Source organism: Pleurodeles waltl, chromosome 12 (assembly GCF_031143425.1).
Source record: "Pleurodeles waltl isolate 20211129_DDA chromosome 12, aPleWal1.hap1.20221129, whole genome shotgun sequence".
NCBI lineage: Eukaryota > Metazoa > Chordata > Amphibia > Caudata > Salamandridae > Pleurodeles > Pleurodeles waltl.
In genome coordinates this window covers 448,431,957-448,504,045 of record NC_090451.1, presented here as the reverse complement: position 1 = coordinate 448,504,045, position 72,089 = coordinate 448,431,957, and positions in this window count along the sequence as shown.

The window sequence follows — 72,089 nt, the reverse complement described above, 5'->3', positions numbered from 1 at the left end:
ATGGCAGAGTCCAGTCTCTTGGTCTCACAGGTGCATTGTCCAATGGGGCATAGGAAGTGGAGCTATGGCAGTTTAAGGTAGACAGTGTGACAAAGTGGGGCAGAAGGGTGACATTCAGGAGGGTCTTATTTCCTGGTGGGGGTCTTGGCAATGTTCTCTGTCTTGTTCCTGGATCTCAGGGACCGTTTGCATTGTGGTTCTCCTTCTGCAGGGGGTGGGGTTCTGGTGGCCCGTTAGTCCTGTGGCGGTGCCTCCTGTCCACTAGCGCCGGCAGAAGTGGAGGGCTGTTCATCATCCAGGCTAGTTTCAGGGCCCGTTGGTGTGCCACTGTGTCCCTCATAGTGTTGACAAGGTCTGCCAGCACCCCTGCAATGGTGACCAGGGTGGTGTTAATGGACTTCAAGTCCTCCCTGATCCCCAGGTAGTGTTCCTCCTGCAGCCGCTGGGTCTCCTGAAACTTGCCCAGTACCGTGCCCATGGTCTACTGGGAATGGTGGTAAGCTCCCATGATGTTGGAGAGTGCCTCGTGGAGTGTCAGTTCCCTGGGCCTATCCTCCTCCTGTTGCATAGCAGTCCTCCCAGCTTCCCTGTTATCCTGTGCCTCTGTCCCCTGAACCGTGTGCCCACTACCACTGACCCCAGGTCCCTGATTTTCTTGGGTTGGTGGGTTTGCCTGGGTTCCCTGTAGTGGTGGACACACTGCTGATTGATGTGTTCTGGGGCCAGAGGGATGGGCCCGCTGGGTGGGTGCTGTGGTAGTGTTTCCTGAGGGGGAGGTTCAGTGGTGGTTTGGGACTGTGTCAGGGGAACTGAATGTCCCAAGGTCCCTGATGGGCCGGGCTGGTCATCTTGATCCAGGCATGCAGAGCTGCTGTTATCACTGTGAGCCTCTTCTGTGGGGGGACTGGATATGTCTGGCACCTCCTGCCCGGTGACATTGAGTATGGGTCCTGTTGGGGTGTAAATGCATAGTTTTATTATCTGTGTGTGCCATCTTGTGCATTGGGTGAGGTACCCTCTACTCCTGTGCTTGCATAATTGTGTTTGCCCTTTTGTGATAGTTGTTTTGGGGTCTGTGTGGGTATCTGTACTGGACATTCTTTGGTGACGGTGGTCCATGCATAGGTGTTGCATGCAGGGCCTTGGTACTGAGATGTGTGGGTTGTGATAGTGGGACATATGTGAGAAGATGGAGTGATGGGAGTGAGGGTAAGGGTGGGGGTATGTAATGCATGCAGGTAGGATGTGGGGGATATAGTAATAGAGATTTGCCTTACCAGAGTCCAGTCCTCCTGCTACCCCTGCGAGGCCCTCAGGATGCAGTATTGCCAAGACTTGCTCCTCCCATGTTGTTAGTTATGGGGGAGGATGCGGGGGTCCACTGCCAGTCCTCTGTACAGCAATCTGGTGTCTTGAAACCACGGAACGCACCTTCCCACATAGGTCGTTCTACTTCTTCCTGATGTCATCCCGTGTTCTTGGATGCTGTCCCACTGTGTTGACCCTGTCGACGATTGTCCGCCATAGCTCCATCTTCCTCGCAATGGAGGTGTCCTGCACATGTGATCCGAAAAACTGTGGCTCTACCCAGATGATTTCCTCCACCATGACCCTGAGCTCCTCCTCTTAAAACCTGGGGTGTCTTTGAGGTGGCATGATGTGGTGTGGGTGATGTGTGAGGTGTTGTCTGTTGTGATGTGTGGGGGGATGTGTTGGTGTGTGTAGTTTGAGGTGCATGGATGTTGTATAAGTGATGGTGTTGTGTGTCTGTGGATGCTGGTGTTGTGTTTGCTAATCTCTCTCTTTGGCCTTTTTCAAAATTTTACGTTGTAAGGGTTTGTGGGTAATATGGGTGTGTGTTTTATAGTGTTGTGAGTGTGTGGGTATGGTGTGTGTATGTGTATCAGGTGTGTGTATTTTGAATTGTCGAATGTGGTTGTGTTTTATAAGTGTGTGTGTATTTTGAGCGCGGCGGTGTGTACCACCAATGGACTACTGCGGTTGAAAGACCGCTGCATTGATTCGTGGGTCATGATAGTGTGGGCATATTCTTGTTGGCGTGAAGGTGTCAGTTTTGGTGTCGCTAGTTTATCACTGACCTTTGGTGTGGCGGACTTGTGTGGGTGTCTGTATTGTGGCTGATTCCGAGATGTGGGTCGTGATAACTGTAGCGGAATTCCACCGCCGCAACGGTATGTTGGTGGTCTTCAGTACGGCGGAAAGCAGGATTTACCGCCAGGGTTGTAATGAGGGCTTATATATTTTAGTATTTTTTACATGCCTTGCGTCCAAAAAATTGACAAAATGCTGCTATGCATGTTTTCTGATGGCATTGCACTTACCAAACAATTTGCATACCAAGTGATTCGTTGGAGATGTCTAATGTTGCTTTGCCGTGCAACATAAAAAATCATGCATAGGTGCATAGCTTAAAAAACAAAACAAAAACAATGCATCGTCAAAAACGTGAGGCATCATCACAGGAAGTGAAGTGATGGATGTAGCATGCACAACAGGAACATGCAGAATTACTTTCACTACTTTTACAGTCAGTCTTTTTGTCTGTCTTGGTGGGAGGAGGTATTTTGGAGATCTGTGTGAAAGAATGGTTTTTGAGGTGTATTTTGTGCTGTCTGCTTTCCAATTTTTGTCCCTGACCTCTGTGTTGTCCTGTCAATTAGTCTTTTATTCTGTGCTGTCATTGTATTGCTGGGTGTCTATCTCTGGGATAGCACAGTTCATTGGGTTGCTTGGGGGTTGTTTGGGTTAATTTTGGGGGTTCAGGGTACAGAGGGTGTGTCTGACAGGATGTCTGGAAGGGAAAGGACACATCACCTTAGCACTGTGGAGTTAGGTGATTTAATCTGGCTGGAGCTCCATTACCTGCCCACCATGGTGTCCAAGGGTCGGCGAGTGATCCAGGGCTACTGAAAGAAGACAAGGTAGCTGCAGTGGGAGAAGGTCCTCTCCTAGATGAACCGGATCTTCGAGGTGGAACAAACTGACTGGCAACTGAAGCACCGTTGGGCAAGACATAGTCAGCAGGGAGCAGGACCTTCTGGACTACATTGGGATTAAGGTCAGACAAACATAGTAGGCTTAACCAGGATACATACCCTATAGTTGTAGGTGTGTCTAGGCTGTGCATCCCATGAAATGACTGCACTGGTGGCAACATGTGTAGCAAAGACGATGAAAAGGTTGGACATGGTACATGAATCCCAAATCAGTGATGACAATAAGTTCATGTGGTTGAAGTTAAGGATCCAACACGTGTGCAGGGTTGCTAGATGTTGTTGACTATACAGTACATGTCACTGATCTGTATGCCACAAGTAGCACTGAGTAACTCAGTGTTAGAAACCAACACTCAGCTTATGGTGTGATGCACTACCATGTGAATAGTCACCCAAGAGTAGCAGTTCAGTGGTCAACATATCACACTTGGGGGCTTATTTACAAGCCACTAGGGCTGCTTGTACATCACTTTATATATAGGTAAAAAGTGGTGCAACTGCAGCAGAAGGGGCTTGTACATTTGCTTCTTGACATGGCCAAATTTCAATAACTATTGTGGTGTGATGCCCTATTTTCTGAGTCATAATTTGCAACATTTCTAACCTATGCCATCCTCACGTCTTGTCATGTATGTTTGGCCAGAGGGATATCCATATTACATTGACATATGACATGCCATGAACCACAACATTATTAACTCGTGGTGATCCAGATATTGTCTAGGATCTGATGTAAAAACAACTGACACACATTGTACAACATCAGCCCGTGCTGTACCACAATCCCTGTGCAGGTGTAGTGTGAGACATGCATACACTCACATATGAGGTGGTGGTGTCGAGTGCCGTTATGCAACACACTGAGCATAGTTTGGGATACATTTACAACCAATGCCCAGTATAGAGTGAGGAAACAAGTCAATCAGAGACTATGAATCAACTCATGGCACTGCTCACCTGATACTGACCTGTGTCGATATGAGAGTAGACTCATCATCCTCTGTGTGACATGAATGACTGCACAACCCTACAATTTCACATATGATATCTGTCAGAATCAGTTCACCATTTAGCAATGTGCCTTGACATCTCTACTTGCCATATGTTGTCCTGTTGTGAGGCCACTTTTTACTTGCAGTACTTCCTCAGATGAGTTAGTTAAATGTCAATAGGTCTGAGGTCACTTGCACAAACATGAGGTACATTGATGAACAAACCACCATGATGAGTATGAAGCTGCATGGTCACATGGCTGATGTGCATGACAATCTTAATCAATGGTGACATGGGCCTTCAATAATTTTCTAAGATGGTTCAAAGTAATCGTGAAATATTAGCTAGTCTCGATACCATAGACATGGGCAATGTGGATTTGGCAGTTGGTGTGCAGATATATGCCCCCGCACTCCAGGATGCTATGTTGATTTGTGCTGGCCAGCGTGTTACAACTGCAGATGATGTATCCATTGCATATGTGTAGTTCATTTGCCAAAATATACAAATAACTGACATGTTCACTTCATGTTGCAGCTTCAAACATGAATGCATCCCAGAGGTTACAATTTACAAAAAGGGCAGATAGGCACAACCACATCAGACAAGTTGCCAAGGGGTACCAGAGGATGCAAAGGAGGTGTGACCAGGATTATGCCTCGGGCCTGGAAGGCCTTCCCTGAATGGGGGCTAGAAAAGAAGTCATCCACCACCACCATCACCCATGCTGCAGCAAAGCCTGTGGCTACCGGCAGTGCCACTTCTCCTCGGGCAGGACCTTCAATCTCGGCTTCATCAACTGGTTCAGTGGCATCTACAACTGTGGCACACACATTTGTGGAGTCCCCCTACGTGCAGGAGTTTCATATGGAGTTGGTCGACTAGAAATGCCGTATTGCCTGGTTGGAGCACCAGAACGAGCAGATTTTGACACCTCTATGAGAATTTAAAGTACATATGATGAATCGCTGTGGGGACACGTGGGCACTAACTCAGAACATCCCTCCTATTTTGTAATATGCATGTATATATTTGGGGTATTTAGTTAGTTAGGTATTGTTAAGTTAGCATAGTGTACGTTAGTTTGTAGTACTTAGGCCCATATTTATACTTATTGACGCAAAACTGCGTTTGAGTAGCTTTGCATCAAAAAGTATAGCACTGACTTGCACCATTACAGGATGCCAGCCAGGTGCCAAATTTACGGAATGCTGCAATCCGGTGCAAAGGATGGGCTAAGGTCATGCAAAATGATGTTAGCCGGATAGGGGTATGGGGGAAGGGTTTTTTGCAAATTAAGTTAGGCTGGTTTGAGGCAAAAAAATGCCTCTAACCAGCCTAGTGTCATTTCCTGATGCAAAACCATCCATACCACATGACTCCTGTCTTATAAAAGACTGGAGTCATGCCCACCACCCCAATGACCAGCACATAAAACAGGGGTCCCCTGGACAGGGCCATTGCACCCAGTGCCATGTAACTTTAAAAAATACTTACCTCTACTTACCCTACTTACCTGGGAAGGGGTCCCCCCTCCTCCGGTGACCCTCTGGGGGGGGGGGGGTGTTCCTGGGGATTAGGGAAGGCACCTGTGGACCCGTTCCATGGTGTCTGACCATGGAAATGGCTCCACAGGTCCCCTAATGCCTGCCCTGACCCAGGTGTTAAATAATGGCGCCAAGCAGGCCTAGCACCATTATTTATGCCCGCCTCCCCCGTGCACGATTTTTGCACAGGAGGATAAATAGGGCGCTAGGACCTTAGAGTAATTTTTTGGATGGGAGCGCCCTCCTTGCATCTCATTGACGCAAGGTGGTTTCACCCATCGACAAAATTACTTAAAGTCCAATATTTTGGTGCTAGAGGGGTCAAGCGTCAAAATATAAGTATGGAGTTAAGTTTGCGCTGAATTGGCGTAAAAAAAGATGCTATTTCAGCATAAACTGAGTTTAAATATGGGCCTTAGTGATAGTTTATCTGTGGGCTGGGGGCGTTGGCTATCTCTTTTTTTTGGTTGGGGAAGGGGGTGATGTTTGGGTATATGTAACAAATAAAAAAAAAATAAAAAAAAAAATAATTATGTACAAAAAATGTATTATTGTTTAGGCCACATGTTTAGTTAGTCAATGTTTAGCTTTAGTAACTATTGTCCTTGTTATTAGATGTAAATAAGGGGCCAGGGTGTTGATGTTTATCCCATAGCATCATATGTTTAAAATAAGTAGTGATAAGTTACATTTTTAGTATAAGTTATGCTGAGATATTATAGTTAGCCTAGGACTTTTAGGCTTAGTTTCATAGTTCAATAAATCATTTTACTAATCCTAAAAGATGGTCTCTATTCTGATTTAGTGTAGGTGGTAGCATGTATGCACAGGTCATGCTAGACACTTCTTTTGCAAGTCATAGTTAGTTTACATGTGTGACTGCATATCCCCTATCGTCAAGCTCCTGTCAGGATGGAAATGGTGTCACATCGGCAACTCCAGACATATTTCAGCAATGTACATGACACTCTGGATGTGCATGGATACACATACCAGAACAGAGATTTAAACAGCATGTCTCTGGATTTTTCTGTAATGTGACTTTCATTGTCATCTTGTTGTTGTAACTGCACTCCCCCTACATTTAGATTTTGTGACTGAAACACTCATGACTGTCCGTCACATGCATCATTTATCTGAAATGTCAATGGTTTTCCTGTTGCTGACATCCTTTCTAGGCATTATCAGTTGTGATTTCTGTCAGCTATCACATTACATGCATGCTAACTGTCAAATGGCATGCTTGGGATACTTGGGATCATCTTGCTTGATCACATAGCTATCAGTCAACTCATTCATGTTGCAGTCAGTGTGTGTGACTTTGTGTATGTCACAAATCTACACCCATACCTTAGGCAAGTACTCAGGGGCATGATGAAAAGCCCCATTCTACACCTATACATTAGGCAAGTACTCAGGGGCATGATGAAAAGCCCCTAGCATCGCCAGAGCATCTCTTTTTGTGTTACTTTGTTGTGTAGACATTTTAGTTATAGCTCCATGCACATAATGTTAGCATACTAGGCCTGCTGCTGTGCACTTTAACCTAGATATATTTTATTCAGCTTTGTATTATTATTCTTACAATAGCCACTTTTTTGGTCTTGTTTTAGTCCTCTCTATCTAGTTGTTTTTGCCTAGGCCAGCACTACGTTCTCAAACAAGACATTGTTGCCCCCTCTGTGCTTCTTTCAAGGCTATAGTAGATAGGTTGCCGGTGAATGTGGTACAAGTTTTGTCTCTGACATTCATAGTAAAACACACATCCTTATGTAGGGACATTTTCTCAGAACATCAGCTGTTTTATTATAAAAACACTTCCCTTTCCCTCTCAAGTTAGAGGGAGATTCCAGCCAATGATTCACGGCTGTATGCTGATTGCTGAACGCTTCGCTACAGCTGCTTATGCAGACTTCAGGCCTTTTCTCAGGTATGGGGGATGATGTCTTCCCAGGGGAACCCGGAGGGCAGAATTAGAGCTTAACATGCTGTGCTCTATTATAGCCTAGGTAGGAATTAGTCTGTTGACTCTAGATACAATATTGTAGCATTATTTCTATTCTTTACTCTCCTTGTCACAATTTTAATTTTGTCATGCTGTATCATCCTGGTTATTGTGGCCCTTGCTTTGCTATCTAAGATGCAGTTGCTTTATTAAAACCTTATTGAAATATATACTGCTTCTGTTTGTCATTGTGTATGTGAAACTAATTTAACTGAGAGAAACTGATGAGACCTGAGTGACCACGACTTCCCGAGAAATCAATTATGTCATGCGCTCGGCTGCTTAATCATCCCTGCCCTTGGGTGGAGATGAGGCACTGCTAGTTAGCCGGAGCAAAACCTAGATTAGGGTGACAGGCATCACCTGTAGTGGGTCAGACTCAGTCTCCCACACCACAGGTGATTCTGCCGCTCAAAATCCAGTAGTCTCATTAGAATAATGAGAGCCTACACAACAACTTCTGTGGCACTGTGCTCTTTCACCAATTTTTAAGGATGGCATAAAGCCACTTTGGATGTTTTAACACTGCATTGTTAACATGGCTCCTACCCAATGCAAATTTCTGTAGCATAGGGACATGCAATGGGTGTTGCTGTGGGCTTATCTATGGAACATCCATTGCAATTGGTACTGCCTCAGAGCTACAATGGAATGTTTACCTGAGGCAGTGCCAAAACTATGAAGTCAGCCCAGGGGTGTGGTTTGCATGGGACAAAAGGGAGACAGACAAATCTTTAGGCTGTTTTTTCCTATTGTTTGTGTGCTGCATTTGTGCCACTTACAGAATAGGAGTGTGAGAAAACAGGGCTGATTGCAGAGGCCCCCTAACTTTCTGCCCCCATTTGTCACTTTTTGCTGGTGTTTTACTGACTCTGACGGTGCCCTGGGTACCGCTAATCAGACCCAGGGCCTGTGCTATGTGTAATAAGAGTATGCAAAATAGGCTAATTATAATTGGCTATTTCAACCTACCTATAAGACCCTAGTATATGGTAGGGCAGTTAGGTATAGGCATCCCAGCATAGGTGGTGCAGGCATAGAAGCACTGCTGAGGTACCCAGTATAATTTTAAAGGCAGGCCTGACTTGATGGCTGCTTTTAAACTAAAGTTATATGCAAATTCGACTTTGAAATTAAAAGTACTTCCAAAGTCTCAAACTACCTTATTTTTACATATGTCACCCCTAAAGTGTGCCCTTTGTGCCCCTAGGGATAGGTGCCACACAACTGTAAGCAGGGACCTTATAAAAATAGTGTTATAAGCCCTGGTGTGGTAAAATAGCAAAATTTGTCTTTCACTCACTGTAGTGAATGGCCTTTATAGGCTAAAATGGGAAGACTTTATTTTAATTAACAAAGTCCCCTTAAGTGTCAGTTACCTCAAGTTTGGCGTCAAATTAATTGTTATACTAAATCCAACAACTTAAAATTGTTGGATTTAATATAACTAGTTCAGGTAAAGAGTTTTAAACTCTACCTAAAAAGTTTCCAACTTCAGCTCTGTTGTGCCCTTTTCTGATTGGCCAGCCACTGGCAGCCTGGCTAGGTAGCCCTGATGAGGTGTGAAGTGGTCTGGGCTGAACACAAAGGATGTACATGAGGTAGGACAACTACCACAGCAGATGGGGAACCAGGAAGTGGGGAGGGCTGCCAAACTGGTCTTCAAAGGAAGGGAATGACATTTGGAGCAACCCAGCACCTCCCTCACATCCGGCAACCACAGATAATTAGGTGCCCTCTTGATAAGATTAGGAGAGGGGTGTGTTTAGGATTTTTAGCCACACCAGTGGTTGGGCTCATCCAGATGTAACCTCCAAAAATCAGTTTCAGCCACAATGGATTTGTGAAGAATGTTGCTCCCTGGGATTGATTTTTGCCACACTTCCCAGGAAGTGGTCATGCCAGGGGGAAGGACCCTGCATCTGGTTAGAGAACCATGACCCCCCTGTTTTTCACCCAGGAACACTGATAAATATGGCAGAGCTGCACCCGCACCTCAGATCCCTACCAGATCCCTACAAGGAACAAGACAAAGAAGAAGAAGGACTGCCCCGCTGGACCCCTGACCTGCACCTGGATACTTGTGCTCTGAAGGACTGCACCAGCTGCACACTTGGGCTTCACCAATAAAAGGACTTTCCCTCTCTTCTATTGCTTCAAGGGGGGGGTCCCTGTTTGCTACACGCACAAAGAATCAGCCCAGAGTCCCCTGCATCATGTCCTGCAAGCAGAGCCCAGCTGACCAGCGTCCAGTAGCCATTTGAGGATTCTGACCATGTGCATTCTGGGAATTGTAGTCTCAACTCCCAAGTAGCAACTCAGAGCTTTTTGAACCTTGGATCAAGTTGTGGACACTTCAAGTACCCAAAAAGGACCTCTGTAAGAAGATCCAGGAGTTTGGAGACGTTTGGAGCAACTCCGTAAATTGAAGAGGTGCATTGTGGGAGTTGTAGTCCATGAATTCTTTAAAAATTCATACCTCTGGTTCCCCTTATCCGATTTTAAGCATTTGGTATAATTTTAAAGATAAAAATATAATCTATTTTTATGAATTGGTGTTGGATTTTTATTGTGTTTTTTCTTTTACTTTTTTGTTGTTTAGTGATTTTTAAATGCTTTCACACTTATCTCCTAAGTTAAGCCTTGTTGCTCGTTGCCAAGCTTCCAGGGGTTGAGCTGGGTTTAATTTATTGAGACTTAACTGGACCTAAGTGGAGGTTAGTAGCCATTTGCTAAGTGTAGGTACTTACCTTCTCTTACCAATAATCCAATTTCCAACAAGAAGGAATTAACTGTTACTGTTGTTTATGTGGAGGGAGAAAGACTCCCTGCTCATAAAGTCCTATCCCTGAAATGCAGGCACCCTTGCTATATGGTGCAGGTGTGCCTGGATTGGCACTAGACAGCTGCGGATGCACTAGTGCTAGACAAAATACATGGTTGGTCACTATCCTATTGCCTACAGTACTTGCATGTGTTTTAGTTATGACACAGCTCAGCACAGCTACATTGATTGCAGCATCATGATCCATTTTGTTATGATACATAGGCCCCTCAGTGTATATTCTTCACATGATGCATAAAGTTTACACATAGTTACTGCCTCAATCACCTACTTAAGACAATTGATGTTTAGAGTAAATTTATAAAGGATGTGAAATGTTGTTATTAGTTGTACTGTACGTTACACAGCAGACTAACCTCATTAGAGATTTCAAATCTTTGGAAGTCCAATCAGAGTCCTAGTGGGGGGAACACCTAAGGAGACATGTGTAGGAGAGGAGTGCATCAGTGAGGAGGTGATCACAGTGTCAACAGGTGGGAACAGGACAGAATAACAGTTCACATATGAGATTGGTCAACATTGGGAGAGTGAAGAGCGGACATTGATAGTTGTTTTAACATTGGCATGCTCTTCAACACAGAGCAAAAGAGAAACTGTCCATGTGCCACAGATTGTAGCTACTGGGTGATTTTTCGGGTAAACGATGTTCCTTCCACATCTTCATCCTCAAATGTAAGCAATGCCTCCTATGCCATGGGTGTTGGTGGTGTTGAAGTTGAGGGAGGCACACACACATCATGAGATGTGGATTCAAAGATTCCAGCAGCTGTCATCTGTGGAAAGATGAAAGCAATCCCTGAAGCAAGGAGGTGCTGCTGGTTTCACAACACAGCAGCAACGTCACAGGCATAGGCAGCCAGGTTGTCACTGAGGGACCTCAGAGTTCACTGCATGGACTCCAGTATAGTTTAGATACCCCCCAGCCTGTTGTCAATTATGCCGGTGCCACTGATAGAGGGCAATAGTTCAAACTTCAGCCTCAGGACACCAGTTATGTCATTCAGGGACTGCTGGAGTCCACGTAGTGAAACATGGGTGCCACTGATGGCAGTAGAGTTGTCCTTATTTGGATTGAGGCACCTCTGGAGTCCCACTAGAATGCCTGCCATGGTCTCCATTCCCCCTTGCACCTGCTGCACAATCTCTCTTTGGACTCCTATGACTGTATTTTGCAAGATGATGCCTGGGTCCTGGGAGTCTAGGGCTGTAGATGGGGTGGCAGGTAGTGAGTGTTGTGTGTTGGCTGGTTAATTTGGAGACCCCCAACACTTAGTATCCTCCTTGCCATTGGGGGTGGTGTATAGATGGCACTGAGAGTCTCCTGGACGGAGCTGGAATTGATGCTTTGGAGCTGGTCATAGCCATCATCGGACAGGTCCAGGACATGCAGCTGAGCGTGAGGTATGGCATCATCCTCTTCAAGGAGATGTAAATCTGTCAATGTTGATCTGTGTTAGCTGTTCACGTGTGATTAGGTTGTTAAGCATGGCACATCACTTACTTGGCACAGAGCCACGCAACAGATCCCTCAATTATGGGCCTCTGGCGGCGTGCCACCTGGGCGTCATTTTTTTGAGTGCACTGTTAGCACAATCTGGCAGTCCACATTTCCTAGTCCACTCAGAGCTATCTAGTGTGTTTTTTGTGAACTGCTTGTAGACCCCTTTCATGCATTACACTGCATGGCAGTTGTGTGGCATGGGTGTTGCTTGGAGTGTTCCCATGCAACACCTATGGCAACGTACAGAATCTATTGCATTGCCAGATTTGTTACTTTTAGTGTGTGTCACAATCTTCTACCAACCCGCATGTGTTGTAAGAGTGAAGTAAGTTGAACAACAGTCCACATGCATTTGCCTTCTCACCTCTTATCATGTGTGGTGAGTGCTGTATCCCGAACCACCCGTAGTAAGACGCAACCAAGATGTATGTGATTGTACAGGAAGGTACCGCTTTCAGCACAAAAACACTCATCCCTGCAACACAGGCCTCAGAGTTCCTGTGTTGCAGAGCTGAGTGTTGTTTTGCTTGAAGGGACACCTTCCTATACAATCCCGTACATGAGAGGTGGTTGCAACTTACTATGGGTGTTTCAGGATACAGTACACATGATAAGTGATGAGAAGGCGAATGCATGTGAACAGTTGTCCCTCTTGTATTACTGTTAGAATACACATGAGTTGGCATATGGAGTTGACACATTCCCAAACATGTCAATGTGTGAATGCATCAGGCTGAATCACCGCCTCAGGGGTGGCATGGCGATTGTGTAACATATGGGTGATATTGTTGTGAGCCCTTTGATTTCATCTTTCAATGTTTGTTGCAATTGGCAACAGACATTGGAAGTGGCAGACAGCATTCCTGATTGTTGACGTTGCAGGAAGTGTCCCTTCCTGCACATGTGTATTCACACCTGCAACACAGGCACTTCTACACCATGCTCAATATGTGACAGTGTTAGTCAGCAGTTAGTGCCCCATGGCCAAGGATAGTATAGGGATGCATTGCATGTTGGTGAAAACTACACATACAATTACATTCAAGATGATGCAGCACAGGAAAGCAGGCTGGGCTGCTGAATTCCACTGCATGATTTCATAATTCATGGTTAACAATGGGCCGCATTTCTGCAAGACTGACTGCACACTGCCCTATCAGGCCATACTTTTTTATGTTACACCGGTGGGGCAGAGTGCCAGTCCATATTTCCTAGGCCAAGGAGGACACCATGTATGACTAGTGATTGCCTGGTATTATATGCCCCTTTCATACTTCACACTGCAGGTAGGTGTTATTCCTTGTGTGCTGCTGGGCTTGTTCCCACAGAACAAGTATGTGACCCACCCAACTTTCTGAAGCCTTCCCAGATATTAGCATCTGGGAATGCTGCAGTTTCATACACCCCCTCAGGGTTTGGGTAGTTGAGACAAGGAGGTGAGTGTAATCTTTGTTTGTCCTAGTAATGTCATGTTACTCTGTGTGCTGCATCGTGCATCACACAGTTAGACAGAGACATAACTTGTGACTGATGTTGTGCAGGAAGGTCTCCCTTGATGCACAACAGCAATCATCCCAATCCACAGGCACCCTTGCAGCATGGTGCAGGTGTGCCTGCGTAGGCATATGGCAGCAAATGTTGCACCAGCAGAGACTATAATGAGAGAAATGCCCCGTATGTTGTGTATACATCACATTAGTGCCCCATCCCAGTGGTGAAGGGTGTATCCCTGCCCTTGGATGGTGCAACAGGCCTGGTACATGATGGCCAATGAAAGATACACATGGCCAGATGGTTCAGTTAATACGGTGAAGGGAGTGTTGTGATGGTTGTGAAGTGGTCTGTGCATATGGTGGTGGGGTCAGTGCACATCACATGTATTTAGTGTTTCACCATAATTGTGTCCTATGCAAGTCTTTCACATGCATAAAGTGCCTCCTATGTGCCTCCCCCTTGGGCCGTTAGTAATTAAACACATTTCCCCCACTGCAAATTACCCTGAGTTGTTGCTCATCATGTGCTGCAGTGTCCTGACCCTGGACTCCAGTGACCAATTCTTCCAGGATGACCACTGCCACCATGTCCTCCTCCAGCTCATCCAGCTCCTCCTGGGGGGCTGGACTTACACCTCACGTCTGTAGTGGTGTCTTTCGGTTGCTGGCCAGTTTCTCTTTTGTTTGGCGCTTGCAGTCGTGCCCACACTTCTTACAATCCGTCACAGTCCTCTTCACCTTTTCACTTCTGCCACACTGTTGAATTTATCAACTATGGACTGCCACATGGCCTCCTTCCTACATATTGGCACTTTAGAAGTGACGAAGAGTTGGTGTTGGTGCTCTGTCACCTCTGTGATGAGGATCTGATTCTCTTCCTGACTGAAGCAACACTTAATCTTCCTTTTCCCCTTCTCCAATGAGCCTGCCTGTCCATCCTGGCTAGTACCAGGTTGATTGGGGTCTCTCTGGGGTCTCTCTTGTCCTGACTTCCCCACTTTAATACCTCGTGACTTCTATTTGGCATTTTGGCTGTTTTTTAACAGCTTTTAGGGAAAAAGTGACGCTGGTGCGATTAGTGTAAAAAAATTACCGCAAATCATGCAAGTACCACTTTTTCAGCACTAGTGTCATTTTTTGTTGCAACATGTTGCAAAGGTTAGCATCACCTTTTTGATGCTAACCATTTCTTACTGCCATGATGTGCCATTTTGTAAATATGCGGCAAGCATGGCGGTAAGAAACTACGTTAACCAGCATTAAAGTTTTTGATGTACAGCTGCGCTTGCACAGTTGTGGGCAATTTCTTCTAAATATGTGCCAATATATTTTATGTAGTCAAAATTAGCTATATCGGTGTTGCTAAAGGTGTTGCAGTTTTCTAAACCTCTAATTAAGGGCAGGACTCCATTAGTGATTAGTGGGACATACATAGGTTTAACTAATCCGTCTCCACTCCACCAGCGATTCCTGTCAAGCCTTCAGGAAGTAGGATTTGCAAGACCTTCTGCTCCCGGGAAAATAGTTCTTATGAGGGGCTGGGAGGACCACCAGCAGATCTCTGGGACTCCAGTTGACTCTTAGAGGCCAGTGAACAAACTTACACCCGCAGCTCTTTTATGGAGAAACACTAAACTAGTGCCCAAAAAGATGAGGGAAAAGCAATAAAACAAACAAAAAAAATAATACAAAAGGAGAGTAACAGTGAAAAAAATCTTTCTCCTGTGTCGCTATTCCTGCATCCAAATAGTGTTCTGCAGTGTGATGGAAAGTATTATGTCTGAAATAGAGTGTGTTCTATATTTAGTTTTGCAGGTATTCACAATTGTCCAGTTTCATACATGTGTGGACTGCTAGCATCCAACCAGTGGCCAGATCCACAGCACTATACTGAACGGGTTCCACAATGGGCTCCAGCCACCATGCGCCTGCCACTAACACACCGCGAGCACTGTGTGATCTAAATAGACTTGGCGGGATGCCACTATCAAGACGGCCACGGTGGGCATACTCGTGGGCATTGAAGTCCGCCACTTCGGCTGCGGGATGCAACTGGCATGATGTCATACACTCTATCATGGCGGGCTTTGGTTATCCGCAATACATCTAATTATGGCATGTGGGAGACTGCCATCGCGACGGTCTTTTTGGGCCCTCCCCCGACGTGCGACGGCAGCATCTTAATCAGGCCCATTGTTCCTAGTAATTTTTTCTTAAGTTCATCTAGCTCTCTTAAGACTAGCCCGCTCTCAATAAAATAATTTTTAACCCAGGATTTGTCTGCTTTACAAACGTAGGCGGTGTTTAAGAACAACTAGAGTCTGCCGAGCTCACATAGTACAGTTTTGACACAGGACAACCATGGAATTGTTAAACAGTCACAGTTAATACATTCAAAAATAGCACATTTGTTTAGTGAGATCTTGTCATTATTCTAAAGTAGTAACAGATCAAATTTTATTGTATCCTCTACACAGTTAAGCCCCAAGATATCATGGAAAAATTAGTGGGGAGCACCAGAGGGGAAAGCCAGGAGACACGGACAAAACTGGTTCTCCTCACTTTGTAGGCTCTTATTCATGTGGCCAAAATTACTGCTCCATAAATACGTGACTGTACGACGAAACAACGACTTCAAAAACAACTACTGCCTTAACAACAATGTCGGAACACCGACCTCGTTGCTACTACTAATGATTTTACCACGAATGCCTTAACAACGATATTTCATTGTAAAGGCATTCCTGATAAAATCATTAGCAATAGGCACCATTCACCCTACATCCCTCACCCCACCCCCCCAACCCCACCCCAAAACCTAAAACCCTCTGACCCCCCACCCACTCCCCAAAACCAAAAACGCCCCACGCCCCAACCCCACCCCAAAACCTAAAACCCCCTGACCCCCACCCACTCCCCAAAACCAAAAATGCCCCACCCCCCAACCCCACCCCAAAACCTAAAACCCCCTGACCCCCCACCCACTCCCCAAAACCAAAAACGCCCCACCCCCCCAACCCCACCCTAAAACCTAAATCCCCCTGACACCCCCGACTCCCCAAAACCAAAAACGCCCCACCCCACCAACCCCACCCTAAAACCTAAAACCCCCTGACCCCCCACCCACTCCCCAAAACCAAAAACGCCCCACCCCCCCAACCCCACCCCAAAACCTAAAACCCCCTGACCCCCCACCCACTCCCCAAAACCAAAAACGCCCCACCCCCCCAACCCCACCCCAAAACCTAAAACCCCCTGACCCCCCACCCCCTCCCCAAAACCTAAACCCACCACTTACCTTCGCCAAATCACTTCTTTGTACCTTAACCACGCATGTTCGTTGTTCAGAACATATGTAGTTAAGGCACAAAAAAACGGAGTCGTGGTTAAAAAAAGCGTTGTTGGGCTTTCGTTAACCACGACTTTCGGAAAAAAAAAGTCGTAAAAAAGGATGTTTCCCTAAATACGTTCATAGGAATGCATTGCATATTATGCATCAATAACAGAAGGGTCATGGGATGGCTAGTAACCTCGGTGGACACAATAAACACCGTTCATATCGGCTGCACATATTTTTGACATCTAACTTTCAAACACTGAGACAATGAGTTGGTACTATCACATTTGACTGCTAAATAGGAATATTGATGCATTTTCCCTAAAACCTTACTCTTAGCAAATATTGTGCACGCCTTCGTAAAGGCCACAGGACATTACTTGAGTGTCGTTATTTACTCAAACAAGGTCACCGATAAAAACCCCACAAAAACTTCAAACAACATTTTTAAACCTATTAGGTATGTGGGCCAGCAAAGCTCACCATCCCCATAAAGCAGAACTGGAGTTTGCCAAAAGCCCATCAGCCTGAACATCTTGCCTCATACTGATCAAGTGAGAGCTAGGAGTATTGATATATATAATAAATAAAATGGGTGATAAAACACACCCCTGCCTAACCTCCCATAATATTTAAAGTACACATTATCCCTGATTTTATGTACCAGCAGATATATGAGGATGTAATGTATGCCCTTTAGGACATCAGGGAAGCCCATAATGGCATTGAATGTTGGCTTCTTCACATTCAGTGTATGTCAGACTGCAGAGAATGCAATGAACAAATGAACTAAAACGAGCAGAGCATCGTTAACCTGATTCAGAATTTTTGAACAGGTGGGCTGTGCCAACCTTTGAATTATGTCCACTGTGTGCTAGTATGAAGAAGTTGAACTCAAATAAGAATAGATGTGTTTGTCAGATGAAAAATGTTTGCCAGGCATAGTGTAGCTTATATACACAAATACAGCTGAAAGGTGCCATACCAACCTTTTGAATTCATTGGTTTATAAGTCGTTTCCTGCTTGTGCAGAAATCCATCAAGGATGACAACACCTATGCTAGAGTCTATTACAGATACTTCGAGGAGAATGTTTGAAAAAACTCAGGGGAGGGAGAAGGCGAATCAATAGTCCTGTTTTATCCTCTACCGTCCGTGTTCGTGTTCTAATTGTGTATAAAAAACATCTTAAGGGTTATAGCTGGGCCTTTAGTGCGAAGACCACTGGGAGGAAAACTACAAGGGTGTAAGGATGGGGTGGTGGTGAGCATTCTATTGTCATGGGCAGTTTACTCTCCATATAAAACTGGATCATTTCCTGCCCCTCCTAGAATTAAGCAAAGCTGTCATATACTTCCATAATTTACCTCTCCTCTTCGGCAATTTATCATCCTATGGATAAATTGAAGGCTGTGAGCCTGTTTGTGAGTCGAGCTAACTATTCCTGCACCCCTGTGTGTCACTAGATTGATTTGGTCTCCCCCTTTATGATAACCTGGATTTTGGGCTAATCACTCAGGAAACTGGTTACCTCGCAGACGTATTTAAATACTGTTGTCTTCCTTTCCTCCACAGAGGTAGTGGGGACAAGTATCTGTTAAGATAATAACATACATAATGGCCATAGTCATGGGCATATCCTCCTCTTCTTTTAATGGCTTGACTGCGATCATCGGTACAGAATAACACGGCATCTGCAAATACATGCATCTGGAGATGATAGGGAGTGCTTCAGCAGTTAGGTTTCACGATTCGTACAATGAGCTCCTATACTGAGAAAACGAGAATTGGATCATACACCAGCGTACAAGCCTCTTTTGATGGCGAAGTCCTGTGTCCAGTGTTTAACCACTTCGCTGCCAGGCCTTTTCCCCCTCCTGTGCCAGGCCTTTTTTTGCCTATTTGGGGCAGTTCGCGCTTAGGCCCGCATAACTTTTTGTCCACATAAGCTAACCAAGCCAAATTTGCGTCCTTTTTTTCCAACATCCTAGGGATTCTGGAGGTACCCAGACTTTGTGGGTTCCCCTGAAAGAGGCCAAGAAATTGGCCAAAATACAAGGAAAATTTTGTTTTTTTCAAAAAAATTGGAAAAAGTGGCTGCAGAAGAAGGCTTGTGGTTTTTCCCCTGAAAATGGCATCAACAAAGGGTTTGCGGTGCTAAACTCAGCAGCTTCCCAGCTTTCAGGAACAGGCAGACTTGAATCCGAAAACCCAATTGTTCAACACAATTTTGGCATTTTACTGGGGCATACCCCATTTGTGCAATTTTTTGTGCTTTCAGCCTCCTTCCAGTCAGTGACAGGAATGGTCATGAAACCAATGCTGGATCCCAGAAACCTAAACATTTCTGAAAAGTAGACAAAATTCTGAATTCAGCAAGGGGTCATTTGTGTAGATCCTACAAGGGTTTCCTACAGAAAATAACAGCTGAAAAAGAAAAATATTGAAATTGAGGTGAAAAAAACATCAATTTTTCTCTACTTTTTACTCTGTAACTTTTCCCTGCAATGTCAGATTATCGAAAGCAATATACCGTTACGTCTGCTGGACTCCTCTGGTTGCGGGGATATATAGGGTTTGTAGGTTCATCAAGAACCCGAGGAACCCAGAGCCAATAAATGAGCTGCACCCTGCAGTGCGTTTTCATTCTATACCGGGTATACAGTAATTCATTTGCTGAAATATAAGGAGTAAAAAATAGGTATCAAGAAAACCTTTGCATTTCCAAAAAGGGCACAAGATAAGGTGTTGAGGAGCAGTGGTTATTTGCACATCTCTGAATTCCGGGGTGACCATAGTAGCACGTGAATTACATGGAATTTCTCAAATAGATGTCTTTTTTACACACACCACTATATTTGGAAGGAATAAATGTAGAGAAAGACAAGGGGCAATAACACTTGTTTTGCTATTCTATGTTCCCCCAAGTCTCCCGATAAAAATGATACCTCACTTGTTTGGGTAGGCCTAGCGCCCGCGACAGGATATGCCCCAAAACACAACGTGGACACACCACAGAAAACAGAGCTGTTTTTAGCAAAGTGACTACCTGTAGATTTTGACCTCTAGCTCAGCCGCCACCTAGGGAAACCTACCAAACCTGTGCATTTCTGAAAACTAGAGACCTAGGGGAATCCAAGGAGGGGTGACTTGTGTGGCTCGGACCAGGTTCTGTTACCCAGAATCCTTTGCAAACCTCAAAATTTGGCTAAAAAAACACATGTTCCTCACATTTCTGTGGCAGAAAGTTCTGGAATCTGAGAGGAGCGACAAATTTCCTTCCACCCAGCATTCCCCCACGTCTCCCGATAAAAATGATACCTCACTTGTGTGGGTAGGCCTAGCGCCCGCGACAGGATATGCCCCAAAACACAACCTGGACACATCTCAGAAAACAGAGCTGTTTTTAGCAAAGTGACTACCTGTAGATTTTGGCCTCTAGCTCAGCCGCCACCTAGGGAAACCTACCAAACCTGTGCATTTCTGAAAACTAGAGACCTAGGGGAATCCAAGGAGGGGTGACTTGTGTGGCTCGGACCAGGTTCGGTTACCCAGAATCCTTTGCAAACCTCAAAATTTGGCTAAAAAAAACACATGTTCCTCACATTTCTGTGGCAGAAAGTTCTGGAATCTGAGAGGAGCCACAAATTTCCTTCCACCTAGCGTTCCCCCACGTCTCCCGATAAAAATGATACCTCACTTGTGTGGGTAGGCCTAGCGCCCGCGACAGGATATGCCCCAAAACACAACGTGGACATATCACAGAAAACAGAGCTGTTTTTAGCAAAGTGACTACCTGTAGATTTTGGCCTCTAGCTCAGCCGCTACCTAGGGAAACCTACCAAACCTGTGCATTTCTGAAAACTAGAGACCTAGGGGAATCCAAAGAGGGGTGACTTGCGGGGCTCGGACCAGGTTCTGTTACCCAGAATCCTTTGCAAACCTCAAAATTTGGCTAAAAAAACACATGTTCCTCACATTTCTGTGGCAGAAAGTTCTGGAATCTGAGAGGAGCCACAAATTTCCTTCCACCCAGCGTTCCCACATGTCTCCCGATAAAAATGATACCTCACTTGTGTGGGTAGGCCTAGCGCCCGCGACAGGATATGCCCCAAAACACAACGTGGACATATCACAGAAAACAGAGCTGTTTTTAGCAAAGTGACTACCTGTAGATTTTGGCCTCTAGCTCAGCCGCCACCTAGGGAAACCTACCAAACCTATGCATTTCTGAAAACTAGAGACCTAGGGGAATCCAAGGAGGGGTGACTTGTGTGGCTCGGACCAGGTTCTGTTACCCAGAATCCTTTGCAAACCTCAAAATTTGGCTAAAAAAACACATGTTCCTCACATTTCTGTGGCAGAAAGTTCTGGAATCTGAGAGGAGCCACAAATTTCCTTCCACCCAGCGTTCCCCCACGTCTCCCGATAAAAATGATACCTCACTTGTGTGGGTAGGCCTAGCGCCCTCGACAGGATATGCCCCAAAACACAACGTGGACATATCACAGAAAACAGAGCTGTTTTTAGCAAAGTGACTACCTGTAGATTTTGGCCTCTAGCTCAGCCGCCACCTAGGGAAACCTACCAAACCTGTGCATTTCTGAAAACTAGAGACCTAGGGGAATCCAAGAGGGGTGACTTGCGGGGCTCGGACCAGGTTCTGTTACCCAGAATCCTTTGCAAACCTCAAAATTTGGCTAAAAAAACACATGTCCCTCACATTTCTGTGGCAGAAAGTTCTGGAATCTGAGAGGAGCTACAAATTTCCTTCCACCCAGCGTTTCCCCAAGTCTCCCGATAAAAATGATACCTCACTTGCGTGGGTAGGCCTAGCGCCGGCGACAGGAAACACCCCAAAGCGCAACGTGGACACATCCTAAATTTTGGAAAAAAACAGAGGTGTTTTTTGCGAAGTGCCTACCTGTAGATTTTGGCCTCTAGCTCAGCCGGCACCTAGGGAAACCTACCAAACCTGTGCATTTCTGAAAACTAAAGACCTAGGGGAATCCAAGGAGGGGTGACTTGCAGGGCTCGGACCAGGTTCTGTTACCCAGAATCCTTTGCAAACCTCAAAATTTGGCTAAAAAAACACATGTCCCTCACATTTCTGTGGCAGAAAGTTCTGGAATCTGAGAGGAGCTACAAATTTCCTTCCACCCAGCGTTCCCCCAAGTCTCCTGATAAAAATTATACCTCACTTGCGTGGGTAGGCCTAGCGCCGGCGACAGGAAACACCCCAAAGCGCAACGTGGACACATCCTAAATTTTGGAAAAAACAGAGGTGTTTTTTGCGAAGTGCCTACCTGTAGATTTTGGCCTCTAGCTCAGCCGGCACCTAGGGAAACCTACCAAACCTGTGCATTTCTGAAAACTAGAGACCTAGGGGAATCCAAGGAGGGGTGGCTTGCGGGGCTCGGACCAGGTTCTGTTACCCAGAATCCTTTGCAAACCTCAAAATTTGGCTAAAAATACACATGTTACTCACATTTCTGTGGCAGAAAGTTCTGGAATCTGAGAGGAGCCACAAATTTCCTTCTACCCAGCGTTCCCCCAAGTCTCCCGATAAAAATGATACATCACTTGTGTGGGTAGGACTAGCGCCCACGAAAGGAAAGGGCCCAAAACACAACGTGGACACATCACATTTTTTTATACAAAGCAGTGCCTACCTGTGGATTTTGGCCTGTAGCTCAGCCGGCACCTGAGGAAACCTAGCAAACCAGTGCATTTTTGAAAACTAGAAACCCAGGGGAATCCAAGATGGGGTGACTTGCGGGGCTCTGACCAGGTTATGTTACCCAGAATCCTTTGCAAACATCAACATTTGGCCCAAAAAACACTTTTTCCTCTCATTTCGGTGACAGAAAGTTCTGGAATCTGAGAGGAGCCACAAATTTCCTTCTACCCAGCGTTCCCCCAAGTCTCCCGATAAAAATGATACATCACTTGTGTGGGTAGGACTAGCGCCAACGAAAGGAAAGGGCCCAAAACACAACGTGGACACATCACATTTTTTTATACAAAGCAGTGCCTACCTGTGGATTTTGGCCTGTAGCTCAGCCGACACCTGAGGAAACCTAGCAAACCAGTGCATTTTTGAAAACTAGAAACCCAGGGGAATCCAAGATGGGGTGACTTGCGGGGCTCTGACCAGGTTATGTTACCCAGAATCCTTTGCAAACATCAAAATTTGGCCCAAAAAACACTTTTTCCTCTCATTTCGGTGACAGAAAGTTCTGGAATCTGAGAGGAGCCACAAATTTCCTTCCACCCAGCATTCCCCTAAGTCTCTCGATAAAAATGGTACATCACTTCTGTGGGTAGGCCTAGCGCCCACAAAAGGAAATGGCCCAAAACACAACGTGGACACAACATATTTTTTCACAGAAAACAGAGGTGTTTTTTGCAAGGTGCCTACCTGTGGTGTTTGGCCTGTAGCTCAGCCGGCCCCAGGGGGGGGGGGCAGAAATGCCCTAAAATAAATTTGCCCCCCCAACCCCCACCCTCCCCCGCCGGGAGCGACCCTTGCCTACGGGGTCGCTCCCCCTGCGTGACATTGGCACCAAAAAACAAATCCCCGGTGCCTAGTGGTTTCTGCCCCCTTGGGGGCAGGTTGACCTAAACTCAGCCAATCTGCCCCCAAGGGGGGCAGAAATGGCCTAAATACAATTTGTCCCCCAGGGGAGCGACTTTTGCCTGATGGGTCGCTCCCCATCTCTAAAAAAAAAAAAAAAAATTCCCCTGGCGCCTAGAGGTTTCTGCCCCCCCCGGGGGCAGAAATGGCCTAAAATAAATTTGCCCCCCCAACACGGGAGCGACCCTTGCCTACGGGGTCGCTCCCCCTGCGTGACATTGGCGCCAAAAAACAAATCCCCGGTGCCTAGTGGTTTCTGCCCCCTTGGGGGCAGATTGACCTAAAATTGGCCAATCTGCCCCCAGGGGGGCAGAAATGGTCTAAATACAATTTCCCCCCCTAGGGGAGCGACCCTTGCCTGATGGGTCGCTCCCCATCTCTAAAAAAAGAAACAACAAAAAAAAAAAAACACAAAAAAAAAAATTGCCCTGGCGCCTAGAGTGTTCTGCCCCCCCCCCTGGGGGGCAGTTCGGCCTAATAATAGGCCGATCTGTCCCCCGGGGGGGCAGAAATGGCCTAAAATAAATTTGCCCCCCCAACCCCCACCCCCCGCCCCCCGGGAGCGACCCTTGCCTACGGGGTCGCTCCCCCTGCGTGACATTGGCGCCAAAAAACAAATCCCCGGTGCCTAGTGGTTTCTGCCCCCTTGGGGGCAGATTGACCTAAAATCGGCCAATCTGCCCCCAGGGGGGCAGAAATGGTCTAAATACAATTTGCCCCCCAGGGGAGCGACCCTTGCCTGATGGGTCGCTCCCCATCTCTAAAAAAAAGAAAGAACAAAAAAAAAAAACACAAAAAAAAAAATTGCCCTGGCGCCTAGAGGTTTCTTCCCCCCCTGGGGGCAGATCGGCCTAATAATAGGCCGATCTGCCCCCAGGGGGGGCAGAAATGGCCTAAAATAAATTGAGCTCCCACCCAGGGAGCGACCCTTGCCTAAGGGGTCGCTCCCTTTGCGTGAAATTCATGCAAAGAAAAAACTCCCTGGTGTCTAGTGGTTTCTACCCCCCTTGGGGGCAGATTGGCCTCATCAAAATAGGCCAATCTGCCCCCAAGGGAGGCAGAAATGGCCAAAATATAATTTTCCCCCAAGGGGAGCGACCCTTGCCTAAGGGGTCGCTCCCCACCAAAAAAAAAAAAAAAGAAACAAAGAAAAAAAAAATGGTCCCTGGTGCCTAGAGGTTTCTGCCCCCCCTGGGGGCAGATCGGCCTAATAGTAGGCCGATCTGCCCCCAGGGGGGGCAGAAAAGGCCTTTTCAAAAAAATGCCCCCCCTGGGAGCGACCCTTGCCCCAGGGGTCGCTCCCTTTTGTCAATTTCAAAGAAAAAAAAAAATCCCTGGTGTCTAGTGGGGTTTCAAAAGCCGGATTGCAAGCAATCCGGCTTTTGAAACCCTCGGAGGGACTTCAAAGGGAAGTAAATACTTTTCCTTCCCTTTGAAGCCCCTCCGGGCCTCCCAAGTGATTGAAAAAGAAATGCTTTTGCATTTCTTTTTCAATCGCGCTGGAAGCAGAGCTTCCAGCGCGACGAGGGAGGCCCCTGTGACACATCAGCGCGCGCGTGCGCGCTGACGTCACAGGGGGGGGTGGGGGGGGTCGGGGGTGGAAGGGGAAGGGATTCCCCGGTCAGCCCTGACCTAGGGGGGTGGGGGGGCGGCCCTCAGGAGGAGCGCTAGCGCTTCTCCCGAGGGAAGCATTCAGGACGTAATGGTTACGTCCATGGCGCCACACGGGCGCTGCCATGGACGTAACCATTACGTCCGTGGCGGGGAAGGGGTTAAGTGACATTTTTTGTGTTCAGTATAATTCTTTTTCAAGTAAGAAATATTATGTCAGTTTTCCTTTTACCTTTTTCTCCAGTTCTCCTACTAAAGGCTTTCTCTCACTATTTGACTATTTATTCGCAAAACTTGATTCCGGTGAAAAGGTCAAATAGCACAGTAGCAAAGATGATAGCTCATGTTAGGACGAAACCTTAGGTGGAGAAAATAATTATATTCGGTATAAACAACTGTGATGGTTTGCTACTTCAAAGTTGAAAAGGGAATAAAAATGAATATTGGGCCTACTGGAATTGAGACCCGTGACCATGAGGGCAATTACCGGTCCATAGGGTTATACTATTAGTCACCTAAATTGGCATGCCGTGTTAGAAATCTAAGGGTGTGCTATTAAGCCTACCATGTGCATTTTTTGAAGTATTCTCGTATTAGTAATCAAAGTTTTCTCCAGAGCCAGCTAATATGATGGAACATTAAATGGGTTTTTCAGGACCAGAACACTTTTCTACTTTCAGGTACTATTTGAGCCTAAAATCTAACTCCAAAAATCTGGAAATGGTAAACAAAACATTATTTCACTACTTCTTTGGGAGTCATAAATGAAAATGGACTGTGATATTTTTGACACAGATCTACTTATAACAGGCTTCACTCTGTCACATTCTCTTGCTCAAAATAAAAGATAAAGACATCCTCTAATGTAGTTTGCATGAGTCTCTCATATTTGTTTTCACAGTATATGTCCAAGTTAGTGCAAACACCTTGGAAAAATGTTTCTCTCGCATTCTTACTGTCCTGGTCTCTCGAATAGTGGGGACACCTACAGAGCTCAGGGTTCTACTCCAATGAAATCGGAATGAAGTCATTTTTATCTTGGCACCGGTCTATGTAATATTCTGAGTCATTGGTGTGATGCTATCATCATCTTCCAATCAAGTTTAGATGCCTACTCAGCACACAGCTTATGCATTGTGCTCAGGTTTAGCTTTTGCCGTTTAAATAACTTATTTGATGCAGCCTATTGCAATATCACAAGAATTGGCAATATTAAGGATAAAACATTTAGCATAGCTAGACCATGTCAATCTATAGTTGAGCAACCTTAGTTAAGGGGGGTTGGGGTTTGGAGTAACATCTGATAATGAGATCAAAGTTTCAGTGGTATATGTAACTGTAGGATGCTGGCCCGGTTTGTAGTGGGTACCTAAGGTACTTACACCTTATAACAGGTCCAGTTATCCCTTATTAGGGAAATGTAGGCAGTGTTCTAGCAGCTTAGGCTGTCTAGAGGTAGCTGTAGCAGAGCAGCTTAGGCTGAACTAGGAAACATGCAAACTATAGTTACACAGCACTTCTACACAATGAAAGACAATACTCAGTGTTATAAAAAATAAAGGTACTTTATTTTAGTGACACAAGGCCCAAAATATCTTAGAGGCAATACTCCTTCTGGAGGTAAGTATTATACACAATATATACACTACTAACCAAAATCAGGTAAGTAAACAGTCATAGAATAGTGCAAACAGTAGAAAATACAATAGATTGCACTGGGCCTAGTGGAAACACAAACCATATACTAAAATAGTGGAACGCGAATGTCGAATACCCTCCCAGGCAAGTGTAGTGTGTAGAGGGGTGCTGGGAGTGTAGGAAAATATCAAAGGTAATTACCCAAACCCAGAGCCCAGGACAGCAGGAGTAAAGTACGGCAAGTTTCCTCAGGACACACTACAAGTTGTGATAAAAGATTTTGTAAGAACCAAGCAAGACTGCAAGCAAGAAATTATGGATTCCTGGACATGAGGACATGTGGAAAGAGGAGTCCAGGTCCAGAAGTCGAAGAAGAGTTCAGGAAGAACAGAAGCCCCTGCCAACCTAGAAGAAGGTGGAAAAGTGGATTCTCCGATCAGAAGAAAAGTGCAGAAGTGCCCCAAAGAAGATGGCTGTTGGTTCCTGCTTGCTGCAGGAGATGTCCTATGTTGAGTTGTTGGATGCAGGCTGTTTGCGTTGCTGGATTCTGCCAACAAGCCTTGGTACAAGCAAGTACGTGGTTTGCATTAAAGAGGGGCTGCCTGAACCCAGGAGGGACCTGGGGGTCTTAACTTGGACTGAGGAGACATAGGGGGCTCCGAGCACTTCACAGAGCCCTCAGAAGACCAGGAAGCACCCACAGGAGTCCCAGAACATGGGGACAAAGAAGATGCAAAGTGTGGTCATTGCAGCATCACACTGTAAGGTCCCACGCCACCGGAGAAAAACTCAGGGAGCTGTGCATCACAGGAAGGAGTGCTGGGGACCTGGGTTACACTGTGCAAGAAGAAATTTTTAAAGAAGTGCACAGAAGCCCAAGGAGCTGCAGAAGATGCAGAGCACAGGGTACTGTCGCAGCATGGGAAGGCAAGCTCTTACCTCCACCAAATTTGGACAGCGGGACCTTTGGACAGTCAGGGTCACTTTGGTCCACCACCTGTGTTTTAGGGAGCACACTCATTGTCAGGAGAGGAGTCTCAGTGTACCAGTTAGCATTGCAGAAGGGTGCCTGCAGAAGCAGGGAAGTGACTCTGTCACTCCACAGGCAATTCCTTCAGCTCCTCTGGTGCAGGGTGAAGACAGGCAGTCCTCAGAGTGTGCACACCTTGGAAACTGTTGCAAATGCTGTCTGGAGCCGAAGTTGCAGGTCACAGGACTCGTCCTGGATACTTTGTTGCAGTTACAGTGGTTCCTGGAGCAGTCTGCAGTTGATCCGACGGTCAGAATCTGCAGCAGGGGATGCAGACGAGTCCTGGAGGAACCTTGCAAACCGAATCTGAGGAAACACTCAGAGGAGAGACCCTAAATAGCCCTGAGAGGGGGATTGGCTACCTACCAAGGAATGCACCTATCAGGAGGGTCTCTGACGTCACCTGCTGGCACTGGCCACTCAGAAGTCTCCAGAGGGTCCCCACACCTTGGAATCCAAGATGGCTAATGCCAGGGACACTGGATGATCTCTGGGCACCACCCCTGGGGTGGCGATGGACAGGGGAGTGGCCACTCTCCTTCCCTTTGTCCAGTTTCGCCCCAGAGCAGGTACTGGGGGTCTCTGAACTGGTGTTATCTGGATTATGCAAGGAAGGCACCGTTTGTGCCCTTCAAAGCATTTCCAGAGGCTCTGGTAGGACACTCCTCTCATGCCTGTAACACCTGTTTCCAAAGGGAGCGGTTGTAACACCCTTGTCCTAAAGGAAATGCATTGTTATGCCTTCCTCAGATTGAGATGCTCAATCCCCAGGAGGGCAGAAACCAGTCTCTGAGGTGGCAGCAGCTGGGGATGCAGTGGAAACCTCATAGAGCTGGTTTGGCACTACTGGGAGTCCATAGTTGAGCCCCCAGGATGCATGGGATTGGCCCCCTAATACCAGATTTGGAGTGGGGGGTCAATTCCATGATCTTAGACACCTCACATGGCTGTATTCGGAGTTACCATTGTGAAGCTACATATACGTATTGACATATTTGTAGTGCACGCTTATAATGGTGTCCCCGCACTCACAAAGTCCGGTGAACTGGCCCTCTACACGTGGGGGCATCTTTGCTAGTGAAAGGGTGCCCTCACACACGGTAACTTTGCACCTAGCCTTCAGTAAATAGAAATTAGACATATAGGTGACTTATACATTACCTGGTGCAGTGGAAAATTGCTGTGAAATAGTGTGTGCACTATTGCACTCAGGCTGCAGTGGCAGTCCTGAAGAAAGGTTTGTATGAGCTCTTTATGGGTGGCAAAAGAAATGTTGCAGCCCATAAGGATCTCCTGGAAGCCAAATGCCCTGGGTACCTAGGTACTATATACTAGTGACTTCTAATGGGAGCCCAGTGTGCCAATCAGAATTGAAATCTGGAGTCACTAAACTGTAGTGAGAAATTTAGTAAGTAGAGGGAGCATAAGGACTGGAGTTCTGGTTAGCAGAACTTCAGTGACACAGTCAAGCATACTGACAACACACATAGGCCTCAAACTATGAGCACTGGGGTCCTGGCTAGTAGGATCCCAGCGAGACAGGCAACACACACTGACAAATAGGTATTAAACTATGATCACTGGAGTCCTGGCTAGCAGGATCCCAGTGAGACAGTACAAACACACTGACACTCACACACAGGCCAAACATGGGGGTAACCATGCTAGAAAGAGGCTACTTTCTCACAGTAATTGAGAAACCCAAAGTGAGAAAAGGCCACTGTATTCATAGCTTTCCAGCTACAATGCTATGATGTATTTGGATTCCATAGTGTACTCTAGCATTAAAGGGTTTCATGGATTTTGGAACTGTATTGATATGTTTGTGGTTTAATATTTGTAAACATACAGGTAAAACAGTACACTGCACATGATTTAAAAAAAGTATATTTACTTGTAACTATATCCAGGGGTGTGTTACTTTTTTTAGTTGTTTTTCACTTTCATTTGAAATGGTCCTGTGAGTTTGTTTTTCTGGATTTTAGGGGTCATTATGACCCCGGCGGTCGGTGATAATGTGGCGGTAGTACCGCCAACAGAATGGCGGTACATGTCGCCACATTATGACATTGGCAGGTTGGCTGAAGACAACCCACCAATGTTCCACTACCATTTCCATGACGGTAGCAGCCGCCAGGCTGGAGATAAGAATCAAAAACAACAAGTGATGGACGGAATGCTGAACATTGTCAAACACTCACCCCCAGTCATAGATCTGGGTTTAATCCATTGTTCTTTTGCTCACCATGCCACCCCAGTTTGGACCCAGCCATATGCAAATCAGTCTTGACCCTGTTCCTCATGGGAACAGTCCAGACCGAACTGCCAAGCCAGGTCCTCACTGGACCGGAGACAAGCATCCTGGGACCGGTTTCGGGGTTTCACCCCTCATCAGCCAGGCTAGCTTGAATCCAGTGGCATGGGAAGCACGGGACCCACGTCTGGGCATACCCTTCCCACTTAGGGTGACAAAGCAAAAACAACAAGTGATGGACGGAATGCTGCACATTGTCAAACACTCACCCCCAGTCATAGATCTGGGTTTAATCCATCGTTCTTTTGCTCACCATGCCACCCCAGTTTGGACCCAGCCATATGCAAATCAGTCTTGACCCTGTTCCTCATGGGAACAGTCCAGACCGAACTGCCAAGCCAGGTCCTCACTGGACCGGAGACAAGCATCCTGTGACCGGTTTCGGGGTTTCACCCCTCATCAGCCAGGCTAGCTTGAATCCAGTGGCATGGGAAGCACGGGACCCACGTCTGGGCATACCCTTCCCACTTAGGGTGACAAAGCAAAAACAACAAGTGATGGACGGAATGCTGAACAAATTGGGTGGCATGGTGAGCAAAAGAACGATGGATTAAACCCAGATCTATGACTGGGGGTGAGTGTTTGACAATGTTCAGCATTCCGTCCATCACTTGTTGTTTTTGCTTTGTCGCCCTAAGTGGGAAGGGTATGCCCAGACGTGGGTCCCGTGCTTCCCATGCCACTGGATTCAAGCTAGCCTGGCTGATGAGGGGTGAAACCCCGAAACCGGTCCCAGGATGCTTGTCTCCAGTCCAGTGAGGACCTGGCTTGGCAGTTCGGTCTGGACTGTTCCCATGAGGAACAGCGTCAAGACTGATTTGCATATGGCTGGGTCCAAACTGGGGTGGCATGGTGAGCAAAAGAACGATGGATTAAACCCAGATCTATGACTGGGGGTGAGTGTTTGACAATGTTCAGCATTCCGTCCATCACTTGTTGTTTTTGCTTTGTCGCCCTAAGTGGGAAGGGTATGCCCAGACGTGGGTCCCGTGCTTCCCATGCTTCCCATGCCACTGGATTCAAGCTAGCCTGGCTGATGAGGGGTGAAACCCCGAAACCGGTCCCAGGATGCTTGTTTCCGGTCCAGTGAGGACCTGGCTTGGCAGTTCGGTCTGGACTGTTCCCATGAGGAACAGGGTCAAGACTGATTTGCATATGGCTGGGTCCAAACTGGGGTGGCATGGTGAACAAAAGAACGATGGATTAAACCCAGATCTATGACTGGGGGTGAGTGTTTGACAATGTTCAGCATTCCGTCCATCACTTGTTGTTTTTGCTTTGTCGCCCTAAGTGTGAAGGGTATGCCCAGACGTGGGTCCCGTGCTTCCCATGCCACTGGATTCAAGCTAGCCTGGCTGATGAGGGGTGAAACCCCGAAACCGGTCCCAGGATGCTTGTTTCCGGTCCAGTGAGGACCTGGCTTGGCAGTTCGGTCTGGACTGTTCCCATGAGGAACAGGGTCAAGACTGATTTGCATATGGCTGGGTCCAAACTGGGGTGGCATGGTGAGCAAAAGAACGATGGATTAAACCCAGATCTATGACTGGGGGTGAGTGTTTGACAATGTTCAGCATTCCGTCCATCACTTGTTGTTTTTGCTTTGTCGCCCTAAGTGGGAAGGGTATGCCCAGACGTGGGTCCCGTGCTTCCCATGCCACTGGATTCAAGCTAGCCTGGCTGATGAGGGGTGAAACCCCGAAACCGGTCCCAGGATGCTTGTTTCCGGTCCAGTGAGGACCTGGCTTGGCAGTTCGGTCTGGACTGTTCCCATGAGGAACAGGGTCAAGACTGATTTGCATATGGCTGGGTCCAAACTGGGGTGGCATGGTGAGCAAAAGAACGATGGATTAAACCCAGATCTATGACTGGGGGTGAGTGTTTGACAATGTTCAGCATTCCGTCCATCACTTGTTGTTTTTGCTTTGTCGCCCTAAGTGGGAAGGGTATGCCCAGACGTGGGTCCCGTGCTTCCCATGCCACTGGATTCAAGCTAGCCTGGCTGATGAGGGGTGAAACCCCGAAACCGGTCCCAGGATGCTTGTTTCCGGTCCAGTGAGGACCTGGCTTGGCAGTTCGGTCTGGACTGTTCCCATGAGGAACAGGGTCAAGACTGATTTGCATATGGCTGGGTCCAAACTGGGGTGGCATGGTGAGCAAAAGAACGATGGATTAAACCCAGATCTATGACTGGGGGTGAGTGTTTGACAATGTTCAGCATTCCGTCCATCACTTGTTGTTTTTGCTTTGGAGATAAGAATCTCCAGCCCGGCGGCTGCTATTGTACCGCCTCAAGGCATTTTGACCCTGCCTACCGCCATAGTTTCCAAGGCATTTGTAACACCACGAAAATCATGGCGTTAGGCCCTATCAGTGACAAGGAATTCCTTCCCTGTCACTGATAGGAGGCTCCCTTCCCCCAAACAATCGCCAGATGCCCTGCACCCCTTCTCCATCCATGCCCCTCTTCCAATCCCCTGCCCCTCCATACACATACATGCAGACACGCACCACGCATACACACACTCACTCACACAGGCATTCACGCATTCAGACATGCATGCATCCATTCATTCATGCACACATCCGTACCACATTCACACTGACACGCAGACACGCATTCACATATCCATTCATACATGCCTTCTCACACATGCATACATGCACACACACAACACTACATACTCATTTGCATTCATGCACACACTCACACATTCATGCACCCCCCCACACACACACAACAACCCCACTCCCGTTCCCTTTCAGAATCTGAACTTACCTGGATCCAGGAGTCTTCCGGCACGGGACGGGATGGGGAGCTACTACAGCCAGCAGCATCTGCCAGCAGAACACCGCCATGCCGTATTATTTGTCATAATAGGGCTGGCAGCGGTCTACTGGCGTGGCGCTGCTGGTGGCAGCAGCACCACCTTAATACGGTCCACCAAATATGGCCGTATCCAGATTTCTGCCCTTCTTGTGGTGGAAATACGGCTGTGGTAATTATTTGGCGAATGGCTGTTAGCTGCAATGACGGTCTTTAGGTGGCCGTTGCTACGGCCGTAGTCAGCACTTACCGCCATTGTCAAAATGACGACCTTTGTCTTCTATTTGTAAAAGCAGGTGAGCATTATCTATGTCACATGAGTGAAAAATTAGCTTTGTGTTCCAGTGCTGAGATAACATCACAATGAAGTACCAGATTTTTAAAAGCATCTTCACAATGGTGGAGTGGTGGATGGCTGTCCGTTACTTAAATAGCATAAAATGACCAAGGGGTTCTGAGTGACATCAAATAGATGGCAAGATCAAAGCTCAAGTTGTCTATGATATCAATAAGAACATCCCCATATCTCACAGCTATCGGTCTATAATTTTATGTTATAAATTGCCTCAATATTATCTGCCCCTGCTTATAAAAGTTAGGCTGAGGCAAATGACTAATTGGAAACCATATATAATATGCCTCACCTCCCTTTCCCAAATGGGAAAAATACCTTAGCTTAATCAACCCCCATCACCTTCCCTTTCTTCTTTTTACCTTCTGCATCTATGCTTTCAGCAAATGTAGACAAGCAACACTGTGCTGACAGCCTCTCAAAGAGCCCTGTCAGCCTAACCTGGAGGTCCTTTATGGTGTACCAACAGCAACTGCTGCATTTTCATAGCAGTGAATTAATAGAGTTAGAATCTGGTGTAAACAATAGAGACTTCCTATGAAAGACATGCATAATATATAGAATTATAGATAGGCAACACCAAAAAGTAATGTATTTCACATATGGGTCTGAGTGACATAAGATAGATAACAAAAAGTGTAGTTTGAGTGTATATAATGTCACTTCACACCCAACGACCAGGTGCAGCCCGCCCTTTAGGGCTGAGGGGCCAACCCCCCCACCTTTTGCCCCTCATGAAGAGTGCCAATCGGGCTGAACAAAGGTCAGCCTGACAGACACTCTTCATGTTCAGGACAGGCAGCCAGGAACGAGGCATGCTAATTTTGTGCAGACTCCTGGCTGCTTGAGCTGAACTTTGCTGGGCTGAAGAGGTCACAGCTCCTGTGGGCGTGACCTCCTTGGATCAGCAAAGGTGCCTCGAGGCTCTCCCCCGGGTGACGAGGGAAGCGTCACCCATTGACTTTGACCTGGACACTTCAGGTTTAAGCCTTGATCGCCCAGGGCGAGTGTCAATCAGTGACAGCTCGTCAGAGAGTGGGGTGGGATCAGCAGTCTCACTGACCCCATCCCACTCTGTGATGAAGTTGGGATTGCTGCCTTCCCTCATTGGCTGATCTAAGGTCAGCCAGTGGGGGAAGGCAGCAGTCCCAACCCTCCTCGGACCTCCGAGCCTGAAGGTAAGTGTGTGTGTGTGTGTTTGTGTGTGATTGTTTTAAATGAATGTTTGGTGCATGCATGTATGTTTGAATGTTGATGAGTGTTGTTAATGGATGTGCGTGCATGCGTGCGTGCGTGTGTGTGAAAGAATGAGTGTGAGTGTGCTTCCTGCCCCCCCTCCCTCCTAAAACTGCCAGCCACCACTACCAACGACGAACAAACACATGCTTCCATCCACAATTACAAGTTGTATATTATTTCCAAACCTAACAACTATTGTGAACAGGTTTATTTAATTGTGGTATAGTAAACATAGAAATAAATGTGGAAATAAATTGGCAGGCTCCAGTTCGATCACTGAGCATTTTTACATCACAGTAGTGAAAAATGAGATTTGTTTCTTACTGCAGTTAATTACAGTATTTTGAAACATCTCTTGTGGATGGGAATGAGTCCATGAAAAAAAAAGCTAGATGCTGCACCAAACGTACAATAAAACCAAAATGGTGCTTTCTGTAGACCTTAGCCAACGTAGGACACATCATACAATACATTATGCTGAAGAGTCCATTCACAATGAGCAGTTTGTGTCAACGGTGTACTTAACTTGAATTCAGAGGGAGAATGATCTGTTCAATCCATAGACGGTCTAGTAAAGTGCGGTGTAGGCACCCATGATGCAACGGTGCCTGCATTGCATGCAGAATTGGGGACATCTTCCTACACAAAATCAATCATGAGATGCATTTTCTTCTTTGAATGTGTGCTGCAGAATGTTGCATACATATATAAAGGAAAGTATGAGGAGAAATAAACACATTTCGACTTGTTATGCCTGTCATGGGGAGGTTATCTTCTTGCCATATTTGCAAGTTTACAAGTACTTGTAAATCTGGAAATGTGCCAAAATCCATGGATGTTGCATGGGAGCAGCCACACAACGCCCATGGAAACACCTTCCTGGTGCAGGGTATTGTAACACAGTGATTTGCGTTGCATTACATTACTCGAAATTTATGAAGTCACGCAGGGCCACCCAAGATGGCCTTGCATAGCTTCTTAAATCTCACTTAAGGTTTGTGTTGCTCTTGCACCATGTTGTGCGCTGCAAGAGTGAGGCAAACCAGGCCATAAATATGGCCTCATGCTTGGAGAAAAACAACATAAAAGTGTATGTGAGCTGAAATAAAATGTATGATATTCCCTATTATAATAATTTGTATATTATTGGCAAAAATGTGGAAAAGGAAGTTCAATCCATTTTGGGATCAATGCTAAATTAAAGTCCTGAGAGATGAAAAGAAGTGACTGTATCAGTAACCCTAGCTCTGATGCTCCCCAAGCACATTTATTTTTCTGAGCATCAAATTTCAGTGGAATATCGTCCTGTCTTACTATACTTAGTACATCTATTCTGAACTGCTCTCACTTCTCCTTCACAATTCTTGTAATGCTACACTAATACTAATTTTTCTTCTATGTGATCTTGCGGTAGTATAAAGGTGGGTGGGCCACTCAACTACTTAGCCCATTCCCACTGGTTGATGCATGGGTTTCTGTGATGTCTCTTTGGTGCATGTCGGAGCTTTTCACTTTTTATGAATTTTGGAGGAATGGATCTGGTTATAAAGTCAAGTTCTCTATGCTTTGATTGGTGATGCTACAATACCTTTTAATTGAGGATTGATGTAAGAAGCACATTACAGACCATATTTCTCAATATATCACATAAAACAGCAACACAACTTGCTGAACTGTGTGAAAGGACAGAAATGCACCATATTTACAAATATATGGCACGGTAATGCTTTCTGCCTGTGCTGGCACAAAATCTTCTGCCTAGCATTGACACAGGCACCCATGTGCCATACTGAAAGAAAACCTTTTTTGCAGGCAGGATTTTTTGGTGCAGAAAAGGATATTGCGCTACACAAAAACAATCGTTAATGGCATTTTCTTCTTTCAAAATGTGCTGCAGTGAGGAGAAATAAAGGTATTTCACATAGTTGAGCCATTCCTGTGAAGGCATAGTATTTTGACACAACCCCAGGTCTACGTGTCTCGGTAAATCTGGGAACGCACTTTTCAGACTCAGCAAGGACGTGCTAGGTGTGGATTGCATACACTGCACTAGCAGATTTCTACCGATATGTGCACCACTTCACACGTGGAAGAATACTTTTTCTATTGACTAATTAGCAAAAATACTACACTTTAGCATCCCTGGTCCGAATGCCAGTGAAAAGGTCAATACACAATTGTACTGGCATCTGGTAATGTCTATTAAAAGTAATTGTTTGTGAAAAATGTAAATGTTTATGAAAATTGCAGCAGCATCTGACCCCAGTCTTTTAATGGCGTTCTGCGTCTGTAAGTTCTTGAGAACAAGCAATACTTTAGACATACATAATAATTTACGCTAATGCTTGTGTGCACAACTGTGCTGACTCATTTGCAAAGGACCCTGTGCATACACGTGCACCTGTGATTTGTAAATGACACAATATTATGCACAGACAGCACGAGACGACACAATTCTGCAAAAAAGGGGGAAATAAGCACATGTGCGCTGCATTGGACAATTTATCATGATTTGTTTAATTTTGACAGACTCACCTAGTTTCCCAGGTCCATGTGTGAAGTGTTACTTCATTCCAGGGTTTTCCTTGGAATTCTGGGACTTGTAATCTTGTTTTGTCCATTTAAAAACAGGACTGCAAATCCCAGAATGCATAGTAAAAACCTGACGTGGAGTGGCACTTCACGCACGAACCTGGGAAACTTGGCAGGACTGTTTTGACAAATGCTGGTCTGAAAGATTGTTTACTAAAATCATTATGAACTCGTCAATTACCGGTAATATGCACTGAGCTATTTTCTGTTCGTTTACGGAATTTAGACGTTAAACATCTTCGGGATTACAAATGAAATTGTACATCACTTACAAACAAAATCCTGTATACAAAGTACGATTTGGTTTACACCCTATTTTTTAGCGTGCAACGCTTGCATGCTATAAACGAAGTCTGCCGCAGAGCCACGCCATTGGCCATTTTATTCAAGGAGCCATCTTTATTTACGAAATACCCTCCATCACTTTCGCCTCCACACACACACAAACAGCAGGATTTAGCATCTCCTAGCCACACTAATGGATCACTTTGTACTGGTATTGGCAAACAGTAAAATAATTGGCAGAACAAGGCCTACCGCTGGAGTAAAGACTGTCATGACTAATATATTCAGATTGAAAATTGATGTAGGGAGCCACGACCTATCTTGTCAGACACAACAGGGGACTTCTCCTTCCCCACGGAATGCAATTAATTAAAATCTCTTTGAGGATGCACTCTTGTCGGCAATTAGTAACTGGCCTACCTGCTCCATGGATCTGTAATACGCAGTGCGCTCAAGGTTGGAAGCATTAACACATCTTCGTGTTGTAGGGCTTGAAATTTCCCCAGCTCGAGAAATTTGTGTGACAAAAGTTGTAAAACTTGACAAATTACGATGGATCAGTTTGCTATTAACTCATGAACGGCATTTGGATTCGGTTTTACACAAGGGGCTATTTATTTATTTAGAATTAGCCAGAGAGAAGAGTTATTTCTTTTTTTTTAAAAATAAAAAAATGGTCCTAAGAATAGTGGCTATACTTTAGAAGAATCTGCTAGTGGCTTCTGGAAGAGTTTGTTTTTGAATAGGTAACATAAGAGAAACCTTTTACAGATCTTTGGGTGTATCTTTCTAAGGTGTGCACTGTAACAAATGGGTACCTCACATTTAATCCTTGATCTTTTGTACTTGACTACCCGGTTCTCTGACATTTACTGCGAGTGAGTCTCCCCACTTGAGTCTCACTCACAATAATTTAACAGTAAGTAGACAGAGTGCTAATCTTCAGTGTCCACCTTTTAAGATAAGGGCACTGCTGCACAGCTACAGTAGAAGGTTCTGGGATGGGGACACATGAACATATGAGCAAACACTTGTGCAGGCAGTACATTTGCGTCTACCATCTTCCACATCCTTAAAGGCTGTGCTAGTATTTGTTGGCCTAAAATTATGATGTGGAAGGTATATCAAGAAAGTAACTTTGTGGTCATAAACATGTTGTTTACGGAGTGGTGTATGTAAATAATAAATGTATTGTGTTAATCAATGATTAAAATAATTCAGAAAAAGTTGAAATGTAGGTCATTAGTTGTGTGGCCTGCAGAAGTAATGGGTCCGCACACGGCCACCACTGGGAACCAAACACCCCACTGTAGCATTTGACTCTCGTAGGGTAGCATGGCAGAGCAGTCCAAGGATTACTCAAGGGAGTCGGTGTGGGCTAATAATCACCATTCAGGAACTCACAAGCATGGCACTGTGCTTTTTCTTTTAATAAATTAAAATTACATTTATTACACACACACACTACTCAATACTATGCAACAATTTACAAATATGCACAAATTACTGGAATTCTCCTTGGATGACATTGTGTAATCTCTCATGTCTCCCCCTAGGGGAAATTTAATCTAACAACCCACATGGCAAAACAATCCCTGGTATCCCAATGCAACATTTGCCTGTAATGTAGAGTAAAAGCACCAAAATCTGACAAACAAGCACATCTGCTCTACAAAACAATCGTTATCAGTCTCATTACTCAATTCAGCATTACAAAACATACAGAGACATGTTTAAATACTTTAACCAATAAATATTACTTATGAATTACTATTAAATTATTTCTTGATTACCCTGGTGAAACATCATACCCTGGATTAAGCTGGTGTAATAGCATCCTACTCCCCTAGAGAATGTAGTTATAAGCCAAATACAAAAGTTCCATGATATTGGAGCTTTACATTTGGCTGTAACCCTTGGAGAGTTATATTTCCTTTGTCCTACCCAGCCTGGGGTGGGGACATAAACATTACACTGGGGGGACGCTGCATTGTTCCCTCAGCTCCACCTGGCATTGGGCACTTGGTTGGTGGTGACCCCATCTTCCTGGGGCCACCACGAGTGGAGCACAGTATTCAGGAAGCCTTGGGCCTCACAAGGCCTTGTGGGATATATGCATATTTAACAAGCTGCTCTCTCACTGTGCTGGGGAGAGCGGCTCTGCTTCCTTTCATGCATCCTTGGGCCACCGTGTTCCTCTTCATTTGCGGGGTGGGATTGTTGGAGGGCAGCGTGGGGAGCCCACCCCTGGCTGCCCTCAGGGTTCGGGTTGTCAGGTCCCACCCTGACACCCCCTTCCTCCTCGCACGACCAGCACCTCCAGGTGTTGCCACGGGAGGCGGCCTTTCCCCAGGGGTCTGCCCCCTGCAAGCAGATGAGTGCTGCTGTGGGGGCCATTGAGCCACCTAGGGGATGGGGTCCCAGGACCCACACCCCACCCTGGACCTATTCGTGGAGCTGCAGGATGGGGTCCGGGGCCCCTTTGGCCACATTCATGGAGGGCTGCAGTGGCACCACCCCCCGACTTTGTCTTCTGGTGGGGCTCCAGGATGGGGTCCGGAGCCCCAGCATTACCTGTCACGCTCCCCTGGCTTAGTCTTTGGCTGTAGGCTCTCACTCCACCAGTAGCCATCTTTGCAAGGGATGCGATGGCGTCACCTGACTTTTTTTCCTTGATATGGCCCCAGGATGGGGTCCATGGACCCATTCTGCCATTTTCACAGGGAGAGCGACGGCACTTCTCATCTTCCTTTTCAGTGGGGCCCCGGACGAGGTCTGGGGCCCTCTAAGTGTGTCATTACGGGGATTGAGACAGCGGCCCCCAACTTTTTGGGGGGTCCCCCTGGGCCCTGGCCCATCCGGGGGGTATTGACCGGAGCAGCAGCAAAGCACCAGAGCTTTGCCGCTCACTCAGAAGTAGATCAAAGGTTGCAGACCTTCTCCTTTGGATATCTCGACCCCCAAGGGCTGATTTGGATGGTTCTGGTGTCGTTTCACTCCTGATGATGAGACTTTGCCACCCAGAGCACTCTCCTTAGTCCGTCACTCATTTAGGGTCCAAGGTTATAGGGAGCCAGTCCCACTGAGTCCCTGCGTCTGCCTTTCCTCTGGGTACCCTCCTTTCCTTCTGGGCAGCACACTCTCCTTGTACCAGTCCAGTCTTTCCCCAAACTTGGCTTCAGGGGGAGTAAGGGGGGCAGCTTACCTGGCCCTGGCCTGTGCCTCACTGGGCCTGAAGTCATTTAAGGGCAGAGTTCCCGCCCCAGGGGGCAGTCAGGGGGTTAACCTTTCCAGTTGTCCATGATGCCCGTCTGCGGTCTCTGTGTCCGACAGTGAAGTACAGCCAAGAGAAAGAGAACCACCCGCAGACCCACTCACTAAATGTAATTCAGCTGCTCACACAGTCATTTGCTCACCAAAACAGCAACTTACACATCCATTCAGCCTCCCATACAGCAAATTATTCAACCACTCATTCACCCATAGAAACACTCACACACCCACTCACACATTGATACAGCACTTACACTCACTGGATGATGTCATCAGTGATATCATAAGAGATGTTGTCAGTGATGTCAGCAGTTATGTCACTGACCATGTCATGAGTGATGTAATACGTGAGGTCATAAGTAGTGCATTACGGGAGCACCAGTTATAGTTAGCTGAGGTACCAATAACTGATGAATTTCTATGGTTTTGTATGAGTAAATTCAGAACCTAACTATAACGTCCATGTAACCTTTGTTTTTATTCAGTGCATTTCTAAGGTTTTTTAATAATTTTATTTCCTAACTATAACGTCCCTGTAACCTTTGTTTTTTTCAGTGAATTTCTAAGGTTTTTTTAAATTCTATTTCCTAACTATAACGTCCCTGTAACCTTTGTTTTTTCAGTGAATTTCTATGTTTTTTAAAAGTATAATAATTTTAATTACTATACGTTAATCCAACAACCGCAGTGCATAGTCCTTCACCCATGCGCAGAGGAGGTTGCCCGCAAGACTTGGCCTGCAGCCAGACGCTGTGGCCAACACTTCCCACTCACCCAAACCCACGTTGTGTACAGCCCTTTCGCTGTGCATGGCAGGAGTTAGCCGCAGATTCTCTGAGTGTGAAAATAGATGTGAGAGGGTGTATCTGGGGGTGAGAGTTGCTGTGAGAATGTCTGTCTGGGTGTGAGAGTACGTACATCAGTGTTTTAGTGAGTACGTCAATTTGTGTGCGGGTCTCTGAGTGGCTGCATGAGGGTGTCAGTTGGTCTGTGAGTGGGTGCGTGAGTGTCTGAGCTGGTCTGTGAGTTGGTGGTAAGAGTCTAAGTGGGTGTGTGAGAAATTGATTGAAATAGAGACAGAAAGAGAGAAAAAAGTGAGAGAGAAAGAGAGATTTTTTAGGCTTTAATATCTCATGTACTTAGAATGACATATTTTTGTTAGATTTAAGAAAAAAATGTATTTAACATCTTTAAAAAAGTAAACATTTTTAATTTAAAAAAAAAGGAAAATTAGTCCAGCTGGATTCAACCCCCCATAGCTTATTGTGAAGGTCTGCTACTTCACAATGAGCTACGGGGGGTTTCAATGTTATTTTTTAGCCCTTTGTGGGCTTTGTAGTGAAAAAATATATATATAAAAACGTAGGGACTGCAGTGGGAGCCCTTAAGGGCTCTCCAGCGTCCCCTACTTTAAAAAATATATATATTTATTTTTACAATAAGGTCCTTTACGGGCTATGTGAGACCATAAGGAAGCCCTCAAGGGCTCCCCCCTGTGATCCCTACTTTATATTTTATTTAATTTTTTTAAAACAATGCCCTTACTGGCTACCTGGCACTTCAGGGGAAGCCTTAAGGCTTCCCCTGCAGTGCCAATGCTTCAGCAAGCATGGAGTTGCTTTGCTCCTGCTTGTTGAAGCATTTCATCTCTATCCCCAGCACGCAAGCAAGGAGCAGAGGTGAAAGCTTCGGATTTTGACAGCGGGACCTGCTTTAAAGGTCCTGCTGTCAAAACCCGAAGTGTTTGCTGTGACTTGGCTGCTGCTGCGGGGCTGGGACCGCCTTTATTTTTTAAAACATTTGCCGCAGAGGGCGGTGGTCCCCAGGGTGCAGTGTAGCCACGCAGCTCCTACACAGTCCTACTACAGCCCTGTTAATAGGGGTCTGTGGTCCCTGGGGCAGCGGGGGGGGCTACAGGGCCTCCTTGAATTTATTTCAAGATTGCCCCGGGAAGGTGGTGGTCCCCGGGGCAGCCGGGGGCCCATAGTCCCCCCTCATTTATTACAAGATATCCCCGGGGAGGTGGTGGTTCCCGGGGCAGCGGGAGTAGGCCTGATCCCCATATTACCATAATTCCCTGGGGAGGTAGCAGTCCCCAGGGCATCGGGGGCCACAGGCCCCCTGCATTAAAAAAAAGAGCTCTGGGGAGGTGGTGGACCCTGGGCCAGCGGGAGGGGACAAGGAGCCCCCACCATTTCTTTTTTCAAAAAGTCTCCTAGATTTGGCCTACCTGGGGGCATTAAGCTAATGAAGCTTGGAAGACCGAGCTTCGTTTGAAAAAAAAACATTACAAGTGGATTTGTGGGTCCACCATGTCCCCATTCTTGAAATATAGAAATTCTTTTAAGCCCTGGGGGGAGGGTCTCTTTAGGACCCCAGCACCAGAGCTAAGGTGTTCGTACCCTGGCCCCTTTTGTTTTTGTTTTTAACTTTTTTTTTAAACCGAGTCCTAAGATGGCTGACAACACTTCAACAGCTTCTGTTGTTGAAGTGTTATCAGACAATCAGATCTAAGCATGAGATCGTTAGGGGTTGTGAATCTTACGCATCTCTAGATAGACAAATTTTAATTTTCTTTAATTTCTCAAAATCTACTGAGTGGAATGCCACCAAAACAAAAAAGCACTCTTTCTGGACCAAGACCCACCCTCCTGTCAAATTGGTTGTAATTCCATTTAGTAATTGTTGGGCTATCTCTTTTCAAAATCCCTAAGGAAAAATGAATGGGGAAAACGTGTTTGGGACCCCCCTTTTCTTCTCTGCCCCGCATCCCCCACCCACCCCCTGGACGGATCACCCTGAAACTTTCCAGGTGGCAGCTGACGGAAGTGGTAATATTTTTGCAAACTTTTGTGAAGATTTGTCAAGTGGTGCCAATGATATAGGCAAGTAAAAAACACTTTTTTTAAATAGAAACATAATCCTACCTATAACTACATAGTGGCAACCACCATAGGTATATATAAGAAACAATCACTGTGTCCTTCACCAGCAGCGCAGCAGACCGAGACAGGGTCGCAACCCCATTGTATCAAAATAACACATCGATCAAGCCAGGCGAATCATCACTTCTTGCCACGGGCGTCGCTGATAAGCCTCAGTCACAAAATCATTGCTAAGTGCACTTAGTATTTAAAAATGGAAGAGTTGAAGAGTCCGTTACCCGTGAACAAGGAAACTTTGTTTCTGAAACACATTGAGTTTACTGGGTGCCCATTAAAATTCTTTACTTCAGTAATGATTTTTATATATATATATAGTAAAAACAGTGGTGTTGACGCAGATATGCTAATTAGAAATTATTAACAAATGCGTATATGTTTTGATTTATAAAGTTTATAGAGAAATTAATCGTAGAGAAAACTTTATGTGCATGTTTGAAAATGTGCCCACGGGGTATGGCAGCCACTTATATGAACTTTGTACTAAAAGGACTAAAAATGTGTGAAATAATGAAAATGTATAATAATAATGTAGTAGTATGTCATATTAAGATGTATACCTATGTTTTGCATTATATTGTAGAGTTAACTTAACCGAAGTTGTGGTCTAGTTTTCCAGACCTCATACAGAAGCTGAATTTCTAGTGCACTGCAAAGAAGCTGGTGCATTTAACTGTCCCTGAACTGCATACGTTATTAAAATCTGCTTAGCTAGAATTTTCTGCAATGTAACGTACAACAGGAGATGAGGGACTATGAAATGTATCAAGTTTGGTGTACGACAGAATCAATGTACTTTCCCAGGACTATACAATAGAAGCACTGACTGGAGAAGAAGATGCAACATTTTCGATACCTGATGAGCCGGATGATGAGGAAATCGTACAGCGAACCAATCAACAAATTGGGGATGGGGAAACATTAGAACTCATCGATTGGTAAAATTAATATTATAGGTTAAAGTCAAATCTGCTGATTGACTGACCAATTAGGAATTAGGGGGATGGACTGAAAAACTCTAATAAAAAGTCATGACAAGGGGCTAAAACTTCAGATGCGAGGGGAGAATTGATGATGCCAGAAGACGTGATTCGAGATTACGTCATTGGGCTCATGCCCCTGAGAGCCTGATGCATTGCTGATCGATTGATGACCTGAAGATGAAGATTTACTTTGTTGTTGATCCATTTCGTGGATAGGTAGCTATGACAATGTGACTAACGTTTGTGCCTTTTCTTTCTAGGTACCAACTGCGCTGTTTTTATAGGTTATCTACAAGATAGATGTATTCCGAATTCATGTTCTAAATTGTTTTCCCATGAAGCCTCACATGCTAAATGCTAATTTGGGTTAGGTAGGATTCTATGGGTGATGCTGACAGTGACAAATGATTGACAAACTGATTGCTGAACTCTGCTATTAATGCTGTTATATTCATCTTTGTTGGCTTATGCTGAAGCATTCAAGCATATCTTTTCTCAAGTTACGATTAGATTATGTTATTGGTGGACATTAATGAACTCATTCTGAGCTGATTTGAATTAAGTTTGAATTAACCTTATGACTTAGTATTGTAACTAATAGGGAAATAAAATCGATAAAATGTATAATTGAGTTGTGGTTATTCATGAAATGTTGATATATTGTCTCATGCTTAATGATTCTCTTAGTGGTTGTTGATGGATTACACTGATAATTGATGTTCATTCATTACTACATAGCTAGGATACTCCATGCGATCCAAAAGGTTAATCGGCCTATACGTGTCCCCTTGTAAGTTTACTTACTAAGTACCAGGCATGCTTGCAGTGGTTAACTCAGGGAATAAAATCAGAATATGTTAAATGAACCAATGTGTTAAAAAGATAACATCCTAGCAGTTTGTTTAAGATGGTAATATGCATGAAATTTCGTATGTTTATAAATTAGATCGTAAATTAAAAGAAACTTTTACAGCCTCGACCACAGTCTTCATTTTCAATTGTCAAATGATTCCTCTTGGGTATTTCTTTCGTAAGTCTAGTAAATTTGGAAAATTTGTATATGTATTAATGTGAATCGTAAAAAAATGTTTTTACAGAAATCTTCAAATTTGAAAATAAGAGTCTAAAACCAGGTCAGAGTGTTTGTATTTCAACAATGTCAATAGGTCTTCTTCGTGTCTTCTGTTTCCCAGGAGTGTTTTCTTTATTAATTTCTTATGTGTACTTCCTGGCATCTCGACAAGGTCATTTGGATGAGTTAGTTTTTGTTACTCAATTGTTTTTGTGAGTAGTGAAGATTCATATCCCTTTTCATAAAGTTCTTTATTTTGAACTCTTTCAGATTTAGGCACTTTAGCGTGCCAGGGTTTGTCCTTTTGCTTTTGCGCATGTAAACACTTTTGTATTTTGCCTTCCCTCAAAGCTAGGGAAACACAATCACGCGTTTAGCTCATGCCGACAACCTAGTCCTTTTTTCACTGACCGCCAAAGGTCTTCAGTACCAGTTATCAAATCTTCAATAAGGCACTACGTCACTTAGTGTAACTATTGACAACAAATCAAAGTGGACTGTGCACATTCTACAAAAGAAATGTACAATTTAAGTAATTGCTAAATCAATTAAATGGTTCTCAGAGGTCTATGGAGGAAGGGTGATATATCAGTTGATCAATGTTTTAAATGCAATAAATTTACTGTCACTACTTTATGGTTCTCTCATCTTCAATTAAAATAATTAACTGTCTTGAGCCAGGGACATCTTAAGGATTTGGTGCACCCTGAACCAGACGTAAAATGGGGGGCCCTGTTTTGAATTTGTGATCCAATTTCAGCTCTTTCATGCCCTCTTTGGCCAGTTCACTGACAGTGCAGAGGCACACTGGTCCAGATTCTAAGGGCCAGATGTAGCAAAGTCCCAAATTGCGACTTGCAATTTGCGAGTCCCTGCGACTCGCAAATTGCAAGTTGCAATTTGGGAGCAGAAAGGTGTCTCAGACACTTTCTGCGAGTCGCTATGGGGTCGCAAAGACCCACCTCATTAATATTAATGAGGTGGGTCGCAATTTGCGACCCCATAGCGATTCAGGGCACTCACGGGGATGGAGGCCTGCTGGGAACAGCAGACCTCCATGTCCGTGACTGCTTTTAAATAAAGCAGTTTTTTTTTTCAAAGTGCAACCTGTTTTCCTTAAAGGAAAACGAGCTGCACTTTGAAAATTAAACCGGAACCTTTTGTTTCGGTATTTTTCAGGGCAGGTAGTGGTCCATTGGACCACTGCCTGCTCTGAAAAATTATTTTTTATGCCAGACACAAAGGGGAAGGGGTCCCATGGGGACCCCTTCCCGTTTGCGACTGGGTTACCATCCACTACAAGTGGATGGTAACTGCGAGTCCATTTGCGACCGCGAAAATGGAATTGCATACCAGTGCGACTCACAAATAGGAAGGGAACACCCCTTCCTATTTGCGACTCTGAAATGCATTTTGCAAGTCGGTTCCGACTCGCAAAATGCATTTCTACATACCAGATGGGCTTTAGCGACTCGCAAACGGCGTTTTTCGCCATTTCCTACATCTGGCCCTAAATGAGTTTACATTTAATATCCAGGGATAATTTATCATATGTGAGGTCCTGTTTTGATCTAAAATAACTTTTTTATGCATGTTGCATTACACATAAACACACTTTCTCTGTACAACGTCTGTAATAGACACTCTCCCACCACCCACATTAAAAATAAATTCAAGAAATGGTATTTAAAACAATATATTTGAGAATTATTAAACGTCATCAAGACAAGATTCTCTGTGGAACAAAGCTGGCTCTATCAGCCCCCTCCCTTTCCGAAAGGCTGGGGCCACGGGCTAGAACCTACTTTACTCATCCCTTAAAATAGGGGTCTCTGACCTTTTCTCTTATAAGAGCATCTTATGGTCAATGAAGATCACCCTGAGCTACTAATATTGGTGATATTCTGGTGACCCCCTCATCCAAGATTGTCAGCAGTTATCACATCACTGCATCCAGCAGGGTTATTAGAAAGAGTTATCAATTTAAAATGCCTTTGAAAAGGGTAACACATAACAGCCATGGCGTTAATCCGAGTAGCACCTCAAATAATAATATGAGTAACATATCTCTCCAACACCATGTGATTTATCACTCAAATTATAGCTTTAAAGACATTTTGAACATTCAACCATTGTTCTCCAAAAATCAGCTTACGAGTTCTGAAAATACACACATTTTCATCTCAAAAATGCGCTTTTTATTTTTTTCTATTCTTATATTAATTCAACCTAGCAAATGCTTCTATATTAGTAGGCTAGACTGACCACAGGAGAGCAACTTACAGATAGCTGGAGAGCTACTGGTAGCTCACGAGCTATTCACCGGGGGTACCTGCCCTACATACTACTATATATATATATATATATATATATATATGTTATGCAGAGAAGATCTGTGAGGGGACAAGAACATCTATTCCCACACACTAATAAGTATGGTTATTTCCCAGGGGAGAGGTCTCAATGGAAAGGCCAGTACTTGTTATACTTAGTATGGAATAGTGGGGTCTTCCAAGTGAGGTGAGTACCTTTCCCATTTTACTATGCTTACTACTAAGCCTAGGGAAATGAATAAAAGGGGAGGCAGTGTCTCTTTACACCTTACTATACACACTAGTTATCTTAACACAAGATCTCCCCATAGCCTGGTAGTGGGGTTTGTAAAAGGTAAGTATTGTAATGAAGGAAAATGCAAATTCTTCCTGTAAAGTATTTTTATGAACTTGTGAGACCTTATTATAAAAAAAATGTAGCAAAAATGTGGTACATATAAATTATACCTATTACAACATGTTCAGTGAAAATGCAAATTCCATGATAAAAGTATGGTCTCATGCAGAACAGCAAACACTTCCCCCTTGCAGTGCACGTAGAGGATTGTGCTACTGGCTTTTGTGAGAGGCTTGTGAGAGTCACCCATCATGGCCCCCATGAATGTCTCGTAAGAGCGATCAAGGAAGAAAAGAAAAGGTGAACATAGTACGAACAACATACATAATTCAAACAACTGTGTTTTTAACCTTTTTAAATGTTTTTTTAAAGGGATACAACAAAAAGAAGAAACAGGAAGTTAAAAAACAACATCTCCTTCAAAACAAAGAGGAGAAAAATTTAGAAAAAAAGATTTAAAAAAAAACTACTGCCTAGGTGGGCATATATAATTCTAGACATGCCTGTCCTGTGCAGCCCTGCTTGCTTGGGAAGAATAAATAATTTGCTTGCACACTATTCCAACTTGTCTGCACAAAAGTAGGGAAAGCATTGAACTTTAAAGTCCAACACCACTTTCCCTAAGGCATGTCATTTTAACAATGTGTGTGTTAAAAGAATGCGCAGTAAAGATGTATTAATTGTAACACCCCTGATGTAATGGCAGCATGTGGTTCATGCCACAATATAAATGCTGTTTCCCATTCAAGCAGCCCTTGCTGAACCTTTTTAGCATTTTAAACAAATTACATATTTGGCAGATAATTTCTTCCTCCAGACCTCGTCTTAAAAAATTGCCAGAACAAGGACTTCTTGGCTGGCTGAGGTAGCTGACCCACAGGAACAGGAGTGAGTAGGGTTCTCATTTGATTCAGATGATGACATTGTGATCACAGAAATTCAGCAAAATCAGAGATGTAGCCAAAAAGGTGTAATCACAGTAAAACCCAGTAGGCAAATGTTGCATCATGCAAGGAATTTGTCTTTGCTAAATGAAGACATCCATACAAACCAATCACTATCCTTCCTTGTGGTCTCCTTCCACTCCTGGGCACGTTACTGGTGTCTCGCGAGAGGCCCACAAGATCGTAAAAAAATAGAGAACATTCTTAGGCCCGTATTTATACTCCGTTTGCGCCGAATTAGCGTCGTTTTTTTCGACGCAAATTCGGCGCAAAACTAACGCCATATTTATACTTTGGCGTTAGACGCGTCTAGCGCCAAAGTATGGGCAAATAGCGTCATTTTTTTGCGTGAACGCCTTCCTTGCGTTAATGAGATGCAAGGAAGGCGTTCCCGTCTAAAAAAATGACGGCGACGCAAATGCGTCGTATTTATACTCCCGGGCAAAAATCACGCCCGGGAGGTGGCGGGTCAAAAAACCCGGCATTTGCGCCACTATTTAACGCCTGGGTCAGGGTAGGCGTTAAGGGGCCTGTGGGCTCAAAATGAGCCCACAGGTGCCCTCCCCTGCCCCCAGGGACCCCCCCTGCCACCCCTGCCCACCCCAGGAGGACACCCAAGGATGGAGGGACCCACCCCAGGGACATTCAGGTAAGTTCAGGTAAGTATAATTTTTTATATTTTTTAATTTTTTTTGGGTGGCATAGGGGGGCCTTATTTGTGCCCCCCTACATGCCACTATGCCCAATGACCATGCCCAGGGGACATAAGTCCCCTGGGCATGGCCATTGGGCAAGGGGGCATGACTCCTGTCTTTACTAAGACAGGAGTCATTTAAATGGCTTCTGGGCGTCGAAAATAATGGCGCAAATCGGGTTGAGGCGATTTTTTTGCCTCAACCTGACTTGCCCCATTTTAAGACGCCCTAACGTCAGCGTTAGCGCAGTTTAGCGTCAAAAAGTATAAATACGGGCCTTAGTATCTAATTTGCACCAATACATCAAGGCCCATATTTATACTTTTTGACGCAAAACTGCGCTATCGCAGTTTTGCGTCAAAAAAATTTGCGCCGTCTAACGCCATTTGGATGCGCCATTCGGGCGTCAAATTTATACTTTGACGTACGGCGGCGCAACCAACAGGTGGGAGTCATTATTTCGTGACGCAAACAGCGTCGGTCTGTCGTAAGGGAAACCGACGTAAAAGTGACGCAAATCACTGTGGGTCGATTTACGACAGCGCAATCGTGAATACGCCGTTTTTTTTCACGCTATTGCGTGACATTTTAGCGCGAAAACTGCACTTACAGGAGAGGAGACCCAAAATGGATCCCAGATGCCCCAACAGACCCCAGGAGGATGAGAGCAGACCAGGACCCAGCCAGGAGGAAGCATACAGGAACCAGGACATGTTAAAGAAAAAAAGAAAGTGTCGCTTCAGTGCAGAGGAGCAGGAAATCCTGGTGAAAGAGGTGACGGAACACCAGCACCAACTTTTCATATCCTCAAAATTGCCACTCAGTAGGAGAGAGGCCATCTGGAAAGAAATTGTGGACAAGATAAACAGTGTGGCTGAAGAACGCCGGACAGTCACTGAGTGTAAGAAACGCTGGCATGACTGTAAACGTAGGACCAAAGAGAAAATGGCCAGGAACAGGAAGGCAGCAATGCAGACTGGAGGGGGGAGTCCAGCACAACAGGAGGCTCTGGACCACATGGAGGAGATGGTCGCAGCCGTCATCCCAGAGGAGATCGTCACAGGGATACAAGGACTGGACAGCGCAGACTACCACGACACTACGCACATGCAGGGTAAGTCGCATGGGGAATTACAATGCAATAATGGGGACTGTAAGCAGGGGGGGGGATACCTACTACACAATGCATGTAACTTAGCACATATATGAAGTGGCATGGGGAAAGGGGCACGGCAGGGGGGAATGCCCAGTACTGACCATAGCCGGGGCACGACAAAATACTGCCACCCCTACAGTCCCATGGGGACATCCTGTAATTACAACAAGAGAGCCAAGGGAAACCAGTGACAGGTGGGAAGGACACTACCCTGAATCCACATCCAGGCACTTGTTTTGCACAAACTATTCCCCATCAACTAGGTCCCTACCTGTAATGCAGTAGCAAATACAACAACTGCAACTTAACTGCCACCACAGTTGACAATAACACCTCTCATCTCTGGGCAGCTATAGTACCAAATGGCAGGAACACCACCCTGGAACATACATTCCTAAATTAGGGGGTGAGGATGACATCTGCAACTACTCCTAGAAATAAGACAAAGCTACCAGTACACTTAAATGCCGAATGTCCATAACTGACACATACATAAGCCTAAGTAAACAGCAATAGGAGCCACACAGCACTAACGACACACACATGCTGCATACGTCAGGGTCCCTCACGTGCCTGCCTAACAATGCAACATCACAAATGTCATACTGCTCAGACAACAACATTGACGAGGGGACACAGGCAACTGGTCAATGAAACACATCTGCACAGTCTAACCAAAAAATAGGACATTCATATGATAAACAGGCCAATCCAGTAAGACACACATGAGACCCCATCAGATACAAACATCAACAATGTTTACATTCATACCACATCCTAACATTGACATACATAGGTCATGCCACCTAACATGTACAGATCATGCAATGTGAATAAAAAGTGTATGGTGCAGGGCCTGTGAGGCAAGTGTGCTGGCAGGGCAGTCACAACACCCACAGTCAGTCAAAGTGTAGCGTGGCAAGTGAAACGTATACTTTGCGCAATAGCCTCAGGCTGGAGGCCTTTGTGCATCTTACACTGAATGTACTTATACTCATTTGCTCACATCTAAGTGCCTCAGAGCACTTTGCACTAAATGAATCTCATAGCCCTTCCTATCAGTTAATGTAGCAAATAGTCAGTCCTAAGGTGTTGGCAATTAGTCAAATCACCCTGTTTTGCCTACTTCTGCACTGGAGTTTGCCAGAACATATTCACTCTGTGGCCCAGTCAAGGATACCGTCTGGTTCGTTGATGATAGATGTGGTAGGGGTTAAGGTTTGCCATTCCTGCGTAGGGAAACTTTGTCATCACAATGACATATGTCTTTTAAATTCACTTCCTCGTCCCAAGACACGCATGGGGGAGTTTACAAACAGAAAATCACATCTAGATGCTGCCTGCCTTGCTGCTGATGCACAACCAGATCCCAGCCCATTCCTCTGATATGAGGGATGATGTCTCCCCTGTGATTCAGACAGCCAAGCTCCAAACTTAACATGCAGTGCTATATATAGAACAAGCAGAGGGAGAGTAGAAACTGTTAGGCACCATGATAGCTGTGTACCAATGTATTACTCTCCTGCGGACTATTTCAGTTCTAACTGTGTGTATTGTTTTGGTTATTGGGGCTCACACCTAAATTCCTACAAGTCAGTTGTACAATGAAACTTCATATCAAACAAATACTGTCTGTGTCATTTGTGTATGGGAACATACCGGAAAAGATAGAAATGTGTAGGACCTGAGTGACCACCACTTCCCTGAGAAGTCCCAAAGATGTCATGGGCTTGGACTTCTAAACATTCCTCTGTTGTGGGAGACCAGAGGCACTGCTAGTCTGTCTGAGCTAAATACAATATCTGGGTGACAGAGTTATTTACAAGTGGGTCAAACTTAGTCCCCCACACCATTAGCTATCCTGCTGCCTAGAAAGCCAAGAATCACATGTAGGATAATGAGAGCCCACCCAAACAAATGTCCCTCTTTAACAATAGTGAAACACCGAGGGAGGAGTAGGACAAAAAAATGCATATTCCAAAATAATTACAAATCAACATCTAGAGATGACCTGGCAGGCATGTCTGATAGCTCCATATCATATATGTGACACACAGGTGGGCCATAGGCCTACAACAATGCCCTATGACAGACAGCAGATACCAAGACAAAATCAGAGTACAAAGTAAAGGCATCCAAAGGCTTGTATCTTAGTGCTAAATGATCTCAACACAGACACACTAATTGTACCCTGTTTCTTTGCAGAGGAACACGGATCTCCTGCCGATATGCCTGTCCATGAGTTCCCTGATGACATGGATGACGAGAACATCAACCTCACACAAGAGACCATTGACATGGTCCTCGAAAGCCTCCAAACCCCCCCTTCAGTAACAAGGAGGAGCCAAGATGAAGCAGCCACCACAGTAGAACCACCCGCACCCCAATTGTAAGACCTGCCAGCTCCAACACAGCTGAGGACTCTGACGACACTGGCACCAGCTTCGAAAGAACAGTCATTGGGGTCCAGCGGGAGCTGGCCAAGGAGGTGCGGGTGGGGATGCAAACTATGGCAGCCAGCCTTGAGGGGGTGCGTTCGTGCATGCTGTCAACTGCTGATCAGGCAGCTGCAATGCAAGCCAGAACATCGCTGTTGGAGGAACTTTTAGTAACACAGAAGGCAATCTGCACAGCTGTCATCCAGTTGACCAAACAACTCCAACAGCAAGCCAGTCAGCGTGTGCACGAATGCAACATCGAACCCCTCAGGGCAGACCTGGCTGCCTACCATCGGGATGGGGCTGCCATTCTGAAAAACCAGCACGCTCTCCTTGCTGCAGTACTGCCCTTCATAACTGGACAGGGATCAGCCCCCGGGATGTCTGCCTCCATGTCTTCTGACACTGAGGTGTGTGTTGCCCCTTCAAAACCAACAACAACAAGGACACACCAGGCAACACACACATCAGAAGAAGAAGACATGGAACAGATAACATTCACACGCAAGAGTACCCGGAAGCCCTAGTCCCTGCACCATGCTCCACTCTGACCAAGGTCCTACGTTTTGACACATGCCAGCCTCACTCCAACTACCCTCAATGACTGTTCGGCAATTGTGAGAAGGTAGCCTCTTTCTAGCCTTGTTACCCCCACTTTTGGCCTGTTTGTGAGTGTATGTCAGGGTGTTTGTCACTGTTTTCACTGTCTCACTGGGATCCTGATAGCCAGGCCTCAGTGCTCATAGTGAAAACACTATGTTTTCAGTATGTTTGTTATGTGTCACTGGGATCCTGCTGGTCAGGACCCCAGTGCTCATAGGTTTGTGGCCTATATGTATGTGTCACTGGGACCCTGTCACACAGGGCCCCAGTGCTCATAGGTGTGCATGTATATGTTCCCTGTGTGGTGCCTAACTGTCTCACTGAGGCTCTGCTAACCAGAACCTCAGTGGTTATGCTCTCTCATTTCTTTCCAAATTGTCACTGACAGGCTAGTGACCATTTTTACCAATTTACATTGGCTTACTGGAACACCCTTATAATCCCCTAGTATATGGTACTGAGGTACCCAGGGTATTGGGGTTCCAGGAGATCCCTATGGGCTGCAGCATTTCTTTTGCCACCCATAGGGAGCTCTGACAATTCTTACACAGGCCTGCCACTGCAGCCTGAGTGAAATAACGTCCACGTTATTTCACAGCCATTTTACACTGCACTTAAGTAACTTATAAGTCACCTATATGTCTAACCTTTACCTGGTAAAGGTTAGGTGCAAAGTTACTTAGTGTGAGGGCACCCTGACACTAGCCAAGGTGCCCCCACATTGTTCAGAGCCAATTCACTGAACTTTGTGAGTGCGGGGACACCATTACACGCGTGCACTACATATAGGTCACTACCTATATGTAGCTTCACCATGGTAACTCCGAATATGGCCATGTAACATGTCTATGATCATGGAATTGCCCCCTCTATGCCATCCTGGCATTGTTGGTACAATTCCATGATCCCAGTGGTCTGTAGCACAGACCCTGGTACTGCCAGACTGCCCTTCCTGGGGTTTCTCTGCAGCTGCTGCTGCTGCCAACCCCTCAGACAGGCATCTGCCCTCCTGGGGTCCAGCCAGGCCTGGCCCAGGATGGCAGAACAAAGAACTTCCTCTGAGAGAGGGTGTGACACCCTCTCCCTTTGGAAAATGGTGTGAAGGCAGGGGAGGAGTAGCCTCCCCCAGCCTCTGGAAATGCTTTGTTGGGCACAGAGGTGCCCAATTCTGCATAAGCCAGTCTACACCGGTTCAGGGACCCCTTAGCCCCTGCTCTGGCGCGAAACTGGACAAAGGAAAGGGGAGTGACCACTCCCCTGACCTGCACCTCCCCTGGGAGGTGTCCAGAGCTCCTCCAGTGTGCTCCAGACCTCTGCCATCTTGGAAACAGAGGTGCTGCTGGCATACTGGACTGCTCTGAGTGGCCAGTGCCACCAGGTGACGTCAGAGACTCCTTGTGATAGGCTCCTTCAGGTGTTAGTAGCCTTTCCTCTCTCCTAGGTAGCCAAACCCTCTTTTCTGGCTATTTAGGGTCTCTGTCTCTGGGGAAACTTTAGATAACGAATGCATGAGCTCAGCCGAGTTCCTCTGCATCTCCCTCTTCACCTTCTGATAAGGAATCGACCGCTGACCGCGCTGGAAGCCTGCAAACCTGCAACATAGTAGCAAAGACGACTACTGCAACTCTGTAACGCTGATCCTGCCGCCTTCTCGACTGTTTTCCTGCTTGTGCATGCTGTGGGGGTAGTCTGCCTCCTCTCTGCACCAGAAGCTCCGAAGAAATCTCCCGTGGGTCGACGGAATCTTCCCCCTGCAACCGCAGGCACCAAAAAGCTGCATCTCCGGTCCCTTGGGTCTCCTCTCAGCACGACGAGCGAGGTCCCTCGAATCCAGCGACACCGTCCAAGTGACCCCCACAGTCCAGTGACTCTTCAGCCCAAGTTTGGTGGAGGTAAGTCCTTGCCTCACCTCGCTGGGCTGCATTGCTGGGAACCGCGACTTTGCAAGCTTCTCCGGCCCCTGTGCACTTCCGGCGGAAATCCTTCGTGCACAGCCAAGCCTGGGTCCACGGCACTCTAACCTGCATTGCACGACTTTCTAAGTTGGTCTCCGGCGACGTGGGACTCCTTTGTGCAACTTCGGCGAGCACCGTTTCACGCATCCTCGTAGTGCCTGTTTCTGGCACTTCTCTGGGTGCTACCTGCGTCAGTGAGGGCTCCTTGTCTTGCTCGACGTCCCCTCTCTCTGCAGGTCCAATTTGCGACCTCCTGGTCCCTCCTGGGCCCCAGCAGCGTCCAAAAACGCCAAACGCACGATTTGCGTGTAGCAAGGCTTGTTGGCGTCCATCCGGCGGGAAAACACTTCTGCACGACTCTCCAAGGCGTGGGGGATCCATCCTCCAAAGGGGAAGTCTCTAGCCCTTGTCGTTCCTGCAGTATTCACAGTTCTTCAGCCTAGTAAGAGCTTCTTTGCACCAACCGCTGGCATTTCTTGGGCATCTGCCCATCTCCGAGCTGCTTGTGACTTTTGGACTTGGTCCCCTTGTTCCACAGGTACCCTCAGACAGGAATCCATCGTTGTTGCATTGCTGATTTGTGTTTTCCTTGCATTCTCCCTCTAACACGACTATTTTGTCCTTAGGGGAACTTTGGTGCACTTTGCACTCACTTTTCAGGGTCTTGGGGAGGGTTATTTTTCTAACTCTCACTATTTTCTAATAGTCCCAGCGACCCTCTACAAGGTCACATAGGTTTGGGGTCCATTCGTGGTTCGCATTCCACTTTTGGAGTATATGGTTTGTGTTGCCCCTATCCCTATGTTTCCCCATTGCATCCTATTGTAACTATACATTGTTTGCACTGTTTTCTAAGACTATACTGCATATTTTTGCTATTGTGTATATATATCTTGTGTATATTTCCTATCCTCTCACTGAGGGTACACTCTAAGATACTTTGGCATATTGTCATAAAAATAAAGTACCTTTATTTTTAGTATAACTGTGTATTGTGTTTTCTTATGATATTGTGCATATGACACTAAGTGGTACTGTAGTAGCTTCACACGTCTCCTAGTTCAGCCTAAGCTGCTCTGCTAAGCTACCATTATCTATCAGCCTAAGCTGCTAGACACCCTATACACTAATAAGGGATAACTGGGCCTGGTGCAAGGTGCAAGTACCCCTTGGTACTCACTGGTGCCAGTTTCACTTTGGTGACTGAAAACCTAGTGCACCCTGATCAACACATCATTGGACAACAGTATAAGATTATTGATGTCCATAACTCCACTAAGTTTCTTCCCTTAGCTATAATTCAGTTTAGTTGGGGTGGAGTTACTGGCCCTAAGCAGGTGGTGGTATCATCTAGCTTACCTGTAGACTGTCTCTTAGGTAATGACCTAGAGGCCTCAGGTTGGGCTGATGTAGAGTTTTATGCCCATGCAGCCATGCTGGGCATCCCTGAGGAATTGTTCCCTCTCATTTCAAGTGAAATGAAAAAGCAAAGGAGAGAAGGCCTGAAAACTCAGGATCCCTCTCCATCAACAGGTAAAAAGGGTATCACAGTATCCCCTAACCACCCTACCATTCAGGATACTATTCCTGTGGTGGGAGAAACCTCTCCTGGGGTGGCACCTGTTCCAAGGGAATCATCAGTTAGCAAAACTGTACTCCCTGAGGTGGAAGTACCTCTCTGTGGGATAACTAACATTGGTGAGAAAAAGAACACCATTTTAGTTAACATGGAGCATCCCTCCAACCCTCCCAGAGAAACTTTAGTGCAGAAACTCTGCACTGCCTCACAACACTTAGGACAGCATCCCTGCCCTAGTGTGGAGCTGATAGGACAGCATCCCTGCCCTGCTCCAACCCAAGAGAAACAGCATCCCTGTTCTCTCTTCCAGCCATATGGACAAAGTTTTTGCCCAGCTATGGCTTTTCTGAGACAGCATCCCTGTCTGGCATTTCCATCACTACAAATAGGTTCAGTGGACAATTCCCACTGCTCTAAACTAAAACTTACTGATAGAAACTCTGAAAATACATCTTCACATTGTTGCTTAGCTAAAAAACTTCAAACAGGGTGGTTTACATCCCCACAGGGAAGTAACCATATAGTGGATGATAAAGGGAGTAACCAGTCTATTGCAGAGCTACTCTCTACTTATCACCACTTAGACAATAAAGTCTCAACTGGCCAAGGTTAGCCTTATTGTCCTTCGTTTGGGGGGGGGTTGTGTGAGAAGGTAGCCTCTTTCTAGCCTTGTTACCCCCACTTTTGGCCTGTTTGTGAGTGTATGTCAGGGTGTTTGTCACTGTTTTCACTGTCTCACTGGGATCCTGATAGCCAGGCCTCAGTGCTCATAGTGAAAACACTATGTTTTCAGTATGTTTGTTATGTGTCACTGGGATCCTGCTGGTCAGGACCCCAGTGCTCATAGGTTTGTGGCCTATATGTATGTGTCACTGGGACCCTGTCACACAGGGCCCCAGTGCTCATAGGTGTGCATGTATATGTTCCCTGTGTGGTGCCTAACTGTCTCACTGAGGCTCTGCTAACCAGAACCTCAGTGGTTATGCTCTCTCATTTCTTTCCAAATTGTCACTGACAGGCTAGTGACCATTTTTACCAATTTACATTGGCTTACTGGAACACCCTTATAATCCCCTAGTATATGGTACTGAGGTACCCAGGGTATTGGGGTTCCAGGAGATCCCTATGGGCTGCAGCATTTCTTTTGCCACCCATAGGGAGCTCTGACAATTCTTACACAGGCCTGCCACTGCAGCCTGAGTGAAATAACGTCCACGTTATTTCACAGCCATTTTACACTGCACTTAAGTAACTTATAAGTCACCTATATGTCTAACCTTTACCTGGTAAAGGTTAGGTGCAAAGTTACTTAGTGTGAGGGCACCCTGACACTAGCCAAGGTGCCCCCACATTGTTCAGAGCCAATTCACTGAACTTTGTGAGTGCGGGGACACCATTACACGCGTGCACTACATATAGGTCACTACCTATATGTAGCTTCACCATGGTAACTCCGAATATGGCCATGTAACATGTCTATGATCATGGAATTGCCCCCTCTATGCCATCCTGGCATTGTTGGTACAATTCCATGATCCCAGTGGTCTGTAGCACAGACCCTGGTACTGCCAGACTGCCCTTCCTGGGGTTTCTCTGCAGCTGCTGCTGCTGCCAACCCCTCAGACAGGCATCTGCCCTCCTGGGGTCCAGCCAGGCCTGGCCCAGGATGGCAGAACAAAGAACTTCCTCTGAGAGAGGGTGTGACACCCTCTCCCTTTGGAAAATGGTGTGAAGGCAGGGGAGGAGTAGCCTCCCCCAGCCTCTGGAAATGCTTTGTTGGGCACAGAGGTGCCCAATTCTGCATAAGCCAGTCTACACCGGTTCAGGGACCCCTTAGCCCCTGCTCTGGCGCGAAACTGGACAAAGGAAAGGGGAGTGACCACTCCCCTGACCTGCACCTCCCCTGGGAGGTGTCCAGAGCTCCTCCAGTGTGCTCCAGACCTCTGCCATCTTGGAAACAGAGGTGCTGCTGGCATACTGGACTGCTCTGAGTGGCCAGTGCCACCAGGTGACGTCAGAGACTCCTTGTGATAGGCTCCTTCAGGTGTTAGTAGCCTTTCCTCTCTCCTAGGTAGCCAAACCCTCTTTTCTGGCTATTTAGGGTCTCTGTCTCTGGGGAAACTTTAGATAACGAATGCATGAGCTCAGCCGAGTTCCTCTGCATCTCCCTCTTCACCTTCTGATAAGGAATCGACCGCTGACCGCGCTGGAAGCCTGCAAACCTGCAACATAGTAGCAAAGACGACTACTGCAACTCTGTAACGCTGATCCTGCCGCCTTCTCGACTGTTTTCCTGCTTGTGCATGCTGTGGGGGTAGTCTGCCTCCTCTCTGCACCAGAAGCTCCGAAGAAATCTCCCGTGGGTCGACGGAATCTTCCCCCTGCAACCGCAGGCACCAAAAAGCTGCATCTCCGGTCCCTTGGGTCTCCTCTCAGCACGACGAGCGAGGTCCCTCGAATCCAGCGACACCGTCCAAGTGACCCCCACAGTCCAGTGACTCTTCAGCCCAAGTTTGGTGGAGGTAAGTCCTTGCCTCACCTCGCTGGGCTGCATTGCTGGGAACCGCGACTTTGCAAGCTTCTCCGGCCCCTGTGCACTTCCGGCGGAAATCCTTCGTGCACAGCCAAGCCTGGGTCCACGGCACTCTAACCTGCATTGCACGACTTTCTAAGTTGGTCTCCGGCGACGTGGGACTCCTTTGTGCAACTTCGGCGAGCACCGTTTCACGCATCCTCGTAGTGCCTGTTTCTGGCACTTCTCTGGGTGCTACCTGCTTCAGTGAGGGCTCCTTGTCTTGCTCGACGTCCCCTCTCTCTGCAGGTCCAATTTGCGACCTCCTGGTCCCTCCTGGGCCCCAGCAGCGTCCAAAAACGCCAAACGCACGATTTGCGTGTAGCAAGGCTTGTTGGCGTCCATCCGGCGGGAAAACACTTCTGCACGACTCTCCAAGGCGTGGGGGATCCATCCTCCAAAGGGGAAGTCTCTAGCCCTTGTCGTTCCTGCAGTATTCACAGTTCTTCAGCCTAGTAAGAGCTTCTTTGCACCAACCGCTGGCATTTCTTGGGCATCTGCCCATCTCCGAGCTGCTTGTGACTTTTGGACTTGGTCCCCTTGTTCCACAGGTACCCTCAGACAGGAATCCATCGTTGTTGCATTGCTGATTTGTGTTTTCCTTGCATTCTCCCTCTAACACGACTATTTTGTCCTTAGGGGAACTTTGGTGCACTTTGCACTCACTTTTCAGGGTCTTGGGGAGGGTTATTTTTCTAACTCTCACTATTTTCTAATAGTCCCAGCGACCCTCTACAAGGTCACATAGGTTTGGGGTCCATTCGTGGTTCGCATTCCACTTTTGGAGTATATGGTTTGTGTTGCCCCTATCCCTATGTTTCCCCATTGCATCCTATTGTAACTATACATTGTTTGCACTGTTTTCTAAGACTATACTGCATATTTTTGCTATTGTGTATATATATCTTGTGTATATTTCCTATCCTCTCACTGAGGGTACACTCTAAGATACTTTGGCATATTGTCATAAAAATAAAGTACCTTTATTTTTAGTATAACTGTGTATTGTGTTTTCTTATGATATTGTGCATATGACACTAAGTGGTACTGTAGTAGCTTCACACGTCTCCTAGTTCAGCCTAAGCTGCTCTGCTAAGCTACCATTATCTATCAGCCTAAGCTGCTAGACACCCTAAACACTAATAAGGGATAACTGGGCCTGGTGCAAGGTGCAAGTACCCCTTGGTACTCACTGGTGCCAGTTTCACTTTGGTGACTGAAAACCTAGTGCACCCTGATCAACACATCATTGGACAACAGTATAAGATTATTGATGTCCATAACTCCACTAAGTTTCTTCCCTTAGCTATAATTCAGTTTAGTTGGGGTGGAGTTACTGGCCCTAAGCAGGTGGTGGTATCATCTAGCTTACCTGTAGACTGTCTCTTAGGTAATGACCTAGAGGCCTCAGGTTGGGCTGATGTAGAGTTTTATGCCCATGCAGCCATGCTGGGCATCCCTGAGGAATTGTTCCCTCTCATTTCAAGTGAAATGAAAAAGCAAAGGAGAGAAGGCCTGAAAACTCAGGATCCCTCTCCATCAACAGGTAAAAAGGGTATCACAGTATCCCCTAACCACCCTACCATTCAGGATACTATTCCTGTGGTGGGAGAAACCTCTCCTGGGGTGGCACCTGTTCCAAGGGAATCATCAGTTAGCAAAACTGTACTCCCTGAGGTGGAAGTACCTCTCTGTGGGATAACTAACATTGGTGAGAAAAAGAACACCATTTTAGTTAACATGGAGCATCCCTCCAACCCTCCCAGAGAAACTTTAGTGCAGAAACTCTGCACTGCCTCACAACACTTAGGACAGCATCCCTGCCCTAGTGTGGAGCTGATAGGACAGCATCCCTGCCCTGCTCCAACCCAAGAGAAACAGCATCCCTGTTCTCTCTTCCAGCCATATGGACAAAGTTTTTGCCCAGCTATGGCTTTTCTGAGACAGCATCCCTGTCTGGCATTTCCATCACTACAAATAGGTTCAGTGGACAATTCCCACTGCTCTAAACTAAAACTTACTGATAGAAACTCTGAAAATACATCTTCACATTGTTGCTTAGCTAAAAAACTTCAAACAGGGTGGTTTACATCCCCACAGGGAAGTAACCATATAGTGGATGATAAAGGGAGTAACCAGTCTATTGCAGAGCTACTCTCTACTTATCACCACTTAGACAATAAAGTCTCAACTGGCCAAGGTTAGCCTTATTGTCCTTCGTTTGGGGGGGGGTTGTGTGAGAAGGTAGCCTCTTTCTAGCCTTGTTACCCCCACTTTTGGCCTGTTTGTGAGTGTATGTCAGGGTGTTTGTCACTGTTTTCACTGTCTCACTGGGATCCTGATAGCCAGGCCTCAGTGCTCATAGTGAAAACACTATGTTTTCAGTATGTTTGTTATGTGTCACTGGGATCCTGCTGGTCAGGACCCCAGTGCTCATAGGTTTGTGGCCTATATGTATGTGTCACTGGGACCCTGTCACACAGGGCCCCAGTGCTCATAGGTGTGCATGTATATGTTCCCTGTGTGGTGCCTAACTGTCTCACTGAGGCTCTGCTAACCAGAACCTCAGTGGTTATGCTCTCTCATTTCTTTCCAAATTGTCACTGACAGGCTAGTGACCATTTTTACCAATTTACATTGGCTTACTGGAACACCCTTATAATCCCCTAGTATATGGTACTGAGGTACCCAGGGTATTGGGGTTCCAGGAGATCCCTATGGGCTGCAGCATTTCTTTTGCCACCCATAGGGAGCTCTGACAATTCTTACACAGGCCTGCCACTGCAGCCTGAGTGAAATAACGTCCACGTTATTTCACAGCCATTTTACACTGCACTTAAGTAACTTATAAGTCACCTATATGTCTAACCTTTACCTGGTAAAGGTTAGGTGCAAAGTTACTTAGTGTGAGGGCACCCTGACACTAGCCAAGGTGCCCCCACATTGTTCAGAGCCAATTCACTGAACTTTGTGAGTGCGGGGACACCATTACACGCGTGCACTACATATAGGTCACTACCTATATGTAGCTTCACCATGGTAACTCCGAATATGGCCATGTAACATGTCTATGATCATGGAATTGCCCCCTCTATGCCATCCTGGCATTGTTGGTACAATTCCATGATCCCAGTGGTCTGTAGCACAGACCCTGGTACTGCCAGACTGCCCTTCCTGGGGTTTCTCTGCAGCTGCTGCTGCTGCCAACCCCTCAGACAGGCATCTGCCCTCCTGGGGTCCAGCCAGGCCTGGCCCAGGATGGCAGAACAAAGAACTTCCTCTGAGAGAGGGTGTGACACCCTCTCCCTTTGGAAAATGGTGTGAAGGCAGGGGAGGAGTAGCCTCCCCCAGCCTCTGGAAATGCTTTGTTGGGCACAGAGGTGCCCAATTCTGCATAAGCCAGTCTACACCGGTTCAGGGACCCCTTAGCCCCTGCTCTGGCGCGAAACTGGACAAAGGAAAGGGGAGTGACCACTCCCCTGACCTGCACCTCCCCTGGGAGGTGTCCAGAGCTCCTCCAGTGTGCTCCAGACCTCTGCCATCTTGGAAACAGAGGTGCTGCTGGCATACTGGACTGCTCTGAGTGGCCAGTGCCACCAGGTGACGTCAGAGACTCCTTGTGATAGGCTCCTTCAGGTGTTAGTAGCCTTTCCTCTCTCCTAGGTAGCCAAACCCTCTTTTCTGGCTATTTAGGGTCTCTGTCTCTGGGGAAACTTTAGATAACGAATGCATGAGCTCAGCCGAGTTCCTCTGCATCTCCCTCTTCACCTTCTGATAAGGAATCGACCGCTGACCGCGCTGGAAGCCTGCAAACCTGCAACATAGTAGCAAAGACGACTACTGCAACTCTGTAACGCTGATCCTGCCGCCTTCTCGACTGTTTTCCTGCTTGTGCATGCTGTGGGGGTAGTCTGCCTCCTCTCTGCACCAGAAGCTCCGAAGAAATCTCCCGTGGGTCGACGGAATCTTCCCCCTGCAACCGCAGGCACCAAAAAGCTGCATCTCCGGTCCCTTGGGTCTCCTCTCAGCACGACGAGCGAGGTCCCTCGAATCCAGCGACACCGTCCAAGTGACCCCCCACAGTCCAGTGACTCTTCAGCCCAAGTTTGGTGGAGGTAAGTCCTTGCCTCACCTCGCTGGGCTGCATTGCTGGGAACCGCGACTTTGCAAGCTTCTCCGGCCCCTGTGCACTTCCGGCGGAAATCCTTCGTGCACAGCCAAGCCTGGGTCCACGGCACTCTAACCTGCATTGCACGACTTTCTAAGTTGGTCTCCGGCGACGTGGGACTCCTTTGTGCAACTTCGGCGAGCACCGTTTCACGCATCCTCGTAGTGCCTGTTTCTGGCACTTCTCTGGGTGCTACCTGCTTCAGTGAGGGCTCCTTGTCTTGCTCGACGTCCCCTCTCTCTGCAGGTCCAATTTGCGACCTCCTGGTCCCTCCTGGGCCCCAGCAGCGTCCAAAAACGCCAAACGCACGATTTGCGTGTAGCAAGGCTTGTTGGCGTCCATCCGGCGGGAAAACACTTCTGCACGACTCTCCAAGGCGTGGGGGATCCATCCTCCAAAGGGGAAGTCTCTAGCCCTTGTCGTTCCTGCAGTATTCACAGTTCTTCAGCCTAGTAAGAGCTTCTTTGCACCAACCGCTGGCATTTCTTGGGCATCTGCCCATCTCCGAGCTGCTTGTGACTTTTGGACTTGGTCCCCTTGTTCCACAGGTACCCTCAGACAGGAATCCATCGTTGTTGCATTGCTGATTTGTGTTTTCCTTGCATTCTCCCTCTAACACGACTATTTTGTCCTTAGGGGAACTTTGGTGCACTTTGCACTCACTTTTCAGGGTCTTGGGGAGGGTTATTTTTCTAACTCTCACTATTTTCTAATAGTCCCAGCGACCCTCTACAAGGTCACATAGGTTTGGGGTCCATTCGTGGTTCGCATTCCACTTTTGGAGTATATGGTTTGTGTTGCCCCTATCCCTATGTTTCCCCATTGCATCCTATTGTAACTATACATTGTTTGCACTGTTTTCTAAGACTATACTGCATATTTTTGCTATTGTGTATATATATCTTGTGTATATTTCCTATCCTCTCACTGAGGGTACACTCTAAGATACTTTGGCATATTGTCATAAAAATAAAGTACCTTTATTTTTAGTATAACTGTGTATTGTGTTTTCTTATGATATTGTGCATATGACACTAAGTGGTACTGTAGTAGCTTCACACGTCTCCTAGTTCAGCCTAAGCTGCTCTGCTAAGCTACCATTATCTATCAGCCTAAGCTGCTAGACACCCTATACACTAATAAGGGATAACTGGGCCTGGTGCAAGGTGCAAGTACCCCTTGGTACTCACTGGTGCCAGTTTCACTTTGGTGACTGAAAACCTAGTGCACCCTGATCAACACATCATTGGACAACAGTATAAGATTATTGATGTCCATAACTCCACTAAGTTTCTTCCCTTAGCTATAATTCAGTTTAGTTGGGGTGGAGTTACTGGCCCTAAGCAGGTGGTGGTATCATCTAGCTTACCTGTAGACTGTCTCTTAGGTAATGACCTAGAGGCCTCAGGTTGGGCTGATGTAGAGTTTTATGCCCATGCAGCCATGCTGGGCATCCCTGAGGAATTGTTCCCTCTCATTTCAAGTGAAATGAAAAAGCAAAGGAGAGAAGGCCTGAAAACTCAGGATCCCTCTCCATCAACAGGTAAAAAGGGTATCACAGTATCCCCTAACCACCCTACCATTCAGGATACTATTCCTGTGGTGGGAGAAACCTCTCCTGGGGTGGCACCTGTTCCAAGGGAATCATCAGTTAGCAAAACTGTACTCCCTGAGGTGGAAGTACCTCTCTGTGGGATAACTAACATTGGTGAGAAAAAGAACACCATTTTAGTTAACATGGAGCATCCCTCCAACCCTCCCAGAGAAACTTTAGTGCAGAAACTCTGCACTGCCTCACAACACTTAGGACAGCATCCCTGCCCTAGTGTGGAGCTGATAGGACAGCATCCCTGCCCTGCTCCAACCCAAGAGAAACAGCATCCCTGTTCTCTCTTCCAGCCATATGGACAAAGTTTTTGCCCAGCTATGGCTTTTCTGAGACAGCATCCCTGTCTGGCATTTCCATCACTACAAATAGGTTCAGTGGACAATTCCCACTGCTCTAAACTAAAACTTACTGATAGAAACTCTGAAAATACATCTTCACATTGTTGCTTAGCTAAAAAACTTCAAACAGGGTGGTTTACATCCCCACAGGGAAGTAACCATATAGTGGATGATAAAGGGAGTAACCAGTCTATTGCAGAGCTACTCTCTACTTATCACCACTTAGACAATAAAGTCTCAACTGGCCAAGGTTAGCCTTATTGTCCTTCGTTTGGGGGGGGGTTGTGTGAGAAGGTAGCCTCTTTCTAGCCTTGTTACCCCCACTTTTGGCCTGTTTGTGAGTGTATGTCAGGGTGTTTGTCACTGTTTTCACTGTCTCACTGGGATCCTGATAGCCAGGCCTCAGTGCTCATAGTGAAAACACTATGTTTTCAGTATGTTTGTTATGTGTCACTGGGATCCTGCTGGTCAGGACCCCAGTGCTCATAGGTTTGTGGCCTATATGTATGTGTCACTGGGACCCTGTCACACAGGGCCCCAGTGCTCATAGGTGTGCATGTATATGTTCCCTGTGTGGTGCCTAACTGTCTCACTGAGGCTCTGCTAACCAGAACCTCAGTGGTTATGCTCTCTCATTTCTTTCCAAATTGTCACTGACAGGCTAGTGACCATTTTTACCAATTTACATTGGCTTACTGGAACACCCTTATAATCCCCTAGTATATGGTACTGAGGTACCCAGGGTATTGGGGTTCCAGGAGATCCCTATGGGCTGCAGCATTTCTTTTGCCACCCATAGGGAGCTCTGACAATTCTTACACAGGCCTGCCACTGCAGCCTGAGTGAAATAACGTCCACGTTATTTCACAGCCATTTTACACTGCACTTAAGTAACTTATAAGTCACCTATATGTCTAACCTTTACCTGGTAAAGGTTAGGTGCAAAGTTACTTAGTGTGAGGGCACCCTGACACTAGCCAAGGTGCCCCCACATTGTTCAGAGCCAATTCACTGAACTTTGTGAGTGCGGGGACACCATTACACGCGTGCACTACATATAGGTCACTACCTATATGTAGCTTCACCATGGTAACTCCGAATATGGCCATGTAACATGTCTATGATCATGGAATTGCCCCCTCTATGCCATCCTGGCATTGTTGGTACAATTCCATGATCCCAGTGGTCTGTAGCACAGACCCTGGTACTGCCAGACTGCCCTTCCTGGGGTTTCTCTGCAGCTGCTGCTGCTGCCAACCCCTCAGACAGGCATCTGCCCTCCTGGGGTCCAGCCAGGCCTGGCCCAGGATGGCAGAACAAAGAACTTCCTCTGAGAGAGGGTGTGACACCCTCTCCCTTTGGAAAATGGTGTGAAGGCAGGGGAGGAGTAGCCTCCCCCAGCCTCTGGAAATGCTTTGTTGGGCACAGAGGTGCCCAATTCTGCATAAGCCAGTCTACACCGGTTCAGGGACCCCTTAGCCCCTGCTCTGGCGCGAAACTGGACAAAGGAAAGGGGAGTGACCACTCCCCTGACCTGCACCTCCCCTGGGAGGTGTCCAGAGCTCCTCCAGTGTGCTCCAGACCTCTGCCATCTTGGAAACAGAGGTGCTGCTGGCATACTGGACTGCTCTGAGTGGCCAGTGCCACCAGGTGACGTCAGAGACTCCTTGTGATAGGCTCCTTCAGGTGTTAGTAGCCTTTCCTCTCTCCTAGGTAGCCAAACCCTCTTTTCTGGCTATTTAGGGTCTCTGTCTCTGGGGAAACTTTAGATAACGAATGCATGAGCTCAGCCGAGTTCCTCTGCATCTCCCTCTTCACCTTCTGATAAGGAATCGACCGCTGACCGCGCTGGAAGCCTGCAAACCTGCAACATAGTAGCAAAGACGACTACTGCAACTCTGTAACGCTGATCCTGCCGCCTTCTCGACTGTTTTCCTGCTTGTGCATGCTGTGGGGGTAGTCTGCCTCCTCTCTGCACCAGAAGCTCCGAAGAAATCTCCCGTGGGTCGACGGAATCTTCCCCCTGCAACCGCAGGCACCAAAAAGCTGCATCTCCGGTCCCTTGGGTCTCCTCTCAGCACGACGAGCGAGGTCCCTCGAATCCAGCGACACCGTCCAAGTGACCCCCACAGTCCAGTGACTCTTCAGCCCAAGTTTGGTGGAGGTAAGTCCTTGCCTCACCTCGCTGGGCTGCATTGCTGGGAACCGCGACTTTGCAAGCTTCTCCGGCCCCTGTGCACTTCCGGCGGAAATCCTTCGTGCACAGCCAAGCCTGGGTCCACGGCACTCTAACCTGCATTGCACGACTTTCTAAGTTGGTCTCCGGCGACGTGGGACTCCTTTGTGCAACTTCGGCGAGCACCGTTTCACGCATCCTCGTAGTGCCTGTTTCTGGCACTTCTCCGGGTGCTACCTGCTTCAGTGAGGGCTCCTTGTCTTGCTCGACGTCCCCTCTCTCTGCAGGTCCAATTTGCGACCTCCTGGTCCCTCCTGGGCCCCAGCAGCGTCCAAAAACGCCAAACGCACGATTTGCGTGTAGCAAGGCTTGTTGGCGTCCATCCGGCGGGAAAACACTTCTGCACGACTCTCCAAGGCGTGGGGGATCCATCCTCCAAAGGGGAAGTCTCTAGCCCTTGTCGTTCCTGCAGTATTCACAGTTCTTCAGCCTAGTAAGAGCTTCTTTGCACCAACCGCTGGCATTTCTTGGGCATCTGCCCATCTCCGAGCTGCTTGTGACTTTTGGACTTGGTCCCCTTGTTCCACAGGTACCCTCAGACAGGAATCCATCGTTGTTGCATTGCTGATTTGTGTTTTCCTTGCATTCTCCCTCTAACACGACTATTTTGTCCTTAGGGGAACTTTGGTGCACTTTGCACTCACTTTTCAGGGTCTTGGGGAGGGTTATTTTTCTAACTCTCACTATTTTCTAATAGTCCCAGCGACCCTCTACAAGGTCACATAGGTTTGGGGTCCATTCGTGGTTCGCATTCCACTTTTGGAGTATATGGTTTGTGTTGCCCCTATCCCTATGTTTCCCCATTGCATCCTATTGTAACTATACATTGTTTGCACTGTTTTCTAAGACTATACTGCATATTTTTGCTATTGTGTATATATATCTTGTGTATATTTCCTATCCTCTCACTGAGGGTACACTCTAAGATACTTTGGCATATTGTCATAAAAATAAAGTACCTTTATTTTTAGTATAACTGTGTATTGTGTTTTCTTATGATATTGTGCATATGACACTAAGTGGTACTGTAGTAGCTTCACACGTCTCCTAGTTCAGCCTAAGCTGCTCTGCTAAGCTACCATTATCTATCAGCCTAAGCTGCTAGACACCCTATACACTAATAAGGGATAACTGGGCCTGGTGCAAGGTGCAAGTACCCCTTGGTACTCACTACAAACCAGTCCAGCCTCCTACAGCAATCTACTGTTTAACTTGTCCACATTGGCTGTAAATGTTTCTCTCCTACCATTTGGCAATTCCTGTTCCTCTGCACCGTCTGTGACATCACCCCAGCATGTCAGGAGCATCATCCACACCCTGTAAATAGGATCACCATTTAAGAATGCACCAGAACGGACTCACCTAACATTGTTAATGGACTTTTTGCACTACTCCACCTAAAAATAAATATCACTTGCACACCTATTTTGTCTCTGTGTCATTTCACACTTCAACTGTGCAGTACATAACTCCAAAGTGGCTGTGTGGCAACCATGTTGATTCTCTAGACTACTGTCCTGATTTCATGTATACTGAAACATCTGTGCAGTGGCCAGGATTGCATCATAGCTTTACTAGACTGAGGAAAATAACTGATGTAGGGACTAAGCACACACAATCATGCTGTGTTGGACAGAATGAGGCCCCATCCATAGCTATTCTAGACAACTAATGGTGGATGAGAAATGTAGGCACCTTGCGATACTAACACAATACATTATGCTGTAAAATGAAAGGAATGATAACCAAATTACACTGCATCAATCACCCTTACAGCGTATACTACCATGAAGGAAAGTCATGCTCAAGCAGTACACACATGATGTAGGTCAGCAATGACAGCAACAAGACAAGAGTGTGAACAAATACTCATCTACAAAGCTCTCCCTGAACTTCACAATGCTGTCCGACCTATCTATTTACCTACAAAATCAACTCTGGAAGCACTCTTTGTGAAGTAGGATACATACCAACCCCAAATCTTGATGATCTATGCACACTACCAATGGTGGCTCTCCCACACGGTGGATACTTACCAAGTTAGCACACGGGTAGCTGGCATGTTAAACCTCAATAGCTTGGGGATAGCGAGCATAGGACACAAATGTCATACTAAAACTTTCTGCTACACTGATGTCAAGGCCATGAAAAGGTAGCACCTAACGCATCTGGTAAAGGGTTAACAAATTTTTTATTTCCAATAAGTAAGAAAAGAGGCAACTAAGGGAAAGATAAACCTACACTAATCTAACCTGACTACTACTAACCCACAACTGTCCCTAACTAACCTAAGCTAAACTTACTCTACACATGTAACGAAACGATCTAAACATCAACCCCCCACCCACCATTATGAGACAAGACACATGCAGGACAACACTTACTAACCTACACACATACTATACTATCCTAAACAAACATATATTTTTTTGTATTTTTTTTTTTTTTTTTTATCAAACAGGAATCCCAACATTGCCCCCCACCCACCCACCCACACAAAAATATTAGATAGAAAGTATAAGGACCCCCCACCCTCTTACCTAACACTAACTAAGCTAATTACCTATACTTATCCTACAACTAACCCCCCAAACCCAACTAACAGTATGAAAAGAGGAAAGAGGGGAGAGGGGAGGGGTAAAAGTTCAGGAGGGCAAAATAACTAAAGATTTGCCCTCTGAAGTGTGCGCCGGATGGAGCGCACCTTCTTTTTAACCTCCGCCATGTCCTCCGTCAGGTTGTCAACCTTTTGAATTAACCTGTCCAGTTTCCTAGACAATGCCTGGAAGGCTGCAGGGTCAATTGGAGGGTCACTGCTGGTCTGCGTGCCGGTGGAGGTGGAGATTGTCGCTGGAGTGGAGTGGCCACGGGACAGCCCTGCTCCCAACACACGGCTGGGTCCAGGTCTTGAGGAAGATGGCTGGTCCGTCGCTGGGTCCCCTTGGGCAGACCTGGTGGTTGTAGGTGGCACCGTTGGTGGAGCCTGTGGTGTGGCATACCACGCCCCGGAGGCCCGTTCCGAATTGTATCTGCGGGCCATCCTCCGATACCCACACTGCACCTGCAGGATGTGCCTGTACCTCATTGCACGGCGCTCAAACTGGTTGCGAGCTGCGGCACTCAGGTTTGCAGCTGTGAAGGGAAAAGGCAAATATTGAGCATAGAATTTACAGTGGGTTGAATACCACAATGGGTAATTTGACCATTACTAGCAATGTATTGGTTGCAGCAATTGTTACAACATATTTCACGGGAAGGCTCAGAGGAAGTACATGTGAATCATGCATACTGAAGGGCATATCACATATAGCATATCCATGTCTCTACATGATGGATGACATCACCCTAAACTACTCCTACAATTCATACCTAAGCCATTATACATTATGGCACCAGCTCGTCCGCATACTGACTTCACTACATATGTCATTCTATGTGATAAGAATCACACTCCTCACTCAATGGCATTTCGAAATAGTTGTGTGCTAAGATTGAACCCCTGGCCATGAATCATATGTCGACACTATGGGCCAGATGTAGGAATTGATGGGAAATCAACTAGCAAATTGCAAAGCTGAACGGTGTCTCTGACACCG